Source organism: Dipteris shenzhenensis, chromosome 7 (genome assembly GCF_047967505.1).
Source record: "Dipteris shenzhenensis isolate YYH24624 ecotype China chromosome 7, Dip_SZ_1.0, whole genome shotgun sequence".
In the NCBI taxonomy this organism is placed as follows: Eukaryota; Viridiplantae; Streptophyta; class Polypodiopsida; order Gleicheniales; family Dipteridaceae; genus Dipteris; species Dipteris shenzhenensis.
This window is the reverse complement of record NC_141602.1, coordinates 5,662,564-5,734,652: the sequence shown is the minus strand read 5'-3', so window position 1 is coordinate 5,734,652 and position 72,089 is coordinate 5,662,564. Positions and strand designations below refer to the sequence as shown.

The window sequence follows — 72,089 nt, the reverse complement described above, 5'->3', positions numbered from 1 at the left end:
ACCTGGGAAAGAGCAAACCTACAAATAACATAACACATGCTTCCCAGCATGCCAATGTGAAATATTTGGAAATGCATAAACCTACTTAACTGGGACACTGCATACGATGTCAGGACGTGTGTTGTATAGATAGATGAGGCATCCCACAGCTTATCTATAAACAAAGATATCAAAAAATTCACTGGGATCATGAACAGACTCTTTTAAGCCCTGGCTCCATAGGAGTAGAGATGGGCTTTCAATTCTTCAATTTGAATTGTTCCAGGAGCATACCCATATGCTTGGACTACAGCAATCCAATACCTCTATCATCTTGTATAAACTGGATGCCCAAATAGTGGTGAAGCAACCCCAAATTTGGCATCTCAAACGTTTGCTGTATTTCAGCCCGACAATGTACAATTTTTGCAGCATTAGTACTAGTGCAAATCCGCCCCTTCCTAACATAGAGGGTGGTCTCATGCAGACTATTCTACATTTTGTGGTTGGACAACAAGGCATCTTACTAAGCTCGAGGAGCTTGCTTCAAACCATACAAAGCCTTTCTTAGCTTGCATACTTTGTCTTCCTTGCCAAGCTCCACAATCCAATGGGCTGAGAAATGAAGACCTCCTCCTAAAAGTTCCCATTCAAGAATGTTGTTTTAATGTCCAGGTGATGGATCTTTCATCCATGAAATGCAGCCAATACAACCACACTTAGTGGTGGTCGTATGAAAAGAGGGGGCAAAGGTTTGATCATAATCTATGTCTTTCTACTATGCATAACCCTTTGCCACGAGAAGAACTTTGTACATGTCTATGGAACCATTTGATTCTCTTTTGAGCTTGTACATCCCCATCGTGCCAAGTGCCTTCTTGTTAGCAGGCAAGTCCACCAACTCCCAAGTGTAGTTTTTCTTAATGGAATCGATCTCTGCTTGCATTGCCTGCATCCAATGCACATTATTTTGTGCATCATCAAAGCAGTTAGGCTCATTTGCCTCTAGTGTGCTGCTAACCCAAGAAGACTGACAGTAATGGGCATCCTCTATGGCTCCAAGGCCACTCCATGTACCATTAGGAAGTGGTTTAGAAATCTTGTAGTCCTCAAGAGTGCAAAAAAACTAACGAGATACTAATCTTGCTTCCTGCATTGCTGTACTTTCACATGCTATGGCATCATCGATCTCTTCTTGAGAAATAAGATCAGCCATAAGCTGAACTAAGGCATTACCCATTGGAGTATCTTGCTACAAATTATGATTTTACACTGGCATATCAAGTTCAACATCAAAGGAAATGGGCAACAACCCATCAAAGGGCTCAAAAGGACCTTGATTTCTATCAAAACCTGCAAAGGGAAGATTTGCATTTTTAACAAAGATATCATCCTGACTAGTCATAACCTTCTTGGTCAAGGGAGTATAAAACTTTATACCGCTTGCTTTCATTGATGTAGCCAATAAATATGCAAATTTTTGCCTTGTCATCAAGTTTGCCATGCAATTCTTAAGGCACATGATATGCACATAGCCAAATGGATGAAAATATCTCACATCGGGCTTGAAAAAACCTTGCTTCATAAGGTGTCATGACCTTAAGTGCCTTTGTGGGACACCTATTCAAACTACGATTTGAGCACATAATGGCTAATCCAAAATTTGTGAGGCAACCCTTTTTCTTTTAGCATGCATCTGCCCATCTCCAAACGTGATCAACTTTTCCTTTCAATCTTTCCATTCTTTTGAGGAGTATACCTCACCATAAAGTGGCGTATAATGCCATTATTAGGAAATAGATATTCCTCCCCTCGATTTGAACGAACGATCTGCAACCTGCATTCAGATTGATTTTCAACCAAGGCGACAAAGTGTTTGACCACATTGCAAACTTCAAACTTGTGCTTAAGAGCAAAGACCCAAGAAAAGTCATTTATAAACATAACATAATAAAGATAACCTCCAAGAGACAATCCACAAACATCAATATGGAAGCTATAATTTATGTGTAGTTTGGATTGCATCATCCTTCAAAAAGGAGAAACAATGCATTGTACCCAAAATACATCCCTCGCATATTTTGTTTGGAGGCGCCTCCAAACGAGGTAAGGTATCAAGAATAAAAGTTTTGAAATAACCTAAGGCTACCATAATCTGTCCACTCTTTCCTTTCCTTTCAGTTTACCAACATGGTATCAGAGCCCTTTGATCCCCCTTGAGCCCATTTTTTGCCACATCATCATCTTCTTCTTCATCTTCTTCTTCACCATCTCTCCCTCTTCTTCCCAAAGTTTGCTTAAGCTTGTTCTCCTCCGGTTCTCAACCATTTCCCACGTCCTTCCTGCTAGAGATCCACTTGAAGGGGCGAACCTCTGGCTGAGAGGAATCAAAGAAAACCGCGCCCATTTCGTCGCCATTACACGATTTCTGTCGATTCTTCCTTCTACGTTTTCTCTCAGCACACCTTGTCTTCCTCTAATTCCTTTCAGCGGTAGATTCTCCATGCCTTGGGCTATCCTATGCTGAAATCTGAGCAGCAATGGTTGCTTATTCAAGCTGAAAACAGAGAAAAACCAGTCGACGTTGGAAAGGCAAGCTATGGAGTTCTGACGCCTTTTTGCGCCTCTTCTTCCCAGAGGATCTTCTGTGGTATAACAGCTCTCTTTTGCCTTAAAAACCCCCTTTTCCTTTGCTTTGAAGAGTGAGCTACAAGCCCTCCAAGTTCAGCCTTTTAGTTTTGACAGTTTTGGACAAGTTTTTGAAGATGATGCTACATAAAATGCTACTCTAGCATTTTTGGTTTTTTGAATCTTTCAATAACTTCAGTACAAGTGTGGCTTCAGTTTTGTTTTGAATTGCTAGACCTGGTTTTGATTGGAAAGTATTCATTTTAGCCACTTCTATGAAGCATGTAAGAAGAAGCATCATTGATTGAATATTGGTCACTAGTCTTTGCTACATCAAGTGCTCATATTTTGGAAGTCTTTCAGTTATTTTTTTGCCTTGTAAGAGAGATAGACACTGCCCAATATCTGGGTTAGACCCCCTCATGGCTACCCTATTGAATCTAGAAAAGTTCAATGGAAAGGGCTTCCACACATGGCAGATGAAGGTGAAATTTGCATTGATGAGGGAGAACTTATGGGGACTTGTCAAACCGACTCCTACCGCTTCTTCTACGGCCTCCAATGCTAGCGAATCCTCAACTCCGACATGACCGGAAAGGGATCTAGCTAGAGAAGAAAAAGCATATGGTATCATTGCTCTTGCTTTAGGAGATGATTATATTCACCATATCTCTGACTTGGAGTCTCCTTCAGAAGCTTGGCAGAAGCTTGACATGATTTTTGGTGCTAGCTCTCACATCTCTAAACTATCACTTAAAATCTCTTTCTTTGAATTGAAGATGGCTAGTGGTACTACTTTAGCAGCTCATGTCAACTATATGCGGAGTCTTATGACTCAATTAGCTTCTATCAACTCTCCTATTACTCCAGATGATGCTATGGCAGTGTTACTTAAGAGTATGCCTGAAGATTATGATCACATAGTTACCACTTTGAAAAATCTTCCTAATCCTAATCTTGAAGGTATTATCTCTGCTCTCCAACAAGAAGAAAGGCATATGGAGCTCAGGAAATGCAATGACACTGTTTATACTATAAAAGTCCAAAAGGGCAAGTATACCCCTTGCAATCACTGTGGAAAGACAAATCACCTTTCAAAGGACTGCTTCAAAATTAATCCATGCAAGCACTGTGGCAAGAACAACCATAATGAGAAGTTTTGCTAAGCCAAAGCAAAGACAGAAAATGCAAATCTACTTTCAGTTGATGAGCCTCCACAAGATGAGGCATCCTTTGAAGATTATGCATTTTAAAACATCTCTATGTATGCTCCAGATCTCTCTTTTTATGTCAAGGTACTCAGCCTGGATAGTCCTCCAAAATGAATGAAATAAATTATTGTGTTTTGTGTGTTTTGTAAACACCTCTGGTCACCTTATGATGTAGGCCATGTGTATGTTTTGCTCCATGGTACCTCCCGTAGACATTGTGTGCATGTACATGCAGGGAAGATAACCATTGGAAGGTCTCTTTGTATCCCTTTTGTTTACCTTACACCCAAGGGAACCCTTGCTAGCATGAGAACCTAGCCATAGATTTATCCTTGACCACCATGAGATGGCATGAGAAACTATGAGACTAGATGTATCCTTGACATAGCCTGAGGCATTCCCTTGAGGGGGGGTTTAATGGGATATCTCAAGGTGTATGCCTTAGGCACACCTTATGTTTCTATGTGTGAGTGCTAGAGGCACAGTTAGGTGCCCATAAGCACAGTTAGGTGGTGGAGAGCCACATAGGATGATTGAGAGAATCTAGGAGCAGATTGAGGAGATGATTGTGGAGCTCTGAAGTCATCAATGATGTCAGTGAGCATGTATGAGGTGCCTACTTAAGGACCTCACTCTTCTTCACTCTACAAGCAAGTAATGCAAGTATTCTGAGTTTGTGTCCACAATTTCCTTTCCTTTCAGTTTACCAATATAATCTACATGTCCAAACTAGGCATGCCATAACTCTGTCTGCATCTTGCATGGCAAAAATTGAAGCCACGAAAACCAAATATGCTCTATTCTGAAATGCATCAAGCTAGAATAACCTGTGACATAATGTAAGGGTGAAAACCAAGGGTTTCCGTGTAACAAACCGTACATTTGTCATCCTCAAAGATGACTTGGTAACCTCTTCGAGAGAAGGAAGAGACAAAAAGTAAATTCTTCTTAATCCTAGAGATATACAAAACATCCTAGATGCAAAGATCTGAACCATCCTCAGTTGTGAGCGTAAGCTCTCTAATTCCTTTAATTGGATAAGAAGAATCATTGGCACAAAAAACTAGCCAATTGATGCACTAGATAACTTATCAAAGAAGAACTTATGTGAGGTAATATGGTGGGAAGAATCACTATCAAAGTACCATGTCTAATCCTTTTTATTCACGTTGAAAATGCATGACTCAAGCAATGAGTTTAAAGTAGCGAAAACAAGCTATGAGTCCGAAAGGACCTCATCAATATACAAGATTTGCTCATGCAAATCTTGAATCCTAGGGACGTGATCCTACATAGAGTCACCCTCATCCACGTGCAAACTATCAAGCTCTCTACGCATAATTGAGACACTAGCCTCATTATGAGCTTGATACATATTTCTCCAAAATATCATAAGCAGGTTTAGCACTCTAGAGAAACTTGATATGAGGTATAATGAACCTCTTTGCATTCAGTGAGATCAAAGATAATGCTTGGGTATTCCTAGTATCCCACCTGCTTTGCTCAGAAGTGACACTTGCAAGTGTTTTCACTTGACCATCTAGAGTAGCTTATTGTGGCACACCGCCACCATGATCCCCCACCCTTCCCCCTTGTGGAGGATTGCCTGGCGCAATCTGAATAGGGTGGCCTTCATCATGTTTGACATAGTCGCATGAGTCTTGGCAACCAAATATTCTGCACCATAAAACTCCAAAGAGAATAACTAGTTAGTGCCATCCAACCTATCCTCCTATGCAAGCATTGGAAAGACATCATTCAAATTTGGTTGTGCCATTTTAGGAACGAAAAGAGGCAAAGATTACACAGCCAAGTTCATGTGCTATGAACATTCTACTCAAGCAAAAGAAATCACTGCCAAAGCCTATACTAGGCTTTAGGATGCATTTCAAATTTTTAGAAAAGTCTCCTGCTAGGATATGTGCTGCAATCTCAAAATTCTCTCTCAAAAATCAACCAATGCTTGGCTCAACAAGGCATAAACCATCTAAAACATCTCTACTCCAAACCATGCAACCAACTACAAAGCCCAATGTAAGTGTGTGACAAAAATGGGACCTAGAAAATGATCCACCAATAGAGTTGACCAGCACACTGTACCACAACCAAATGGACTGAAAACACACCCATAAGTGCAAAATGCGGTTTGTCCTTGCACAATATGTTTAGAGATCAATGACCCCACCTGTGAGCCCCCAATTTATGGAGACAAATGGGCATCTGATCATAGGGGGATGGGGGGGATCTTAGCTCAGTTTTGTGGAGGGAGGAAGGCTGAAACAAAGGCACAACCCTGAGGTTTTGCAGGCTACAAAGGAGCATCACATAAGGGTAGCAAGGAGTAGGGCTTCCTGGACGGCCTATTAGCCGAGTGGACACAGTGATGGCTAAGGGCGACGAATGTGGCAGACGGCGGTGGCTAAGGATGAACAACGGTGGTGCATGATGGCGGATAGGGGTAGCCAATGGTGATGGACGACGGTGAACATAGCTAAGGGCAATGGACACGATGGCAGCTAAGGACGGCAAACGGTGGTGGTGGCTAAAGGTTGCGAATGGTGGTGGCGGCTAAGGGACGTCGGATGGATAGAGAGGAGAGGCGAACGGATGTTGGCCGGATAGAGAGGGTAGAAGGGGGCTAGAAAAAAGAGAGGGGAACAAAGACAAAGAAATGAAATGAAAAGAGAGAAGCAAGGGTGTGAGGACAAAGTATAATGATATAGAAGAAAGAGTGTCGTAAGGAGTAAAACTTACATGTGTACTATTGTCAAAAAGTGTTTTGTCTGTGGGAAGCAAAGAAAGATCTCGTGAAAGAGAATGTCATGTGTGTCGTTCAGTGAATAAGGGATGAAGACAAATTGAATGGAAGAATCTCGTAAGGTGAAGGAATATTTAGGAGAATGTCGCCTCTTTTTGTTTGTAATTCAAACTCAAATCATCCAGCACTTCTATTTTTTAAGTTCAAATTTGGATCTCCTAGGCAAATCTTTTCCCACTCACTTTATAAATTTGAATCTATCCGCACTATATTTGAATCGATCCTCAATACCTTTCCCTTTTCTCTCATTTCAAATCTCTCCTTTCCAATCTTGTTGGTAAGCCTCCATCGACTCTCCTCTATTTTCTCTTTCGACTCTTGCTTCGTTCACATGGATACTAAAATCTCCCTCCCTTATATTTGGCAACCACCAAGAGATGAGTAGAACCCACTTCCTTATCCACATGGGGAAGAAAGAGACCCCCCTTGTCTTACCCCCTCCCCTCCCCTTACCCGACGTTGATTACCATTCCCTTACGCGACGTCCCTCCCTACACGGCATTGATTACCTCCTCCCCCTCCCCTTACCTTGCATCTCTCCTACTCCCCCTCCCCTTACCCCTCGGCGGCCGCTGCGGCCTCCAAGGGGTAAGGGGAGGGGGGAGACCCCCCATCCACTTGCCCCCTAGTGGCTACGGCCACTGCGAGGGGTACGGGGAGGAGGTGAGGGAGGGGAGACAATCTGCACTCCCTAGCGGCGGTCAAATTTTTAATATTAATTAATTTAATTTTGTTAATATTTAAAAAGTATTTGATTCAATTAAATATAGTTTATAGTGAAAATTAGTTTAGAGTTTATTTTTTTTAATAAAGTTTAATTGATTAGTTTGTATATATATTTGTTCATTTAAATATATAACTTTTAATCTATACCAATTAACTAATTCAATTTTTAATGGTTTTATCTTTAGTTTATAGTTTATGTTTTTAAATAAAGTTTAATTTATTAGTTTGATATATCTTTTTATTTAAATAAAAATTAATAATTCTTTTAATCTATACTAGTTAATGAATGTAATCTTTAATTATTTTGTGTTTTTGAATTTTTATTTAAATAAATTAAATAATATATTTATTTTTTGAATTTTTAATTCATTGTAGTATAAATTTATATATTTAAAGTATATTTAATTTAGCAAAATATATTTAATTTACTTTTAAATATTTTGCTAAGTTAAATATACTTTACATAAATAAATATATGCAATGATTAAAATTTGTAAATAACATCTCTCTTGTCTCTTGTAGGTAATCTATTAAAATGAGCATGAAAAAGATATTATTTTTTGCTTTTTCTTTGATTTGACGGTTGGTATAGCTTAGATTAGCATAGATTAGTTCATCCATAGAGGAGAGAACTCCAAAATAACCAATCAAAGCCATGGTCTAAAATTCCTGACTAGTTCCTAATCGGAGTCAGTCCTACACTCAGATGCAATTTCACACTCATAACACAATCCTATGAGCAAAGTTTCAATTGATAGATCAATGAGCAGAGTTAGAGTTTTAGTGGACACATTGAAATTGTTAATCATGGACAAATCATAGTTTTCTTTTCTTTCATGCCATCATTGTAAAGCCTCATTGGCTATCATTTTCCAATTTATGTACATATATTGAGCCTTGTAAAGCCTTTAAGGCTATTTTTTGATCATCCATTATAGAGTTTTCAAAGATTTTTTAAATGGACACATAGACAGTTGTATTATGGGTGCATTACAGCTTGGGCACATTACCATATAATGGGCAAAATGCATTGTCTTTCAGTTTATACTTTAAAGCCTTATTGGCTGTTTTGTTGAAACATTGTATCTATCTAAAGTCTTGTGAATCCTTTTTCATGTAGGATTTTCAACTATTATGGAGAGCTCTCAAGATATTAGAGCATTTTTCTCTAGCACCACCTTACATTTGAATGGGAAAGAGTATGCCTCTAATTACTTTGAAGAGAAGTGGACTCACATGCATATGGGAAGAAAAGTCTGGTTTCTCATTCAAAGAAAAACTGAGCTACATCTTATGATGTCGAGGAAAGATATGGAGGAAAATGAGGAGCCATCGAATGCAAGCTTCTCTAAGAAAGACATAACTTCTAGCATGGTTGTGGGAATCATGGTGGAACCAAAGAGACCATACCTAGATATTTTTGTGAAGTCTTCATCATCTCATATTAGGGGCCATCATTTTATCTTATCAAGAGGTCTAAACACGTTTGCAATTCCACCTCCTCCACCATCAAACTTTACAAAATTACAAACTCCATTTGAGGCTCTCATGGATGAAAGGAGTACATTTACGAGTGCAGAGGCAAGTAGGTTGCATCAAAGGAGGAAGAGGACAAAGAAAATAAAGAGGAAGTAAGAGTCGGATCAAGAGGTTGAGGAAGATAAAGATGAGCTCATGTCAATAAAGAGCCTCAATCTGCATCTTAATGAGATGATCATAGAAGATGATGTCAGATATAAACGGGGACAAAAGCCCTAGGCTATGAATGCTCGAGATTGGAGTTAGCAACTATTTTTACCAATAACAGGAATCTTGATATATCTTATGCGATGCAGATATTCAAGGCTTTGGTGGGAGTTTCATGGATGGCAAGAAATTGGTGGTCTCTTATGTAGTCTTACATCCAATCATGTTCTATCCAAATATAGGTAGCCATAACAATGGAATTATGTTTGAAGGACCTATGCATTTTGATGAGACGTTCACCAAATTCTTCGCACAACACCTTTGATAAATTCTACATGAGGATTAGGAGGAAGGTAATGAGAGCAAAGTGGAATAAGAGTTTGAGAGTAAAGATGGAGGTGAGATAAAGAAGACCAATGACTAGAGAGGGATTTATAGAAGTGCAAACTCATAATGTTCGATTGTGTGAAGTAACAAATGCAAGACCGTAACATTAGGGAAAAAGGGAGCTCATTTTGGGGCCTTGTAAGAAATTCACTATTTTTTGATTTATTTCTCTCCTAAAAGACCTAAAAAATAGTAAAATACGAAAACATGGCTCAGAACTGTCAGTAAGGACTACATAACTGTCATTTCAGAAAGGAATAAGATAATCTTTTGTTTGACTAACACGATTTTGCATTAAATATCTCCTTAGATTTTTTTTTGTTTACCAAAGATTCCGCATCTCTTTTGTCGACATGTGCATGCCTTTCATAAAGAATCCATCACTGAACTTGGTGATTGCAAGTTTTCAAAATATTCACATGGATACCGCCACACTTCCACGATTCATGTTACAAAATGACTATGATATTGACAAGCAAACTTTGCAACCTCAGAAGCATAAAAAATGGCCGATATTAGTGAGTCACTATCTCAGAAGAAGCGACTACACTAGCAAAAAGGGGGCTCAGTGTCCTATTGTTCTCATATGTTGGGTCAGTAGACGGAGTAGCATCTCAAGTTTATGGATTAGAATTCGGACATTTCAATTGGGCAGAGGAGATTTGAGCATTGTAAGCCCTGGTACATTAGGAAACTCAAAGACAGGAATGTTTATTGTTCCAAAACACACATAGACTTTGACCCGGCCCGGCAAGCTATGAATGACTTGAGATCTGGTCATGTTGGAGTATTGCTCCATGGGGATTGATGCCCATGCCTCCCTAATGAATGCACAGTCTGAAGGCCACTTGCTCATCATGTGTTGAAAGGGAGGGCAAGTTTTGTAGCCTAAGGTCTCTGTGGGAGCCAATGGTTTATCCAAAGGGCGATCGTGAGTGGCACAGGATTGAATGCATTTGTAGCACATGTAAGCATTACAGTTTAAAGATGAAGAAGAAGACATTTGATGTTTGTCCAAATGAAATGAGAAGACAACCACGTTGCTCTAAAATGGAGGAGATTTGAAAACGTCAATGTTGAAGGATCTGATAAAAAGAGATGATTACTGTCATATAAGAGCACCCAGCCAAGGGAGCTTGTAGATCATGTGGTTCAATCCATCCCAAAATATGTGCTTCATAATTTCATGGCCAATTGGTAGGATAAGCAGTTCAGGACATGTCTTGCCAATTTTCCTTGTGACACTATTGCATCTGTCACAGATTTTGCAAAAAATTATTCTTTTCAAGAATAAGATGAGATACTAATTGCTCACTAGTATAACAAGCAGATAACAATTCTTGTGCATATCATGTATAGTCATTTGCTTTATTCTTCCATGCCTGATGCCAATCTGCTTGTTGCTGACTCACAAAGTCCAGGTCAGTGCAACACACTTACCAGCTCCCATTCTTGTGCCAAGAGATCTTGCAAGGTGTGGATCTAGTGGTCGTAGCCCTCCTAAGTTCGTGCTTGCTATGCCTGCGCTTGCGCCTATTGTTCGTTTGTAGTTTGGAGGTGGGAATCTGCTTTGTCAACCTAGTCCATGAGTGTTTGGACCAGGGATTCACTTACGGTGAGCTCTTCCTTGAGCTTGGTGACTCATAGCTCAAGATCTGCTGCTTTGGTGTGGTACTCCTCTGCCCAATCGAGGGCCGTTTGCCCTATGGCTTGGGCAGTGACCATTAGGGTGTGGCGGGAGCTTGTATTCCAAACTTGTGCATACAACAATGAAGACCAAAGTCAACCATTTGGTCTTTTATACAAGTCACTTTTTGAAGGGAGGGCCAACCCTTTTCCTTTTAGCACTCTTTCTTTACATTTATAAGGCTCTTGGGCCTGTAGAGTGCCAAGGCATCTTTGCTATCCTTTCCATCTCTCTTCTACTATTCCACTCTTGTGTGTAAAAAATAGCACTTGTGTTAACCATATAAGAGCACCAATAGTGCTTGTGTTAGCCTCACGCCTCTGAGGCCTAAGCTATTTGGGGCTCAAACCCCCTGAGGCATGTAACCGCTTGAGTTATTTGTGGCAATTTACGGCTTGAGCCTGTAACCGCTTGGGTTATTGGGGCTCAAACCCCCTGAGGCCTATAAAACCGCTTGAGCTATTTGTGGCAATTTGTAGCTAAATGCTAAAATCTGAGGTCATTCAATCTCTTGATGCAACATCCATCCCTTGTCAACCTGCAATAAATCTCTTGAAGTCGTAGGTCTCTTTCAAGTGACAAACTTAATGCCGTGGAAAGATCCATCATCTCTTCCAAAGTGAATTCCAAGCTTCTTGGAGAGTGTACTAAACATTTGATCTATTTCTCTTACTGTATTGTCAAGCTGCATATACAAGTTTCTTCGAAGGGGACCTTACCATGATCTAAGAATGCAATGAATTATTGTGATTGATAGATTTACATCATTATGCATATTTGGATAGGTGAAAGACACCTTAGCTTGGAGCCTTTTTTGATACACGAGACATCCCACGAGATGCTTTTGCTCAACTGTCGCTTCCTTCACATCTTTTGGAACTCTCATAAAGTGAGGCAAATAGGCCTTCTTTTGATCCATACCATCCATAAAAGGACCAAGTTACTTTTTTGGATTCTTTAAGCACTTTCTTCTATGCTTTGCCAACTTTGATCATTCTTGGTCTTGTTGCTCTCTATGGTGCTTAAGAGCACTATTGGTTTGATCAATATGTACAAAAAAACACTCAAATATTATTAATAATAGACACCCTAAATGTTTAGTAAATCAAACTATACATATAAAATACCTTGGTACCTCATTCACATGAGGTTGTTGCCCTTTTTCATCGACTTTTGAGGTTTGCACATACACTACATAACCGCATTCTCACTTTTTTGGGGATCTTCACATTATTAAAGAAGTTCTTCCATAACCTACTGAAATGCCTAGAGCTAGCAAACTATTCATTGCCCTCTAACATCTCCTCCTTTGTAGGGCATGAAAACCTCAAAGCTTGTGTAATTATCCATCAAGTGCAACTTTCTTATTATGGGCTGCATTTGTACATTTGAAGCAAAATAGCACTCCATCCATGATAGGGCCATATGTCGAACAGGCCCAATCAGACATGGATTCCTAAACACTTTGTTCTCTTTTGTACATGATCAAGCCTTGCATTCCCCAAGCTATGAATGATCAAGCCTTGCATTCCCCTAAACACTTTGTTCTCTTTTGTACATGATCAAGCCTTGCATTCCCTAAGCTATGAATGTTTTTAAAGGTTGATCTACAAATTTGCATAGTCCCTAAACGATACTCCACCTATCATTTTTTAGGGGGTGATTACTGCATTCAAGTAATAATCTTGTTCCTCTCATGATTCAAACCAAAGTATTGTGTCCTGATAGATTTCAACTTTTTAACACCTAATCTCCCCAAACAATTTTGAACATAGCATATAGTAGTGCATGTATTCTTTAACTAGACATCTAATGTTAGTAATTCCTTTCTTCTCCTATTGTAACTCATGAATATTTTGTCAATGTGCATCCTTCCATTTTTTCTTTGATTGTTTGGAGGGGTAGATGCACTTTGTTTAGCTTGTGAAGGCAAAGGCACAACTGAGATTGGAGTTATCATAGGCAACAACTGTGCATCCATATCTTGTGTGGTAGTTGAATGAGCTTTAGGCAAGCGCTAGTGACTCTGGAACTATGGCAATACTTCTTTTGGTTCAATCCTTGTTGAAGAGACTTGCTCATATGAGGACACTGAATGATTCATTTTCTCACCAACATATGCAAATGAGGAGATAGACACACTCTTACGACTGCATTCTAGGTTGTATGAGGAGATTGAAGGTTCATGAGGGTTGATGATGCTTGTTTTTTGAGATAACATAGCTTGAAACCTAGACAGACGTGTTGAAGACATAGGCTATTTTGTCATGTATTTTGTTGCAGGAAGTTGAAGCTCAATATTAAGCAGCCAAGAAGTGCAAAAGGGGACTCTGTCCCTTTGCTTTCCTCTCCTAAGCCAACACGTCCTTAAAAATCCATCAAGAAAAGTAGGACAAAGAAGACATCACCTTCTGCTCAGAAGTAGCCTTTTGTCTCCGGTGGCCAACCAAAGGGTCCCCTCAATCTAGAGCCACTAGGTCAGTAGAAGTTGCTTTTTGTAGCATCTCAAGGATCCTTTGAGGACATTGTCACACATGAATATCTACGCAATAGATGGTACTTCAAGAAAAAAGACAATCAATTGTTGTTGTATTCGGCAAGAGGTGTGATCTTCTCAAGGGACAAGAAGAACTACAAGGTCACTTACCTACAGTGTGAAGAAGGGCCCAATGAGGTTGTCACCTTTTCAGTCACCAAGGGTGCAGCCACTACTAAGAGTGATATCTTTGTTTCAGAGATCAATTGTGGCTTTGATATGGTGTATCCTATGGAGCTTAGGCTGAAGGTCAAAGAAGCCAACTCCAATCTTCTACCCGTACTGGTGCCTAGGGCCTACATTTTCAATGAGAGGGGGATTGAGAGCAAGAAGATGACCATAAAGGCTCAGAGTAGGAAGAGGAAAAAGATAGATTCCTCTTCTTGGCTAGATGTAGATGGAAGTAAAAAGGGTACAGGGAAGAAATAGAAGCCTGCTCCAACAAAGAAAGATTTTGAGTAAAAGGAGGGTGAAGGTGAATACATTGCTATTGCACATGGCTTGCTTCAAGCACCTAGTATTGTGTACTCCAAGAAGAATAGGGCAAGGGATAAAATAAAAAATACCAAGATTATTGAGGTTAGGACTTTTGTTATTCAGGTTAGGAAACTTCATAGGCCTCCTATTGATCCAGAGACAAGTACAATACATCTTGAAGTTAGGCTACCCCACCATCTTAATTTATTTTGTAATTGGTGGATGCCACAATGCGAAGTCCTGGAGACAGTTGTGCACTGAGTATCTTGACTCACCCGACTTTGAGTCTATAGATTGTTAGATCTATGTAGGTCTCACTAAGTCTTGGGACCACAATAATGATAACAAAGCATGGATTTTATATAAAGGATCCATTTCTTCCACAACAAATACCTGGATTTCATCAAAACTAATGAAAAGTTTACACTTCAATTCAGGATTTATTGCTGAAAAAAATGGGTTTATTTTTTTATGAAAACAAATGCTCTGATGCTATGAGGAGGTATGACCAATTCTTCCAACTGGTGTTTAGATCCGGCCCTATCTGGGATATACGAGAGGAAAATTTTGATATGTGGGAAAAGGGGGAGGTGAAGTGTGGCATTGTGTGATAGAAGGGGTGGCTTTTCTTTATTGCTTTCACTATGTGACTTCTTGTGGGCTTTACCGATAGCTACCCCTAGTAGACTAGTCTTTGTTTGGTTGAGTGGACTTTGGTTTGGCTCATGTGGCCTTGGTTTAGTTGATCCCACCTTAATTTGTTGCCATTGCCTTTGGTTTAAGCAACCACACTTTGGGATTGGTTTGTTCAAAGGGGCATGTTGGGGGTGGTGGCCTTGTTTCAAGCATGTGAAGCATGGTTTGTTGGCAAGATGCCACACATAATCAACATGTGGACTACTTGGTGGCAATTAATCCCACATGCAAACCCATGCCCTTAGGATCTTGGATATATTGGGTGAGTTGAAAGACTCTCCTCTCATCCCTCCTAGAATTTTTAAGGAGGTCAGCTTGACTAGGAAGCAGGGGATTGGGACCCCCCACACTTAGTGCTCCGGGTGACCCTTGACAGAGTCATAGAATGAACATCTGATCAATCCACGATCTATCCTTGCACAACTAGCTACCTTGAGTCTTAGTGTGAGTAGTCCTATAGTTGTGGGTGTGATGTGTCCTACACCTGCTTGTGTGAGTTTGCCCTTTGAGATTATCTAAGGGCTACTTGATCTTTCAACCTAGATTTGAAGGTCTATATGTGTGCAGAAGATAAGGCCTAGCCACCTTTCACTATCATTATGCAATCATACTAGTGTACTTGCTTCATTGCTTGTGTCTGATCATGTGTCTATGGCTCTTTCTCTCTTTTTGACTATGCATCGTAACATGGTATTAGAGATGGGTTCAAACTTCTCTTGGCTTAGGCCACCTACATCTCTAACTTGTTCGCTTCCTGTGCATGGCATTAATTGTTTTGCTTTGGGCTCTAGTGGTAGACTGATCCTTGTAGGCCCTATTCCATCAGATTGAGCACCTAGATGCTCAATGCGGATTTTGCACCATCTGTACATTGCTCTTCTCTTCTAACCTATCTATCCTATGCTCAGCCCTGCCCTATGCACCATGTGTCCACACAACCTTATCCCCACTCACCATGTGTCCATACACCTACATCTCCACCCACCATGTGTTTCGCATTGCTAGTGGCCATTCCACCACCCTCATCTACCTCAGGGTTGGGGACAATTACAATCCACCCTAGTTTGTATTTTCTACACATGGATCAACAAGACCTGATTTTAATGATGGATGTGAACCTGCGAATCTGGCAGGGAGATGGTTTCTTAGTGGCCTATGTGCATGCAATGCCGTGTGGATAGTGCATGCTCGTCATGGACTACATGGACATGGATGCACCATGATTGCCCTACTAGACTGACTATGCCACATCAGCACACCATGCCTCTCATCAACCTAGACATCATCACTAGGTCCATTGGCTAATGTGGACACAACCCCGTACACATGTAGACATGTAGACAGTCTATCCTCCATGGGGGGCTTACATGTTGAGTTAAAGTGCATGTTGAAACATGTAAGGTTCCCTCACTTACTCTTGGTTTTCCTCTATCTCAAGCCTTCCCTTCTCTCCTACGAATCTTGGCTTGCCATTTGCAAACATGAAGCTTGGCCATTTCTAGAACAAGGGCAATTGGATGCAACACGCTTGGAATGTGGATGCCACATCGGTTTTGCTACACATGGCAAGCCTGGTCCTTGGGGATGAAGTGCTCTTTGAATATGCAAGGCAGGACTCTGGCATGCCAAGTACCTCCTCGATCGGTGGCAACCAAGAGCTATAACATGTAGAAGCACTGGGTAACACTTAGGATAACATCAACAACTCTATCGAAGAGGATCCGGATCTGGAGGTAGATGCTAGTTTAGAGGAATCAATCAAAGAGGATTTGAATGCAAGTGCATAGGGAGAGGGTATGGATGATGAGTTGGATGGAAAACATGTGCATACGAAGAAAAAGTGGCAACTTAGTCAAGAGGACAACATGGTAAGATGCCTTTGTGTGACTACCATATCTAGCATGTTCGGCATGGGTTTCTACTTGCTCATTCCCTTTCTGCCTTAGCTTCTCCCCTTGGCAATTATACAATCTCTTTCATTTATTTCCTCAACTTCAACCATTGGCAATTTGACAATCTACTTCATTTCTTTCCTCAGCTTTACCCCTTGCTAGTTAGACAATTTCCTTCATTTCCATCAACTAGGATATTGGCAGTTAGGGATTGTACTTGGATAGAGCCTCATTTCATACGTTTCTCTTTGTTGTGATAGACCAATGTTTATGATGTTTTTAGTTTGTGGAAATAGTGTACAAACATAGAAATTTTGCATAATGTGTTGTGCTTATTTACAATAGCTTGTATTCAATTATAATACTTATACAAACACTTTAATGGGCAGCATGTCTTTGCTATCAATCCTTCATATTGAATATCAATTAAAGGTAGCATGTATTTGTTGTATGTCCTTCCTAGTGAATTGCAAAGGATGATGTATAAATGGAGGAGAACATTGCAACGGATTCTTTTCTATGTCTAAATATGCATTTGGATGTGTGATGTGCATGTGTGCTTTGTATATTTTGTTGACACATTTGTTCAAAAGTAATGCATCAGTGTTGAATAAAATTTTCCATTACTGTTGACATTTAATGACCAAATGTATGACTTTAATGTCAAAAGCACAACAACTATGTTGCTGTAGATTTATTGTGGTGAGATATTGAGTTAGCCCAAATTGTTCTTATATGCTTTGTAGTGCTCCTAGGAAAAAGGACAAGCCATGTATTGCATGTGGCACAATAGATTTACTGTGCATGTTCTTGGATTTTGCAAACAAGATTCATTTGATCATTTTTTGGTAACTTTTCAATGATCACGAGACGATGAATGAAGAACTTTTCATCTAATTTTTAGAATTCCAAGACAATGGTAGCGGAAGACCAAATATTGTTAACTCTCAAAGATGGTTACAAGGAAGTCCTTTCCTTTCATTCTATTCTCTATTTTTTATTGCCTCGACATGCCACCAAAATGCTGAATATATGGTTTCTGTTCATGCCATTTGAGATTTGTTTCATTGTTTTTTTGTTATACACTTAGGCCAAATGATAAAGGGAAATCCCCCCATGTCTACAACTTTGCTGCAGAATTTGCCATGTTCTTTGACCAAAATATGATTCATGATGATCTCAAAGTAGTAATAAACCTCTACAATGCTACTAGAACAATCCATTAGATTAAGACTCATTAACATAAACTTAGAGGCACATCCATAAAAGCATTTTCCTTTCATAATAGGACTCACATCATCTTTACAAGGTAAAATGCATAAAATACTAAGATATAAAATTATAATAAAAATATATAGCATTTTTAACATGAATTTGAACATTCCTATAATTGGCTTTTCACTTCATAAGAGTTTGAGTGCGTGGAAAAGAGTCTAATGGCATGCGATATAGTAATCTATATGAGCTTTATCTTCCTAAAATTCTCAATAACTCTTACATGAAGACATGTTTATTTTGAAGGTTTTCCAAGATTCTAGATGAAAATAGTGGAATGGTGCATATCCTAGATGCAAGCTCTGATTAATTGCATCTAGTCTCTTCTACTATGTGATAAAGAATCCAATTTGTACATTTTTTCTACAAAGAAGTCTTTGGTTTTATTCTATTAGTGAATGATGTTAATAGCTTGAAGCTTATGGACTCATGGATGGAGTTTGCATTGGAGAGTTTGGGTGGATAAGTTCTTGGAGCTATATAGTATTAAAGCTTAATGATAAACATGGAGAGGTCCATTAGTAGCCCATTAACATGGATAATCCCCTTGTAAGACCTTGCTTAAATCATGGGATAATGAAGTAGAAAGCAACTTCAAGCACCGGTTAAACAAACTGGTTCTTCCAGTCTCTTCCCCTCTATCACACTCGCTCTTGGTTAGGACCCCATTCCTTGTCTACAAATGTTACAAAAAGTGGTCGAGATGTCAGGTAGCATTGAACTCGAGAACACTGAGCATTCGTCCCCTATTCGATGCGTTTCTACAGAGATGTTGGCAACCTTGCTCTTTGAGTTAATCCAATCTAATCTTCACATCGAAACATTGACAACACATCTAATGTCAAGACAAGCTCTGTTTCAAGGTCATGATGGGAAAGTTCGACCCAAGTCGTTTTCCAGTTCTGCAAACAAAGACATTTATCTCTGGCTTGACCACTTTGCCAATTTGGCCAAATATCACAATTGCCCCGACACACGAAACGTAGCAAAAATCAAGCCCTCATTCTAGGGCCACACTTGGTGAATGCTTCACCACAGCGTTTGGAAGTATTGATATGATCAAGGACGCCCTTACACAGTTACAGGGGTTGCATCAATTGCCTAATGAGTCTGTATCACGGTTACGAGTCAAATTAACACGTCTGTTGATGTGAATAGATCCAAACATGATTGATGTTTGTAGACAACAAACGGGGGACTAGAATGCGACAAAGGGGAAGAGAATGGAAGAACTGCTTTGATTAATCGGTGCTCAAAGTTGCCTACTACTTCCTTAGCCCATGATTTAAGCAAGGCCTTACAACGAGATTATCCCATGTTAACGGGCTACTATTGGTCATGTACAAGTCGTGGGTGATGCGAGACTGGCAAACGACTTCTCCAACATGTCTTGTCTTCCCCCCCTTGAGAATTGAATAGTGCGAAAGTGAAAAGGCTTAATCCCGGATGCATGCGCAATGGTTTTTGTATGCGGAAGACTAGGAGTACATCGTTCCAGAGCATATATGGTCTTGTTCAAGGGACGAAGAACCTAGTATGGACTGACCCATTTTGGAGAGACTTTTTAGCAAGGACTTTCTTCCGCAAAGGGTAATTCAACATGACTAGATTGTAAAGATCCTGAAAGCGAGTAGGGACATAGAGACATTGCTGGAAGGGAGGCTTGTGGTAATAGAGTAAACCATTGATGAGCAAAAATACAATGGTGAGGGCTTGGGCGATCAAAGCTACTGAAGTAGATCATGCGTGTGAGGTCAGCTCGAGACAGAAGGCATGCGTTGATCGATGGGATAGGGAGCGGAGTACGAGACGCTGTGGGGAGAGTCTGCGAGTGCTAGATGGAAACTATAGAAGCTCATGAATGGCAATCTGGTTGGTTTTGCCAGGTCGATTAGAGATTTGGAAATCATAGACTAGTAGGAACAAGACCCATTGAGCCAAATATGCCTGGGGATGGTGCTTCCAGAACGTCCTGAGAGCATAATGATCTACTTGCACCTCAAAGTGAACAACATGAACATACAGATGCAGTTTCCCAATGGCCCATACAACGGGAGACATTCCAGTTCGATTGCTACGTAATGACGTTATGTGTCCATGAGTGAGTGATTGAGATAGACAATGGAACACCATTGATGTACTTCGTCTTGTTGAAGGAGAACTGCTTCAAGACCATTGTGGGAGGCCTCTGTTTGAATTATGAATGGTCGAGAAAGATCGGGGTGATGCAGCAAAGCATCTCCCTATAAGAGGGTGTGCATCCCTATCACAAAAGTTTGCCAGCAGTCAGAGGTTCGCCATAATTTGACGTTCTTCAAGAGGAGATGGCGCAGAGGGGCAAAGATGCGAACCAACTTTGCTATAAAGCAAGAGCTAAATCCAATCATGCCTAAGAAGCATTGAAGAGCCTTCACTATGGACTGGATGGGGAAATCCCCATGTTCTATCCTTGGGTCCATTCCAGTAGTCACTCACCTTGCCTACATGGGGGGGTGTTGGGGTCTGGCCGCATCGGCTGCAATAATAAAACATAGATATTTAATTTGGGATTGCACCCATGTACACTTCTTTGGATAGAGCTTCAAAGTGTATTGAAAGAGGCAAAGGACTTGGCAGAGAACTTACATATGCTCCTCCCAAGTGGTAGTGTGGATAAGAATGTCATCCAGGTTGACCAACACTTCGCCAATGATTATCAAGTCATGAAGGGCGAAATTCATCAAGTGTTAAAAGGTATTGAGTGGGCATCTCGAGTTCTTCAAAGTTTTTCTGGCCGAAGCTCCATCACTCTATGCATCAATATATTGCATCTTGTCCTCGGTGTCAAGCGTTCAAATGTCCCACTCGCAAGCCAGCGGGAATATGCATCATCAGACCTTTTGAACTGGTTGCATATGATATTATGGGCCCTTTTCCCACTTCCTCCTCTAGGAATCAGTATATTATTGTCCTCACGGATTACCTCACCCAGTGGATCATAGTGGCAACTGCGATTGCCTTAAATATCGTCGATTTTCTTTTTAAGCACCTTATTCTTTCTCACGGCTGCCTAGAACACATTTTGTCTTATCAAAGCTCCAATTTTAGGTGATGAAAATAGTGGCAAACCAGCTTTAACATCCAACAACAATTTACTAGTTCTCACGATCCTGATTGTAATGTACTCATGGAACGATTAAATTATACCATTGAGGTCATGTTGGCTATGTATGTAAATCCAACACATGAATTGGGATATCTCATTACCCATACATAATTGTGGCCTACAACATGAACCAACTTGGATGAGCCCCTTTGAAGCATTGTATAATTGTCCTCCGACATTTCCTCAGAATGTGGGTCTTATTGATCACATAGAGATCAAAGTCCGAGAGGTTGACTAATTGCACTAATTGTATGGTTGTCCTCCGACATTTCCTCCGGAGGTGGGTCTTATTGATCACATATAGATCAAAGTCTGAGAGGTTCACTAATTGCAAGATGCACTACTGTTCATCCGTCGAAATTCAAGTGAGCATCTTTGACACACAAATGCTCTCTACAATTGATGCTATCGACTCATCACTTTTTCTCCTGAAGATCTAGATAATCATGGTAAATTACCCCTTGTAGAAGAAAGGCCTTGTTGAGAAGTTTCTCGCAAAATGGGTTGGGTTCTTCATCCCTTGGGCAAGACCACGTATGCTGTGGAATGATGTACTCCTAATGGCTTGTACATGACTAAGGAGATCCGCTGCTTAAATCATGGCTAAGGAAGCAGTAGGCGATTTCAAGCGCCAATTAATCAAAGTGGTTTTGTGAGTCACTTCCCCTCTGTCGCATTCGATCCCGAGTTCATTGTCTTATGATATGGAGGAAGAGCTCTCTATGTATGGTCCTTAAATGTAGAAGAGGTAGATCCTAAGGATATACATGTAGAGAAAGAGGGAGAGCCATATGGATATGGAGGCACAGCTACTCGTGTTTTGATCATCTTCTTCTCCTCCTGCTCCTCCTCCTCGTCCTTGTTTGTTGTGAGGTGCAAGGTGTATTGGAGCCATGAGCTTCTTCCTGTCGTCCATGGTGCTGCCTCCTCCTCCTCCTCCTCCTCCTCCCCCGCCGCCTCTGCTGCCCCTGCCCTCCTCCCCCAAATGCTTCCGCCTCCTCCTCCATTGCTCCCTCTCCCTCTCCCCCTCTCCTCCCACACCCCCTCAACCATCCCTCCTCGCCCTTCCTCTCCCCCAACACAATGACCATCCTCCCCCCCCTCCCCCTTCCGTTCCCTCCCTCACATCTTCCCTTAGCCACGTTCAACAGTTTAGCGACGTCGACTCCTTCCTCCAAGGCCTGCAGGTCCCCTTACCTGTGTTCGCTTCCATAATCCAGGAGCTGGGCAACCAGAAGAAGGTCCAAGCTGCATTTTGTGTTTACGAATGGCTGCAACATAGACCTGCGGCGGAGGCAAGGCCTGACGTGGACGTATACAGTAGCATTCTGGGGGTCATCGCAGCGAGCGGGAATTTCGAACGCTTCGCCGGAGTCCTTGAAGAGATGGCGAAGAATGGGGTAGAGCCCAATCTTCTCACTTTCAACATCATCATTGCCTCGTATGAAGAACAGGGCCTTCATTCGGAAGCGATGAATTCTTTCGAGCAACTGGAACAGAAAGGACTGACACCGGATTGCACCACCTACATAGCTCTTCTAAGGGGTTTTGAAAAACTCAACGATATACAGGGAGCGCTTCGTTTATTTTCATCTGCCCAGGATATCTTCCTAAAGAACGGCCTACCTGATGCCATTCAAGAATTGAAGCAGACGGTGTCTGCCTTCTGCTGCCGGTATATATGCAGTTTATTGCATACAGATAAAGATCCTTTTCAAGTGCTTGATCTCCTTCGAACGATGGAGACTACTATTGCGAATCTTTGTGTTCATGATTATGAGCAGATTATCTGGTCTTGTGGCCCTGGGGAGAGAGACTATGTTATAGCAAAAAACGTCCTGCAACGCAGGAGACTATTCAGCGTCCCTGTGGGAGTTCCCATACATAACCATGTCATGAGAGTGATGGGAAAAGGAGGGAAATGGTGGGCAGCACTCGAAGTCTTGGAACGCATGATAGACGAGGGGCCAGCACCAGATGAAGATTCGTATGCCATTGTAAGATCACACTTCAATTATCTTCTACGTTCTTCTCGGGATAGGAACACATCCTCTTGGAGCTTACAACTACTAGAGAAGATGGAGGCCCATGGCATCTTGCCAGATAGGTTTGCCTGGGATACTGCTTTGGTGACCTGTGCCAAAAAAGCGGATGCTGAAGGTGCAGTGCTTGTTTTCCAGAGAATGATAGAAAGCGGACAGCATCCAAGTATTGTGTCATACGGTGCTTTACTGTCTGCACTTGAAAAGTGTGGTTTTTTTGAGAAAGCGGAACAGGTTTGGGAACACATGAAAAGGAAGGGTGTAAAACCCAATATTGAGGCTTACACGATTATGGTTTCTGTGTATGGACGGTCACAGAAGTACGAGGTTTTGATGAGACTAGTGGATGAGATGCGTGCATCTGGTGTCCAATTCTCTCTTATAGCATACAATGCAATCATCACTGCCTGTGCTAATCTCGGTGAAGGGAAGGGTGCTCTCCATTGGATGAAAGAGTTGAGTGCTGAAGGTTTTCGTCCAAATGCTACAACGTACGGTCAATTGATAAGAGCCTTATGTCAAGGTGGGGAGGCCCAATTGGCTAAGGACATGTACATCGAGGCAAAGAAATCGCTAGTGGTTCTACCACCGTTGGCTTATGATTCTGTGATTGAAGTTTGTATAAGGCACAATATTGAATGCGACTTGGATGCAATCACAGCAGAATCTTCTCACATGGAGTCTGAAATCTGACACGTCTTTGGAAACTTCACTTGTCTTTGGAATATAGATAAAGCTTCCATCCGTGTTTTAATTCTTTTTGCCTATATACGAGCATGTGTCTAGTCAGAGGCAACTGCGTAATGTATTTTTTAGAAGAGAGACAAAAGAGAGAGAGATTTTAAGACGAGGCAAAACAAAAAGTACAATGAATGCAATGCTGATGCTTTCATTAGTACCCGAGCATAAGTTGACCTTAGCATTTGGAAAGATTTTGAAAAATGTTAGGAAGTCATAACACTATGTAAAGAGATGCTCTCTTGAGCATGTGATCACCGACATGAGTAGTAGACTGAGATAGAGGCTCAGCTGTGTACACCGAGTGATCAAAGTTTAGCTTGGCCTCTTCAGAATTCCTTCATAAATTTTAATGACAACATGCAGAAGCCAGACGCACTAATGCACCCCAACCCTGAATATCTTTTTGCAAATACCAGCCTCTAGAAGGCAGTATTTGCAACTTTATTCTAGTCTGGCTGCTCGAATGATTCTCATGGATGCCCTTTACAAAGAAGACTACCATCAAATCCCACGTGTGCAGTTTGCTAGACCCCGGGTTCCTTATGGAACACTGTAGATTATATTGTAAGTTAACACTACTCCATAAAATAGCTTCTTTGGGCTTTCCTCATTTACAGGAGAAGCAGACGGGGAAGTTGTAAAGGACATTTTCTAAACGTCCTAATATACATATCTGAAGCCAATATGGTGATAGGTGTCAGGCAACATGTCTAGTAGACAGTGACTTCTGGTGCTACCCACAAATCAGATTCCATTTGAGATCAAATTTGCAAATTTTGAATTCAAATTTGAGTGTCTATGTTCCATAAAATTGGACCACAGACTACCATCTATTTATAAACAGCAAAATAATGTTGTATTAGTAAGCCTAACTGCAAATCCAGTAAAAAGATTGTAGAAAATACTTCCTTTGCCCTAGCTTGCTATTTTTAGGCATATGTCATTGCAACAAATTGTTGCGCTTAGCAGGTATAGACACAACGGTTGGTTCAAATAAGAATGGAAACACAGCTACTCAAGCGACAACCACCATCTTTTTTTTTTCCAAATTGGAAAAGTGGAGAGCTATATAGTGATGGGGAGATCATGTTCTCTCGTCCCCATCATATTCTTCAACATTGAAGAGAGATGGAAGACTTGAGTGACTGCTGCAGCCCCACTCTAGGCCATCGGCAAAACACGAGACCAGTTGCATTTAAATCTTCCATTGAGGCCTACATACGAGTATGTGTAGATATCACAAGGATACTGGTGATTTTAAAAATATACTCAGGGACTTGCCGCCTTTTGGGTACTCTAATAAGAGCAGAAGATGCACTTCACTCCATGGGTAGTTGTCATTTGAAGCATGGTTCCTTTGAAAATGTAGAACCATCTTGTGTATCTATTTTGCCTGCAGTACTTTGTAGATTGACAACTGTATCCTTAATCCAATTGATTCAAGATAGCAAAATTCGCACACTATATATTTAGTAGGATTATGCAAGCCAAATCACATCATGCCTTGCAGAACCGAAACTGTGATTATATAATTTCCAAACGGTGATGCGCATTGATGCTTGTGCTCAATTATCTACCACTTGGCAGCTGCAAAGTATTTCAGCATGATAAAGCCATAAAGTTTTTGGAAAGTCTCCATTTCGGATGTAGAAGGGGTTAAGATAGACCAAGCCCCAAGATTGACCCCTTCTATATCTGAAAAGGAGGCTTTCAAAGATTTATCATGCCAAGAAACTCTGCACTCTGACCTGCATGGCATGATGTGATTTGGCTAGCATAAACCTACTAAATATATGGTGTGGAGGCTTGGCTATCTATGAATCAATTGGATGAAGGGTGCAATTGTCAATCATGCAAACATGTAAACAAGAACCATATGTGAATGCTTCATTGGACTCATATCCAAGAGAAGAGGGAACTTGAGACCTCAAGTAGGCTTTAGATGATGGAAAATATTTGTCGATAGATGTTTATGTGGATCTATTCACTCAACAGTAAATTAAAGTTTAATTGAGGCCATGATTGTCTATGCATTGTGGTCACCCTTGTCTACGTATTCAGGAGGTTGCTTGCCCAAAGCTTGCACAATTATATAGGATCCTTAAAGGCACTTTAGTAGTTATTGGAGACATGCCATGCCCTCCTCTCTAGGTCAACTAATAAAACTACGTTTGTGGTTACCATTGCTTTAACGTCACCTTAGTTACTATAATGACAACAAAGGCTTTACAATTCTTATTCAAGGTTATAAAAAAACAATGCAACATCGATAGGAATTCAAAATTATACTAGATGGACTTGAGGTTTAAAACAAAAACTTGGCTCTACTAACAATATGATGGAGATAACAAGAAGATATCAGAGCCTCAATGTAATGCAATCTTGATCTCGATGGGAAATATGACCACAAATATTATATCAAGGGTTAACCTTTTGCAAGATTTGTAGCTCGTTACAAAAGATGATGCTAAGTTGTTTCCTCTGCATCTTTTCTTTTCACCCTTGATTTTTTGAGCTTTTGGTCCTAAACCAGTGTAAATATTTTTACACGACTTATATGCCAATGGGAAATATCCATTGGACATCTTCAGAGGTGGTAAGTCTAAGTTGTATTGTCCCCTCCTAAAATTTTACCAAATATGTATACTATTGGAAAATACCCAGGCCTAGAGGTGGTTAGTTGAAAGCCTTATTCTGTCTTCTACCACTATTACCTACAAATTTGTTGTCAGGACAATAGATTGAATCAAATCAAATTAAATTGCAACCCTGGTTCCAAATTCATCAATCAGTCAAAAAAAACATTTTAATCTCCTTAACTTCTTCAGCCTATGCTTTGGAGTCTCTGTTCTCGCCCATCTCGTCTCCTTTGTCTGCCTGTCCTCTCCCATCTGCCGTCTCAATTGCCTTCCGCTCCCTGCTCTATCACCCTCTCTACTTCTCTGCTTACACTTACATTCACACTCGCACTCAATTTTTACATTGTGTGTGTGGCAATAAAAAGCTGCGACAAAAACATATCTTTTCTGAAAATTGAGCTGACACCACTCGCAATAGTGCAATCAACCATATTTTACATATCAGTATGAACCAACTTCAGGGCTTCTTTTTGAAAAACGATAGAATTTTCCCTTGCTGGCTATCCTTTGGTGCCACTTTCCCTGAAGACTTGTTATTAGCTCTGTTTGGGGGAACATGTGCTGCATTAGAAGCCTTTGCATTCCCAAAAGCCAATGACCTGTAAATTTTGTGAGCCAGATAATCAATATGTCCTTTAAAACTACTAAATTATCTACACCAAAACTGTCTTGCTGATGCACATTTACTACTTCAAGTCTTACTTATTGGTTGGTACTTTGGATTCCTCAATCTCAACGCATGCATTTGCCTCTCTAGAGAGAATTCCATCCTTATCATTTGATGTTGTATCCTCGTTCTCCCAAACAACCTCTGTCACTGAGCCCAAAAGACAAGGTGTATGAATATTTTATGCATTGGACCCTCACAAACATAAAATCAGATCCAATATATACGTTCAACTGGCTGGCAAAACACTTGGCCCATATATTCATATATTCAAAGTTAGAGCATTAAGATATAACACAAACCTAGCAAGTAACTGGTCGCACAAAATCGCCATCTACAAATGAAACAAGAAAGAGCAGCTACAACAAATAACACAAAGAGAAGGATATTGGTTGATGTTGCCCTCGGAAGGTCACCTTCTCGTCCCCGATCATCAATCTGAGTTTTAAGTATTTTTCTCTTTTTTGGTTTTGCAGCTGCCGCTGTACCAGTAACCAATTCAGATCCATGCTTTGACAGGCTTGCATCCTCTACCTTGATATCATTCTCTGTTGCTCTTCTTCCCGACTCCAAAACTTGATTTCCATCCAAATCCATCATTTCCTTGTGTCTGCCTCCTACTGACTGGCTATGCATATCCTTTGATGCAGCATCAGCCGGCAATTTTCCTACAATTTTCATCACAGGAGTGACTTTGAGCTTTTTCTCTTCTTTGGAAGCATCCCCATTTTTTTTCTCAGTACCATTTTGTTCCCCTACAGCAGCAACGTCTGGCCTTTCCTCAGCAATCTCAGGAGAGCCTAAACTGATGATGCTTTCAGAATCAATATCTTCTTTCTCCTCATCAGAAATATCATCCTCAAAAACCACACGCCTCTTCCTCCCAGTGCCTTCTTTCACATGTCCTCTTCGTAAACGTGCAAATTCGGTTGCATCATCATCGCTGCTTCCATCAAAAGAGACCTCTTGGGCTTGTATGAGGGAATCTGCATCTCCTGTAAAACAAATTCCAAGGTTTACCATGGGTTTCAGTAGTTAATTGAGTGTAAAGCAAGCACAAGAGGTTCACTATAGGCTTTGTTTTAATGTCAACTCAGCAAAAGAAATACTTCAGGTTAACTTTGATTACAGATCAGATATTCAAGTTAATATACAATAGCTAACTTTACCATGGATCTATTGCAACTGTAAACGTTCAAACCACTTGACTCTAAAGGAGATCACCTCTAAATATTTTCCACTCCAAAACCTAATTTAAAAAATACACACATTAATGGTTATGCAATTAAATGTAGGAGGCCAGAATACCTGGCATTGTGATGAAAATTGAAAAGCACTAACAGCATCTTATTCTGCAAGTGGTAAATGAAGAAAGGAACAGTGAAACTAGCATGTGTCCTTTGCGATCTAGGATTTGACTGTGCTTGGATATGGTATTCAATTTTCCAAGAAGTTTGCTACAAGGTATTAGTACAAAGGGATAGATTTGTGGACCACGAGTTACATTTTATTATTTGGCACATGTACATTGACTGCATCAAACACATACAAACCTACTCAATTTTTTAATAAAATCAAATCTGTAAGAAGGGAGGGCAGATTCAGAGAAGAGGGCAGAACTAGCAGAAGGGAGAGAAAGGAAGGGGGAGTGAGGTGTCAAGGAAAGGGGAGGAAGAGAAGTTGAAGAGACAGGAGAGAGAGAGGCGACGGAGGTGAAAAAGTAGGAGAGCTAAGTATAGCTTAGGTAGCAGTTACATCAAAAGATATACTGCAAATGAGACTCCTTGTCCCCTTTTTGACCTCTCTATCTTGCAAAACCCCCCGAGTACAAATAATCCCAACGCCCACTACCTTGGCCAACTTTTCGCCTTCATTACAACCATTCCTGCTCAATATAATTGTCCTCCAAATTGGAAGTGATGGTTGGACATAAAGGCTACCTACTGCTGCAAAAGGAGCCTTCTGTGCCAACCGAGTCAAAAGGAAAAGTAAGATAAATATTTGCCCAGATATTGTGGCACCTCTTGGATCATGCAAGTGTTAGTCCATCCTAGCAAGCTCATCATCAAAAGCTCCGAAATCACATAGACAAGCATTGATTTATTTGCCATAGATCCCAGAAGGCAGCTTCAATGAGCTGTCCTTGTATTGCATCTTTGGCTATGCTGTCCTACCTAAATGGGAGGAACTGAAAAACATCTTCATTATAGCTGCTGTATTTTGGCTCACACAGTTTTCCAAACCTTTGTGCTTCCTTGTAGATCCATGTTTTGTGGTCGTCTTCTGGGACTGATCTTGTTTGTGTCAACACAATCATCAGGACGAATGGAGACACAAAAGTGGATCATGGTGTAGTTGAAATCAGCCCATGCGTAAGGCATGCGTGATGACTCTCTCATCTTTCTCCATCAAGTGCGGCCATAGGTAAGAATTCTGGCCACCTTCTAGGTTGGTCATGGACATAAGCTCAGTTATGGTTTGATTAGCATTCTCACTTTGTCCGTCTCCTTGAGGATGGAAGGCTGTAGTAAATTTCAGTTTGGTTCCGAGATTCTCTAATAGCGCTGTCCAAAAGTTGATAATGACGGCCATCATTGTTGAATACAATAGATTTTGGTAACCCATGTAACCTAAAGATTTCCCTAATGAATAACCTTGCTGTTTTAGGAGTAGACGACTCCTTTTTACAGGGATTAAAATAAGCCTGTTTACTCAGCCTATCTATAAGCGTGAAAATCTGCTCACCCTGAGCAATCTTGGGGAAACCTAACACAAAACCCATTGTAATGTGTTCCCACCTTTCAAAGGGAATAGGCAAAGGCTGCAAAAGGCCAGCAGTCTTACTTAATGCGCTGACATACATCACATTGTTGAACGAAGGCTTAAAACTTATTTGCGAAGTTTAGGCCAATGGAAGTACCTCTCAATATTATCAATGGTCCCCCTAATGCCTCTATGTCCAGAATATGGACTCGCATGTAACTCACTGATGACTAGATACCGAAATGTTTTGGGTACACATATGGCACGTCCCAACAATAGGTATCCATCCACGATGGATAGGCCTCTAAGTCGTCAACCTCGTTACGCTGAAGCTTCCCATAAATTTCAACGAAGTCCTCATCTGAAGGATAAGCTTCAACCATTGCTCCTAGTGATTTCTCCTTAATCACGGAAATGTGATTTAACTTGGGGCCGTCTACTCAAAGCATCAACTATTAAATTCTCCTTTCCTGGCTGATATTCAATATTTGGTTGCCCGAAGGATTGAATATATTCAGCCCATTTGATTTGTCTTGAAGAAACAATGGGTTGAGAAAACAAGTGCTTGATACTTTGATGGTCAGTCTTAATCTTGAAAGTAGAACCATATACATAATGCTTCCATGACTTCAAAGCATGAATGACTGCCAATGCACCAATCGAGGTACCACTCACATCCGTACATACAACAAAGAACTCTTTGTCTATATCCGGAAGTGTTAACACTGGTGCAGTGACCAAAGTTCTCTTAAGCTCCTCAAAAGCTACTTGGTGAACTCCTCCCCACCCATACAAGGAATGCTTCTTCAACAAATCTATTAGTGGAGAAGCAAGACGTGCAAAATTCTTAATGAATCTGCGATAATAACTACACATCCCTACGAAGGATCTCAACTCATGTATATTTTTGGATATTGGCCATTCAATTATGGCCTTGACCTTTTTAGGGTCAACCCGAATTCCCTCAACAGACACAATGTGTGCCAAATACTCTATTTCTGTCTTGAAGAACTCACTCTTCTTGGTATTTAGGAACAATCGATCCTTCCTTAGGAGCTCCATCACCTCAGCAAGGTGATCCTTATGCTCTTCCTCAGTCTCGCTGAAAACTAAAATGTCGTCAAAGAAGACTATGACAAATTTTCCCAAGTAGGGTCGCAAAACCCTTCTCATCAACCTACTAAAAGTGGCTGGAGCATTAGTTAGGCCAAAAGGCATGACCAAACACTCATTCCTGTCAAAGTGCGAAAAGCAGTCTTATGTTGATCTCCAGCTTTCATCCGAAGTTGATGATAACCAAATATTTGCTAAAAACTTTAGCACCTTTAAGCATATCCAATAAATCGTCCACTCTTGAAATCAGATACCGGTTCTTAAGCGTAAGTTTATTCAAAGCACGGTAATCTATACACATACGATATGATCCATCCTTCTTCTTAACCAATAATACAAGTGCTCCCAAATGGAGAAAAGATTAGTCGAATCAGGCCTTTTTGCAATAGATCTTCAATTTGTTTTTCTACCTCCTCTATTTCTATCATGTTCATCTTGTATGGGACTCTACATGGAGTAGAAGCTCTTCGCTTTTAAGTCTATGGCATGATCATCTTCTCTCTCCATAGGCAATTCGAATGAGTCATCTCTAGAAAATTGATCCTCATAAGCTCTAAGTAACTCATTTCTCTCCTTATCTTCTTTTGAGATATGAAGATCTCATGAATCCCATATATACACAAGATTACAATCTACTCCTCTTTTTACCAATCTTTTCGCTTGGGTAAAGTAATCAATGGAATCGTATACACATCTTGATCCCCTATGATCCTTATGTTTTCATTCTTATGTACAAAGCAACAATGATGAATATGAGGATGAATAGAAGGATTAAAATCATACCGCCATGGTTTACCTAGAATCATGTCAACGTCTTGTAAAGGAGCTACTAGAAAATCCCTTCGATCTCTATATTTTTGTATACGAAAAGGGATATTCCGTACTATGAATGTATCTTCTTCATTATGTCCCCTAAAAGCTCCTGAGAGTGACATGTTTTTTATAGGTTCTAGTTTAAGATGGAGTAATTTTACCAATCGATCACTCACTAAGTCATAATTGCATCCATCATCTAGGAGAACCACTATTCTCTATCGATTCACGAATGCGTACACCTTAAAAAGATCATGAGGCCCAAAGATATTGGTTGAATAGACAACATTCTATTAGAAATGACCCAACAGAGGGTACGCACAGCGGAAGACTCATAGTAATGCCCAGAAGCTCACACAGTGTGATGTGGGGTGCGGAATCACAAACTTCTTGACTTATATGCATAGATGTGCAAGCCAGTAAATAGACAATGCCCAAAGAAAAATATAGAAAAATATTTCCGTCTGTCCAGAGACTAGAACAGGATACAATAACAAAAGGTCCTTCTACTAGAAGCTTGGCACTTCTAGATCTCTGAGTCTGCGTGCTCCACCTCGAGCATATGTAGACTCTCTGTCTAGATCCCTTCTACCTTGTTGTCCTGAAGCCAGCCTAGGTGGGCAGCCACTCTAGCTCAGTCTGCAGCTTCTCCTAGGTCACCTTGTCCTCTTGAATGTAGGCCTAAGGCTCCCCCTTTGCTGCTCCTATCTGTTGTCCTGAGGGCTGCTCCAAGTGATGATGATGATCACAACACCTTGCTGCCCTAGAAGACAGCCAAGGTCCAGCCTCTAGGGAACTCAGTCTGCAGCACACCTTCCACTCTCCTTCACCCCCAATGTGAGGCCCAAGGGAGTGGGCTCCTATCCGCTCCTTTTCTTACTGGATAGTTGGATAAGTGAATGAGGCACAATGGCCTCCTTTTATAGGGCACAAGGCCCTTTCAAATGGACCAACCAGCCAGCCCTAACTGGGCTGACTGGACCGACCTGGTTGGTTGGCCCAACCAACTTGGTTGGCTTAGCCCAACCAGCCCCATTAGGGCCCTTTGCTGGCCCCTTCCAGTGCACGGTCCCGCCCTTAGGTCCCGCCCTTTCCCAGGCCCTTCTGCAGGTCGCAATCCTTCCCACAAGGCACGCCTCTGCTCCTCCTCTGCTGCACAATGTGCCAGCTCTGCTTGCAGGTCGTGTCCCTGCCTGTTGACACCCGCCATGCTATCGTATAGGGGCCGTACCTGTTCGTACAAGTCCTAGCCTGTCCCGCCACCTTTTGTGCCTCTACCAGGCTCTTGTGCTGCCCCGCCACCTACTGTACACTGCCCTGCAGCAATCCGTACTGATCCGTACAGTGGCACCATGTCCAAGTATGTCTTGAGCAGTGCTGCCCACATGACAACCTTGTTGCTGTCCATGTGGCAGCCATCTCTTCTCTGGGCATCTTCTACCCTAGGTCTCCCTCCCCCATGCTCTCCTCATATGGGGGCTTGCAGATGGGGAGGTGACCATTCCAACACATTCACTATTAGCTCAATAGTCACAGTAAATTCCGCGGATGACGAGGTAGAAGCCTCACCCTCTTGCTTCGATGCCTTGGCTTTCCCTTTTACCGAATTCCTCTTGGCAGTTTTAGCCAAGAGAATGGGACACTTATGCCATACGTGCCCTGGCTTACGTTTCTTACACCCAAAACAAGCTGCTAAATACTTATTTCTCCTATCTTCCTCACTCTTTTTGGGTAACTATAGAGAGAGTTTCCAAAACCTGGCTGTAAAATCTGCATAACTCTCATTATCGAACTGCCTAAACCTCTCTCAACGAAAGGTTAGGTCCTCTTCATGCCTCGGTGGCATGAAAGTGTCTTTCACTTGCTCCATAAACTTAGCCCATTCATACATAGGCTCTTTTCATGTTTGTGACAAAGACCACCACATTAGAGCATCCTTTTACAAATGCAATGTGGCAAGAGCAAGCTTATCTTGCTCGGTCTTGTCTTGATGGGCAAAGTATAGCTAAAAATGGCAAATCTAATTGAGGATTTTGTCAGCCTCCCTTGCCCCATCATGTTTGGGAAACTCGATTCTCTCGTGGGGTTGGAATTTGGATCTCTTAGAAGGGGTACTCAATTCTTCATTCCCAAAGTCTAGAGCCCTCTTAGTCCCTAATCTTGTCATAATGGACTATTCAATCATATTGCTAAGCTGAAAATTCACCTTATCCACAGGAGTCTCCTCTCTTTCTCTTGCACCTAGATTATAATCGATGTGTGCTGGATTTCGAGTTGAAGGCGTAAACTCATCACCTTGTTCTTGGATGGTCTCATTTCTTCTTTCATTACGAAAGGAGAACTCCCTATGAAGAGGTTCTTGAAGGAGAGACTGCTGTAAATCTTATCGTACTAAAGATGTGTGCAACTCTCACCTAATCCATCATACTCAAGAGGTGTTCTTTCTCTCTCTCCTTCGGGTAATGGAGGAAAAGGAATAAGTTCGTTGTTATAACTCTCTTCCCCTTCCATTCTTTCCTTTTAGTGATACAAGAGAGAAAATGACTTGCTGTAATTTCATAAAAGGGGTTTATTTTATAGCAAAAGTCAAGTGTTGTAGAGTTGGTGGCACTTATCCGACTCCCGCTTCGCTTGTGCCCAAGAACCACTTCAAATGACCTCTTCTTCCCTCTCTTTTAGGCTTTTCTTCTTGTATTTTTGTTGTAAACCAGTACACTCCGTTTGGGCTACTTATTTTGAGTTGGAGCTCTAGATACCGTTATAGGGGGTACTTGGTGGGTGGTACATCCGATCGGAGAAATACTCTTCGGAAGCAAATTTGTGCCGAACCGCTGGATTCTACTATCACCTCCTTAAAATCTTGTTCCGATCTGACTTTCCGTAAGGGAGAACAAGGGGGTCTCTTTTCCTCACGGTTTAGGATTTTAAGAATACATTCACACGGGGGGACGGGGGGGAGTCACCCCGTTCCCCGTCCAAGAGCAACAAATTTCAAAGAAAGCCCTTGCCTGAGACCCTCAGAATTTCAGCCTTTCGAGGGCAGAAAAGCTTGTTTGCAACACAATGTTCGAGGCTCTCTGCTCTCTAGAAAGACTGTTCGCAAGAACGAAAGGCTGTTTGCTGGAAATATATATCAGAGAGGCATTCCTTCCCTGATTCGTCGCGCCGCCATGGTTTGCCCTCTGCCCTCCTCTCCTATTCGTCCTGATCGTGGACTATCACCGCTCTGATACCAACTGTGAAGAACCAGACTTCTCAAGAATGTGAATGTGTGCAATGCATGAAGAATTTGAATGCCGATTGGCCCTCTAATGGGGAAGAGCGCCCTCGTGAGTACTTGTTTTTGTTTCGACCTACATGCAAGGTGGGAGAGAGAAGGCGGATGAATGCAATGTGGTAGAGAGAATGCTAGGTGAGATTCACAATTAAAGGTGATACCCTTTCATTAATGTCCCTAGAGATCACTCAAGTTCCATCTTCCCATTTACACCTGCCCTTATCCAATGACCCATGCACCTACCATTTAATGCACTCTAATGCGCCCTTCCCTTTCCTATTGCCACTAGGACCTAGACACGTGTGTGCACATCTTTATTACTAATCATTGGCCAATGTTACATAGTTTAGCGGTACTATTTACACCACTTGATTGAACATAAATACAAACATATAACCGCACCATCAAATTGGCGACTAACAATAATAAGGTTCTAATGACTATTAATTAACTAAATAATCATTTCTCTTGTCATGACAGAAACTGCACAATGCAAATGACGGTGACAAGGCCTTCCTTGTTATGCTAATAGTGGTGACTATAGACACATGTCCGATAATAAGTCAAGGTACTGCAACACATCCAGATTCATCAGTGATGGACTGTTAAAGACAACAAGAATTCCTCAATAGAAGGGATTGGGAGCATTCCATCTCACCGCGGATTCAGGTGAGAAAAAAAAACTTATAAATGTTCTCCATGTACCTAATCTATGCACGAATCGGCTTTCTATTAGCCAAATCGCAAAGAACACGATGAAGGCAACACTCGACAATGGACAAGTCCTAATCCGAACGAAGAATACCAGAAATATAGTGGCACACGAACACGGGCTGTACAACAGGCATAGTTATCCCACCTGGATGCAATAGTTGTTCAGTACAACCTTGAGGCTCCGTGCATTATACTGACTTACCAAGAGGTGCACCAAGTCATCAAATAGGATTTATTTATACAAGACTCGGCTTGCACCTCAGGAGCTTTCAAACGGAGACCACTACTTACGGGTCTCGAAGGAGGGGTTTACCAAACCCCCGGGCTACACTACCGTGGACTAAAAACTTGCTTAGGCAATTCTGAGTATCATCTCACAAGCTATGGCTTGAGACAAGGCAAGCATGGGGCATTCATGAAAGACGGATCTACACTTTATGTGACACATAGGAGACCCAGATAGAAGAGCATTGTGCATTCAGATGCCCTCTGTACTATGAGATCTGTGGATGGCACCACTATCTATTCAGGAGTGGTTTTGGCCCACTCAAGTTTCCTGGCACATCTTGATCAATGACGCGATAGCTTCCTTCTGGAGTCCCAGCAACATAGAGATCTGCTTTTGCGAGTGCAGAGAGCACGAGGGGAGCATCAAAGCCTAGTCAAAGGACGATCACAAATTTTTTCTCTAAGTGGCCAGAGCCAATAGCAGCAAGGGACAAGACACAGTAGAGACCAGGAGGTCATGACTGACAGACCCAACCACAGGTGGACTCACATGAGAACCACAGACATCTCCTCCCCACTATTTGATATGGGGAGACAGACCACTGGAGTGGCAGTAGCACTTGTCAAACGACGAGCTATTTCTTAGAGAGTAGAGAGGAGAGAGGGCCCAGACGCTAGACTTTCCTCGACGATGCCAGCCCTCTCCAGATCCAAAGCCACTATCAGATGAGCTCATCTTGTCAATCCTGAGCCACCGAGTGGAGTTGGTCCCACAGACAGCATACGCAGGTCCTGCTATTCAGATCAATGGATAATTGATCAAGAGGCCGGTTGCCAAGAATCTCCACCTCTAGCCTCGCCTTCGGTTTCTTTCTCGCGCAGCAACAGCGTGATGTATTTACTTTCTCGTATCAGCCTTGGGCTGGGTGCCCATTCAATGGCCCCACCCCTTAGCTTTCATTGTATTTGGGGTTTTCCTGTCTCATAGATGCTTCGGTCCTTCCTAGACATTAATAGACTTTCTTTCTTTCCTTCTTTCTTTCTGAATAAATCCCAACCAGCAGCAACACTGCTCACTGTCTGCCAAGCCTGCTATTCCTCCTAGCCCAACTCTTGCTGACTACTGAGCAGCACAAGCGGGCCTGACCTGCACCTGTAATCTACCAACCAGCAGACTTCTTTCATGGCCTAATAAATTGCTAATTACAGGCCCCATCTACAGCCTTTCATGTGGGCCCTTCTGCCCACCAATTTAGGCCCTCAACAGGCTTTGAGATGTTGCCCATGTGGCATCCTAGATTGCTACCCACATGGCGGCCACCATGCCCCTTGTTCTCTCTCGGTTCACCCCCCCATGGCGTTTAATTCTCAGCCTGTGTAAGTTCCGTCTTGCTCCCTTTCTTTGCTACAGTTCATCCTCCCCATGTCAGCTCAATCCCCATTCTCCTCCCCATCTAGAGGCTCACAAGTGAGGAATTGACCCTCAACACTCTCACAACATTTACAACACATAGCCATATATTCCCCTCTCCAATCCCTATATTTTTTAAACCTCCCGAGTTTCCTTACTCTACTCCCAAACGCATGTTGGTGTTCATGGGATCCTTTCAATTCTCAATGAGCTCAGTCTTGGAGAAGTGCAATGACAAGACTACCAGCATAGGAAAGTGCGTTGCCAGGACGGATGGTGAAAGCATAAAGCAGCCAGAAGCTGTGAAACTGCACCAAACCACAAGATTCTTTTGCAACCAAAAGAATTTCACTAATCGATAATTGAGACTTAAGATTAAGAGGTAGAACATACAAAATCCCTGAGTCTAGGAGTTTCTTCAGGCTTCAGTTCTTTCCCATTAATCAGGAATTTCCAGTTCGATTTGGAGCTCACATTCCCATATTTATAAAAAATAATGAGCTACAATATATGGGCAGTAAACAACGATAACAAATCAAAACAACACTGTTAATCCTAATTGTAGACAGTTCAATCCCTTCCAAAAGCAAGAAATGGATATCAAGGTACAGCAGTTAAAAACCTCCTTTAGATGCTGGGACACCCTGCACAGCCAATGTCACTTGAGCTTCAGGCAAATTTGGCTTTGGCTTACTAGATGCACGACCCCAAAGATTAGCTAAAGAGCCACCTCCTTGAACACCTGCCCCTGCGGTTTTCTTTTTGCTTGCAACATTTCCTTTACTCACAGCTCCAGGTGCAGGTGCAGGTGCAGGTGCAGCTGGAGCTGGAGTTGGAGCTGTTCCTGTATCCTTGGCATTGGTTCCCAGTGCACTTGGTTTAGAAGAAGTTTGAAGTCCAGAAGCAGCAGGTAGAGATTTAGGCACCTCAGCTTTCACAACAGGAGGTTTAGAAGAGCTAGTTGATGGAGCATCTAGAGCAGATACTTTAGATGAAGATAAAGGCACCGTGCGAGGGTCCCTCCCAGATGCTTTACGAGTGACTGAAAGACAAGAAATTGCACTAAACCTGCACAGAGAGAGCCAATTTCTCTCCAATTATTTGACTTGTCTAACAGGAAGAAAGAGGATGCCTGACAGGCCCAATGTATCATTAAAAATTTTTCAAAACATAAGAATTAGCAGTGGCACAGAGGCCAGAACTTGATAACCATAGGTCCTCTGATCCAAGCTTTCAGAAACCTTACCGGTTATCACGAAGGCAATTGTTAAGTTCAGGAGGCTGATTAAAAAGTTCCTCTGACTGAACATACTCAGCGCTCCAAAGCTCAGCTGAATCCTTTGGTATGCAGGGCTGAACGCTGTAAACATGACTGGAAACATGTCCTTTGAGCATATCCTTAGCCTCTGCAGATGCAAAAAGAGCATTGAAGCAAACGATTGCTAAGAAGAAGAGAAATGATCCAAGGAGGAACAAGCAGAGAGCTATCATTAATAAGCAAAACAAGTACTCGAAATACACATACGTTGTAATTTTGACTTTGGCACAAGCTGCACAGAATAGCAGTGAGATTCTGTTTTTGACCATCCTGATACCACATAAACAACTTCTATACTGTCGCCATGTTGTTCTACAAAATTTTGCAACAATCTGTACGTTCCAAAAATTAGATTAGCACTAAAGTCAATGATAAAAGCAAGGCTAGCACAGAAATTTCCATTCAATGTGATTTGAAGGTAGCTAGATGAACCTGCACTGCTTTCATTATTTTTTACCCATGTAAGCAACACGATGGAGAGAAAAAATGGATCACTCTAACTATAAAGCCAATCACATGCCAAAATGTCTATATACCTAGATGAATCCAAGAACATTCCCAAACTCATCCTCTAAAAACACATGCCAAAATGTCTAATGAAATCCTCAAGTCTGTAACACAAGCATGGAGTGATCATGGCCTGGAGACAACAAAATTTAGATGAAAAAAGTATGACAATGATTCACCCTGCAAACTCCAAGCCCTTTCCAATTTTTTTATTTTTTTCAAAAAAGTGAACTTCTATTAAGTATAACCAAAATACCCTTTCCAAAATTGAAATCATAAACCCAAACAAAATTACATATATACCTTCATAAGACTAGAATATATCCAATCTTACAAATTAAAATTCTTATAGAACAAGCAAAAGAACAAAGGAAAGAAGAGAGTTTGTACACAACTTTAGACAAAATTATATAAGCAAAGCTACGCTTATGTTCTCATCAGTACTCAAGCATAAGCTGACATCTAGGTTTCGAATCCGTAATCTCTTTGGTAATCCCATTGCTTACTAAGCTTTGAGATCGCAACCAAACAACAAAACCTTTGATAGAAAAAAGGAAGAAACAAAGCAGAAAATTAGGAGGAGGAATGTGAAGAGAGAGTAAGCCAGCGAGAGAGAGAGAGAGAGAGAAATTAGGTAAAATTTCCATCACAACCCAACCTAACACCCCAAAAAAAAAAAAAGTAAAAGAAGAAGAAGAAGAAAGATACAACAACTATTGTGCTAACACAAGAGAACAAAGATAAACCATATAAGAAAACAAATGAAACACCAACGCAAACATACGGAATCAAATATTATCACTATTTTTTAATTTGTTCGTTTTTTATTTGTTTATTTCAAGTTTAAAGAAATAATAAATAATAAAATAAGGGAGTGGGAGGAAAATTACAAAAAAACAATTTTTTTTTGTGTGTGTGTGTGTACTTGTGGTGGTGTGTGGTGTCGTAGAGAGGTGCAGGTCAGCAATCTTCCCCCCCATCCTTCCTGCCTGCAAACTAACCGGCCAGCCCCTTTGGGGGGCTCTCGGCTCTGTTCAGCCACGTTTGGCTTTGCCAAGACTTCGCCTCACTGCTGCTGTGCGTCGCGATCTCTATCGCCTCCATTTTCAAGCACCTCGGGCAGCATCGCTGCCTTTTTCTTGCCATACAAGTCGCATTTCACTTCTGCACCCACTCTCATGCTTTGGTCGTCACGTTCCATCGCTTTGCAGGGATTTCCCACAAGGGGTGTGCGTGGGTGTGCATGCGTGTGGGTGTTTGGGGGTTTTAGCATTGATTCGATTTTCTATCAGCCCCCCTTTGCTTTCGAATCTTGTTGTTACCTTAGCCTCTTCTCTTCCCTGTTCATACCTTGCCTCCGCTCCCCCTTTCCTTCTCTTGATATCCAGTTTTCTTTACCCTCTCTTTTCAACCTTGCTTTCGCTATTAATATCTCCTCTTCCGTGTCCCCCTCCTTGTCTTTTCATCTACTTGTTTGGCCTGAAGTGAGCTCTATAACATGGAATCTCAACAGCACAATAGAAATGAGGCCAAGCGTCATCAAGTGGTTACAAAGAATCCTCAGTTATGTACGAATCCGGAGCTGCAACCATTTTTGGATACACTGTAGGAAGGATTTTCAGAAATTAATAATGCTTGGGGTGATGAGCCAATCCCAGAGTTCCAGGTTTCTGTCCCAGAACTAGTTATGAGCTTGGCTCAAAGGGCGGTGTTTTTTTTTCAAAGATGTATGCCTGATGTAGGGGATGTGCCACAATGGTTGAAATCCCTGTGCGCTTTAATTAATTGTTGCAGGTACTAAGAGGGGTTGAACGTCCAAGCCATATGGAGCTTAGCAAGCATTCAGGAGATCATTTGTGTCACCAAGTGCTAAGGAGACTCCAAAGTTTTGCCCAACTAGTAGCAAAAGGTGTCAAGGAAGGATGCTTATACAGAATGCTAGCTATAGTACCAAATAAGCATGCCATCTTAGAAGAATAATGACAAGTGGCTATTACCAAAAGAGCGAGCTTGAGAGCTCCTTTGTAAAAAGATTCACGTATGCATTTTGTAAGCAGTTGAAACGCTGAACTTTTGTACTCAGAATTTCTGACTGATAATAAAGCCTTGGGGGGGGGGGGGGGGCATCCAGAGATGTTGTGATGGGCTCTAGTGCTCTGTGTGTGTGTGTGTGTGTGCGCGTGTGTGTGAGAGAGATAGAGAGAGAGTGTGTGATTTCCTCAGCAATAGTTTTGCTCAGCCAGCAAGAAAAAGAATTCGGCGACGCTGATTTTACGAAGGTCTAGTTGAAGTGAGGTTCCATTAGTATTAGGGCTCAATATCATAGATGATTTTTTCCTATTAGTTTCCTTAAGAAGCTAAACGTTTATATTGCTATCGAAAGTTTGTAGGCCCTAATAAAAATAGAGAGTTGAAAGATTCGCTAGGATTTGAAACTTCTATGCGAAAAAATTTAAAGTTTTGCCGAGATTTACATCTTTTACTTCAAAATTCAAAAGAAAAAAAATAAAAAAGGACTGCATCCTATCAATATTGTGAAACTAAAAAAATGGGCTTCATAAACTTTCGCCAGTATTTTATATTAATATATAGGCATAGCTTCGATAAAAACATCCATGCTCAGGATGAGTTTCTTCTCTAAAGGACCACGGTCCTGAGGGCCTCATTGAAGTAATTTAACAATCGGCGTCAAAGGAGACAAAATGAAATGACATAGCTTGTCACGCTGAAATTGGGGATTTTGAAAATTTCAGAGCAAAGGGCCTCTTCGTCGATTGCATAGAACGGCATCTCCGGTGAACGTAACTCGAGGGCAAAAGGCCAATGGAGAGTATGCAACGAGGATACCAACCTTGATGGAGACTAGACGTGGAGTCGTTTATGCCATATCAATGCAAGACATCCTTGAAGCCTATGGCAAAAGCTATCTTGGAGATTTGTGTCACAAAGTGGCAGATGCAAAAGCTTTGGTTCAGCACATTAATTATGTAGCCAAGTAAAGCCAATTGTCTTTGGATGATCAAATAGCTCTTACTGATGCCCTTCCTTGCTTGTCTGACAATGATCAACGCAAGCTGAGAAAATGGCAGCTTCGTTCCAGCAAAAAGCTATGCAACATACGGGTTGTTCTTCTAAGGCCTTTTTCAAAAATCTTCATGCCTCCCGCCGCATGCATTGTTTGCACCGTGTCATGCGCTGAGATGGAACTTGGATAATGAATAAACAGCAGCTTGATGATGAGGTTCAAGTTTTAAACCCTGATGCCTGTTGTCTACAAGCTAATTTCTAAAATGTTGGTCTTGTGTATATCGCACTTTTTGTACATGGGCTTGCATCCTGCTCAGTATGGTTTTATGCCTCGCAGACAAATCGTAGATAATATTGCACATGCTTATATTGGCGTAGAATATGCCAAATACACTCAACAAGATGTTCTTATCATGCAAGTGGACATTGAAAAAGCATTTGGCACCGTCAGATGGGATTTCATTGCTGCAGTTGGGCTTTGGGCCCAAAATGCAAAATGTGGTTTACTAGCTCTATGAGGAGGGCAACTTGCCTTTTATCCGATGCCCTCTCTTCCTCTTGGTCTTTAAGTCGTTTGGTTTGACAGGGATGTTCTCTTAGTGCTCTCCTCTTTGTGATTGCTACTCATCCTTTGTTGATGCACATTGATGCCTTGGTTTCTAGGCGGGAGCTGCACGACATTGATTACCAAGAGGAGCACCTTTTGTTAGTCAGCCTTATGCTGATGGTTCTTTTTTCTCACTACGGAACTGCCAGGATGATGTCAGGCATATTGTGCATGCATTACATCTGTTTGGGTGTGCTACTGGTTTGAAAGTAAATTTCATGAAATCCAAGCTTTTGCCTCTCCATGAATGGGAACAGCATGGCATCTTGTGGCCTGGAATAGTGCTCTCGTCTGATCAGTTGGTGCATCATTTGGGCTATCCTAGAAGATGGCATAATTCTCTGCCACAAGAGAGACTCTGGGTGTTGCAAAAGCTCTTGACATTATCTACGTGGCCACTACATGTTCGCCTTCAAATTGTTCAGTCTATTCTCATGGCTTATGTGCAGTTTTACTTGAGAATAAACTTACCTCTTATACCATGGTCTTCTCGGGATATTCATAAATTCATCACTAAGGTCCTAAGAACTAAAAATAAAACGGGCTATGAAGCTCCCTACTTTGGATTTTGATTCTACGTTCAAGAATCCTAAATATACCCGAAGATATGATGACTAACAACAAAGGACAAAGCCGATTTTTTTCATCAACTTTTCTTTTATTATAGCCCCTTTTTGAGAAGTAAAAGGATTAAATTACCCTATCTTGATCATCATTGTGAAGATAAAGGCTGAAAGGAGGGAACGCTCTTTGATCAATCACAAGAAGCTAAGTATTTTTCATAAAATCAACTTACATTCTTGGTATCATCAAGCTAGGATCCATTCTAATGTCATAATTGATTTAACGTGATGCCCTGCTATGTTCATCACCTTGATGGACAGCATGCTCTGATAGTATCTAGACAATCTGTAGTTGTCATTCTGAATCATATTCTTATATTTAGTAAAACTAAGCAAGAGCATTTAGAGCATTTAAAGTTAGTCTTTGAATTACTCAAGCAACATAAGAAATATGCCAGAAAGTCTAAGTGTGACTTCTTTATAAGTAGGTTAAGTATTTATGTCATATTATGGATCTAGAAAAAGTTAAAGCTGTTCTAGACAAGTTGCTACCATATATTAGACCCCATACATACTGCACAAGTATAGGTACATGTATGGAAAAAAAATTAGGTGAGTCTAGTACGCCGCCTTTGTAAATTCTTATTCTTTCCACATGAGAAAGAAAGGGAGAAAGATACAGAGAGACAGAGAGACAGAGAGAGAGAGAGAGAGAGAGAGAGCGAATCCTAGAGAATGCAATTATCAAAACATCCATCGACAAGTTAGTAGATTCTACCATACTTGACTATTGATCTATATACATCATACATGGAATTAAACAATATACATAGAGATGATAGATCTAGCTTGGAAAATAAAAGCCGGTGTTGAAACTAATTATTAGATCTAGATTGTAGAAGAGGGGATGTGTGTAGAAAGAGAGCTGTGATTAGAAGAAAGCAACAAAGGAAATTGGCAGCAAGGAGTGCTATTAAGAAAGCTAGAGAAAGGAGGGAAGTGAGAAGGTGCAACATGGACTGCAGCAACCACAAAGGGAGTTGTGTGGGCTGAAGTAAGGGGGCAGTGACCAGCCCTGAGATGGGCTGGGAAGGAAGGATTACAGCAACCTGCAAGGAGGGGGGGGAGAAACTTGAGCAGGAGTGGATAGTATGAGGCGGGCCGAGGCAAGTGTCACAAACAAGCACCAAATCAGTCCGCTTTAAAGCGACAATGGAATTTTCACATACAGACACTAGAGATCTATGTCTTTTTCTCCTACGGTCACTACCATGGGACGAATAAAGAACAAGGTTGCATCTTGTTCATCAAACAGATTATTCACCACATTCAAGGAGGAAAATGTGGATGGTAGCTTCAAAGGAAAAACATGGATTAACTGGAAAATAGGCAGATGAACTCATTTGTAGCAATGTACCACAGCCCATTGATCTGCTTCACCAAAGGTTAGACAATGATAGCAGAACTTGCGTCAGATATCTGCGTGTATTTCATTGTGAACTCAGCATTATTATATCTATTCACAATCTCATTTTCCAAAATAGCAATCATGCATGAAACCTTGAGAACAAATCTACCTGCACTGTTTTCTTTGATTATAAAGCAAACCAAGCAGATCAGCAGTTCAAGCTCACAACAAAAGACCTTCATTATATTAAAGCAATGCAAAGAATCTTCCAGGTTATAAGCATATAAAAGCACCATCCGTCTTCCCTAAATACAATATATTAACAGCAATACCTTTTTGCTTCATTTGAAGATATGGAAAGCTTTCTACTCAGCCATTTGTAGGAGACCTGTTCAAATAAGGTCTTAGGATCAATTAAGATTAATGAAATCATGTAGAAGAAGAGAAAAAACAAATACACAACCTGTCACTTTTACTCAATGAGAATATTCAAAAAAAATTAGCACCGACTTGCAGAATCACCTATGTCTGTATGCTTTTAAGCCCTAATTTCCTACCTTTTACTAGTCTCGAAACTTAAAATACACAGGGCATGGTATGTCATGAGCTTCAGAATAGCAATCCTTATCAAGGGTTCCAGATTCCTCTCCAATCTGTCTCCTCCTCAGTGATCAAAAGCTTTGGTTTCCCTAACTTGATTCAGTGCCTGTATCTCCGGCTGGACCTCAAGAGCTTGGCACAGTGACCCCCCTCACGCTGGGCTTGCATTTTCTCTCTCAAATACGTTGGACATTTGCTTCATCATAGCCTCCTTACATAAAATACTCCCCTCAACCACTCCCTTGATGAAGAATCGCAACATAAGTTCTGTTTGAAATTCTAATTATCATAATCTTCAGACTCAAAACAAGCAGAGTGGTCTACTACTGATAGTCCCAGTTCTGATCATACTCTGATATATTTTCATGCTCACAAAGATAAAGCCTTTCCATCCACCAAACGATCTAGCTCTGCACAATCTCTGGATTATGAAAAGGCAGAGGATGCATGTGTCATGCTTTAGGCCCACCTATGCGATACTTGGTGAGCTGCCAAATGTGAGGTCAAAAAAGGCAGAGAATGTGTCACGTTGAAGGCCCAACACTGGGGTAAGCTGCCTGTAAAACTCAATTAATTGGCCATTGCACAGTTTCAAACTTCAACACTTTTTTTATTAACATCTTCCAAACAACATGGATTAATCGAAACACAATTGACAGAGCTACCTTAAGCAACATACATGGCCATTTCTGCATTCAGACAGACAATCCTTACAGCTTTCATAATCACAACCACTGCAGTTTTGTATGTTTGGTATTTCTTGACTGTGGAAACGATAATATCATGATTACATCTTGTTTGGAGAATTGACAGGCCCTGTCACAACATATAAAGGCCCAAGGCTAGCTACAATAGAGAATAACACCCAATATGACGTGTACTTTCATAGAGTTTGGTTCGGGCTGCTCTATGGACAATGTCCACTTTCAAGTTCCCCCCTCAAGTGACTCATAGAGCTGTATTGTACATGTCAGTCGCACTTCAATGAAATTCATTTTGGCATCCCCGATATCTGGAACTGAGTGAAGACTTGCAGCTAGTAGCACAATTAAAAAGGGGTGAATTCATATGAAGGAGAGAACACACGACGTGTGAAAGCAAGCCTTTATCCAAGAATGCTTACCACTTGGAGGTTATCTGAAACGTATGCCAAAATCTGAGTGATATGTTCAGACCCCTGAGCCATAAGGCTAGACTTCTAATGCGACTCTCAGCTATTGATATTCTTCAGAAGCTCGAGCCATTAGGGACCTATGTGTACAGAACTATCAGCACTAAAAGCCTTGTACTCCTCAGCTTTTCAACAACCGTCCTTACTGAACGTGACAGACTATCCAGAATCCTGCATCAATTCACAACTACGTTACATTGCGTTTTTCAATTAGATGTCTTGTCAGTTCTACAAATCTCAGAGGTTTTTTTTAAAGCCTACTACATAGGGAAGAAAACCAAACAGTATCTTCATTAGAAAGAAAGTTTACAAAAAAGATCAGTCTACGATAAATTTGAGACAGAAAAAAATAATGGACTTGCTGACATCCCAAGGCGCTATGGTTTCAGGAGACTTGAAGAGCTGTATCATACCCTTTAACATCTGTGTAGCTACAGTTATCCTTAGGTAGTGGCAAATGTGCGATTTCTTTCTTTGCAATGTGAATATATATGTCTCATGTTTTGGTGTTTGCAGAGTCTTTCTCTCTCTCTCTCTCTCTCTCTCTCTGCATTGGTATAGAATGAACAAAGATATTTATAGTTAAATTGATCCTTCCTTCTTGACCATTTACCTTTCTTGATCCTTAGACCGAATTAGGGTACACGCACGACATAGCCAGACCACTTACTCTCTCTCGCTCTCTCGCTCGATGTGAAACAAATTGGGAAATTAATAAGGGCTTCTAATAAGAAAATAAATGCCCACTTGACTGTGACCGGTTTACATAATTAATTATTTGAAAGCATGCAATTAAATGAAGTAAAGATCTTGAGATATGCTTGACCCAATAAATGATAACGCCTTGTGTAGTGGCAATACCAGTGAAAATGACAACAGATCAGCATAGCTAAAAAATGCTCACGATTAAAGCAAAGCAAAGGGATAGATTAAATTGTGCGTTGCAGGAAGCTGAGGATTTGAGAGCAAATTTACCGTATGCAATCGCCTTGATACGACGCTTCTGCAAATCAAGTTGCGACGCTTCCCCGCCTTTTTTTCCCTCCGTTACTAGCTCTATGGTGAAGTTAACCATCGTGGTTCACTCCCCAAGTGATGTTGACCTGACCTTAAGGGATACGACTTAATGCATTTTTATTAGGCAGCCCTCTCTTGAGCCACGTGGCACATTATAAAAAGCAATCCCAAATCCACATGAGCGAATCCTATATTTGATGTTGCTAGATATTGCCTCCCCGGGTCTAGTTTCTCTCCCTCCTTTCTTGGTAGGCAGTGGCTGGATGGTTTACACTATTGATCCTCTTTCCTCAGAAGGGATTCTTCGCACTTTGGTGTCTGGCCTAATTCACAGGAACTCATTTTCAGCTCTCGCAGATGCTTCAGATTTCCCAAAGTTTCCCAGAGGAGGAGTTTGTGTCCTCTACTTTTGGTGAGCCAGTGATTGGGTTTCCTGTTGATAGGGCATCAGGTGGCAAGGTTCTTTCCCCTGTTGATTTTCCACCACTTAGTTCCATTCCTCACTCCTCGAGCAGGAGGTCTTCTCCTGTTGAGGGGTTTGTTTCCGCCACTAGGTCGGGTAAGGTGTTCCACTCTACATCCTCCCATCGATGAGGTTTTTTAGTTGGAACACACAGGGCCTAGGTGGCATCCCACATCGCCGCCGCAAACAACTGATCCGGGATCAGCTTCATCCAGGTGTTACTACGGGTTCCATTGATATCTTATTTATTCAAGAGCACAAACTAGATTTTGGAGATTGTGCCAAGTCAGGCAAGTTACTTTCTGGTCATACATTTTGGTCGCCAGCCTTGGGCACTAGGGGAGGCACTTCTATTTCAATTTCATAGTCGGTTCTCCCCTTAGTTGTTGGACACGGAGTCATTATCCCATCTAGGGCTCAATGGATTATTCTCCTCATTGGAGGGCGTAAGGTTGGTTTCCTTAGCCTGTATGCCTCCAACATTAGAGGGGAACGTGACAACAGAGGAGGAAAATGCCACTCATAGGCCAAAATTTGTGGCAACAAACCAGCATCGCAAGAAAGGAGCAAGACAACTCAACTTTGAAAGCATAGTGAAACAAGTGGAAATGGAGCCGACGACGGTCGATACATCTTTGGAGAAGGTGGTGGAGACTAAAGTCCACAATACCATATGGGCAATGAGAAGGATTCCACCATACAACAGAGTGCAATGTCAAGGATGGTTAGGGGCATGACAAGGGAAGTGCAAGAAAAATATCAAGAACACAGCAGTAGGAGTGCCAGCTCCATCCTTTTGGCCCTTGGTCAGCCCTTGGTCCACCTCTCAAGGGCAACCAAGAAATCAAGCGGGCTTGCGAAGGCAATACATGTGGTTTTGCAATGACCACATGGACCATACTTGGAATATATGCTCCTCGATACAAAATTCCTTGGCCAGAGTTCCGCAAGTATGGCTAGTAACTCATGGAACAAATCTCACTGAGAATGAGATAAAATCCCTAGACACGGGAGGATTTGTTTTACACAAGGCACCAATAGAGTGTCATTCGAATGCATCTGCACCAAGATATTGATCGCGATACTACTACAAGGATCAATTCCGCCCTTGCTCTAGAAGCAATAGTAAAGGACCACACACTATTGAAAGCCTTGAAACATGAAGTTTTCAAGATAGAGACTAAAAACTCTAGAGTGATGGGGGAAAGTTATAATGTCGACGTTCCCAAGAACCCAGCATGTAGTTGTTGGGATTTCATGGATCGAGTGACGGAGGGGAAGGCATTCCTTGCATGCAAGCATTTGTATTTTGTGTATGGGATGGATGCCAATGCAAACATGTTCATACACCAACCCATGCTTTCAGATGACAATTTGCAAGTCATTTTTGGCAATAGGAGAACATTTCCCAAAACCCCAAATATGTAGCAAAACTATTTATTTGCTTTTCTGCTTGGAACATAATTCTAGGCGCAATTATGCATCATACACCAATATCGTGGAGAAATTTGGAGTATTGTGTCCTTTGTAATGTTGGGTTCGATTCACCAAAAAAATGTGTGATTAGCATGGACTTGAATGCATTGCTTGTTCTTCTTTCATAGAAGTATTGTTGTTCTTAATGGTTTCTTCTTCTTACACAAAACTGAAGCACAAACCTTAAACCATGCTTCTTAATTGGCCAATGATTGCAAAACCCATCATACAAAAATAGAAAGCAAGGCTTTTGAGTTTACAAAGCACATGCCATGTACAATTGCTAAAGACCAAAGAGAGAGAGAGAGAGAGAGAGAGATAGAGAGAGAGATAGAGAGAGATAGAGAGAGACAGAGACAGAGATAGAGATAGAGAGAGGGGGTGAGAGTTATATGCACTCCCGCACATGCACACACACACACACACACACACCCACACCCACAAAGAGAGAGAGAGAGAGAGAGAGAGAGAGAGAGAGAGAGAAAGAGTTATATGCACTCGCGTGCATGCGCGCGCGCGCACGCACACACACACACACACACACACACACACACACACACACAGGGAGGGAGGGAGGAAGGGAGGGAGCGAGGGAGGGAGGGAGGGGGAGAGAGAGAGGGAGGGAGGGGGAGAGAGAGAGAGAGAGAGAGAGAGAGAGAGAGAGAGAGAGAGTTTCACACACACACACACACACACACACACACAAATGGGAGGGATTGAGAGAGAGAGAGAGAGAGAGAGAGAGAGAGAGAGAGAGAGAGCTCGTTGGGGATGAGAGCACATAGCGCGCACGCACACACACACACACACACACACACACACACACACACACACACACACAGGGAGGGAGGGAGGAAGGGAGGGAGCGAGGGAGGGAGGGAGGGGGAGAGAGAGAGAGAGAGAGAGAGAGAGAGAGAGAGAGAGAGAGAGAGAGAGAGAGAGAGATCGTTGGGGATGAGAGCACATATTTAGAATTTTGGAAATTCTCTTACGAGCTTGTGGTTGGGAGGAAAGAAAGTAGTAGCCCTCTATGTTTGAAATAGTATGTCAGTGGTATCAAAGCAAAAGGTCCTAGCACCATTGCTAGCAAACTACCTCGATTATGTTCAAACAATTTTTGCAAGAGATGTCCAGCTAAGGCTCTGCACAAAAACTTGAGCCATTTCACCAACTGTCAAATTTTGTGATGCAAGAAATGTGAAGTTTGGTCTAGCAACAAAGGAGACAATCGCTTCTTATATGGCTTCACTTATATGGCTTCACAACATATAATTATAGAAGGTTGGCTATAGGAAAGAATTGCAAGGATATTCTTTAAGTAATCAAGGCGAGCTTGTTCAAGCGTCTGAGGCTGAGCTAGGTGACATCATCATGGCAAGTTAAAAAATGTGCAAGATTTTATGATGCATGGTGTTACACTATCCCTCCAAGGCTTTAAGGACTACCAGAGCAAAGACAATGGTGGTGCACCTTAGTGTAGATGATAATGCTACACGAAGAGAATGAAACTATTCTTTTGTGTATAGAGATAATTATGCAAATCAGCAACATTCGTATTCCTGCAGCAGCAGTAGCACCTGAAGGTGTGCTTAACTGCATTTATAGAGGACTCAGGAAATCATTATCAGATCAGATTTTTTCCATTGGGCTATGATTTAAAAAGAGATTATTCACGATGCGACCACACAAATTGAAGATACAAACTTAAATGAGAATAGAAGGGACTATAGAAACTGAAGAAGGCTTGCATGAGGGCAAGACGGCATCATGACATGATCATCTCCGTTGATCATAGACTACATTGCATAATATTTACTCCAACTTCATTGTAGAGTATTTACTTAGAGCAACATCATCTTAAGACTATAAAAGCCACATCACCTCAAGCTCTCATGGCCTTTGGAAAAGCACATCATCAACTCTTTGTACCCCTCTCCAAAGTGCTCCTTTTAAAAGTCTCTTTAAAGCCTCTTTTTTTTTTTAAAAGTTTTAAGGCCTATATCCTCTTTCTCTTTAAACCTCGCCAAATTCAAAGAAAAGCATATGAGCTTGCATGAAGGAGTTTGAGATCAAGGAAAGCCAACGAGGAATTCAAAAGTTGAGATTGAGAATCAAAGAAGAGAGCATCGACTTGAAAATATTATTAGATATCAATGCTCCACTCTCGTGTAACTACGCGGGAACCAGCTAACTCTACTTGTAAGACCCCCATATGAGGAGAAGGCATTTGAGTAGCTCGGTTATCTAGTAGGTCCTGGTTTGGACACCAGATGGGGGCCATGTGTGGCCTGATGGCTGGACGGCTTCAGATAGAGTTGGCACATTGCCAACTAGGCTACATGCAAGTGCAGGAAGGCATCTCATGATTGACCGCACTGAGGGTAGATGGAGCATTTCTCGAGGCAGCCCACTCTCGAGTTGCGAGGCCCGTTTGGAGCCTCGGATGATCTCGGATGGCTCTATTCTGTGCCACGATTCTAACGTGTGGTCGGTGGCCTATTTTGGGACTGACCTCCAGTCGACCATTTTGGGCCGACTGGGTCGGTCTCCCAATTGGGTCTAATCGACTATGACTGGTGGCTATATAAGAGCAAGTTTGTGAAGCCCATCATCATCACTGGCTATAGCAACCCTGATTCCTTAGCATCCAGCCTCTGTCCACTATTGTTTCCAGCATGCCATCGAAGCTTCTCACACAGGAGCGCACGACTGGGAGGTAGCGCCATCTATTGTATCAGTTTTATAGTAATCAAATTTTTGATTCTCCATACTATCTGCTTTTGTCTCTTGCATACGAGATCCTGTTATCTGTTGAGCATAGATGTTGTATTGTTTTCTTACATGGTATCAGAGCTCGAGCTCTAGCAAGAAGATTTGGTAGTGTGTTTCTGTTTGCGAGCAGATTGTGAGAGATGGCCCAGCCTACAAGACTGCGAATCCCACCATTCGACGAAAGCGAAAAGTTGGACGGCACTAACTATCCACTCTGGAAGTTCAAGATAAAGACCATCCTAAGCGCATATGAGCTCTGGGATACTGCTACTGGGGTGGACGTGAAGCCGGTTACGAGACCGGATCCAGCCAATGCAGGACAATAGATAGTACCAACTGTGGATCAGATTCTGGCATGGACAAGAAGAAATGCAGATGCGCTATGTTCTATTGTCTACAGTGTAAGTGATTCTGTCATGGCATTAATTCAACATGTCACCACAGCGGAGGAGGCATGGAAGGTCTTGAAAATTTAGTACAAGACCACGAATCAGATGTGGATTAGAATCTGGAGACTCAACTCGCGAACAAGAAATTGTCTGAGTCTGAAATGGTAGAGAAGTTCATCACCAGGGTGAAGAATCTGCGCGATCAGATGACTGCGATCGGCATCACCATCACCAGCGAGAATCTAGCATGAAGGTGCATATGGATTCTCTGTTGGGGTAAAGGGCAGTGTGCCCACCCACTTGTACAGTGCCCATGTATACTCATATATATATGATAGAGGAATAAGCTGGAGTAGCTTTTGCTCCACCACTTTTGGTGTCTCCTGAGTGCTCCCTCTTCCCCCACAACTGGTATCAGAGCACATGGCGTTCGATCTACGAGGAGCTCGGTGAGAGGAGAATAGGCACTGCTTCGAGAGATCTACCGGGAGCTTTGGAGAGCTTGATTCTCTCATTCACGGAGAGATTTTGGGTAGACATCATCCAAATCTATTTGCTCTACAATGCAGCTGCAAGAATCACTTTAGGTTATCTCCCAGCGCTCCAGTGCTCTAGCAACCTAGCGTTGGAAGGAGACCGCTGTCCGTTGGTCTTGACGTTGTCTCGTGGGAGCCTATCGTTGGCTGTTGATGCATCCTTTGCAGCAAGTGGCTGGACGTTGTGTGCTTGTTGGAGGCGTTGGTTATCATGGGCAGCTAGTAGATAGGAGTCAAGAGCAATTGTTGCTGCTATTTTGTGAGCCAAGAGTCGGTTGGTGAGCAACTTCTTTGGCGTAGGAGACCGTGAAGGAGCACTGGAGAGCTGCATATGCAACTTGTGGTGGAGTTTGCACATTCCTCCTATTGCGATTCCGTCGACGCCAAGCTTCCTAAAAATTTGCAATTGTGCTACCTATAACCTCACATCGAGGTTTCCTCCCTGCAGATTTGGGTCTTATTTTGGCGCCATAGCCATTCTTGGCACTTGCAGGTTCCAGTCTTGGCATAGTTCTTTGCCATTGTCTCTAGCTCATCTGGGAGCTGTTGGGGAGTCTCTGGATTGCATGTTTGATGTAGTTGTATGCCTGGGAGATAGCCCGTGTTGCATTTGAGGTCTTGGAGCTGAGCATTGGCTGATTTTGGTCTCTTTGCGGGACATTTTGCAGAAGTACGCCTTGTGGACATTGTGGGATATGTGCTTGTGCACTATGTAGCTTCTTTTGGTTGCAGTTGAGCTTTGTTAGCTCGTGTTTTCCCGTGCATTTGGGTCCTTGTACGGACATACTCTGGTGCATCTTAGTCCTTGTGAACATTCTGTTACAGTTAGTCAATGGGTTGCATATCTTTTTTGCAGATACATCACTTTGGCAATGGCAGTGACACATGCTTTGACAGTGGTACATGCCTGGTTGAGATGCATTGACAGTTTGTTGGATGCATGGTTATTTGCCTATGTTGGATACATACGGTGGTTACGGTGATGTATAGAGATCCTGTCAAATGAGCATTTTTTGGAGCTATTTTCAGGGCTGATTTGTTACCATATTCGGGGCTGATTTCATGGCATTGTGTTTGCCATTGGTCAGGACATTACAATTGCTGCTGCTGTTGTTTTTTATGACAAAACAGTTATTTTCAGGACTGAATATCTCTTTCCTGGTGCGGAATTGTACTTTGTGCCGAACTGGAAAGTTGTAGTTCACAGAACATACTACAACTTTTCTTTTGGAGCAAGTTGATCCGATACAAGCTGCAGGAGTTACAGCCTCTGCAAAACCACAAAAAGTTGCAGTCTACTGTCTATTTGTGACCAATGTGCAGGAAGTTGTTTTTCAGGTGAGAATATCTGAGAATCCACAAGGATTTGGCTCTTGAGGTCAACTAATAAGTTGTAGATCTTTCTACCAGCTACAACTTTGCTGTTTACAGCTTTGGCATCCGGTCTTTCAGTGAAAAGATATCGCTGTTCAAATACAGGGACAGTGTGTTATTTTGCCCAAAGTGGCTGTGAGGTATTGTTGTAGGAATTTCTCTTGCACAACAGTGAATTGGGAACTCACAGTAAATTACAGAAAGTGATTGGAATCTCACTTCAGTCCAAGGGCATTATTGGCATTTTGGCAAGTCACTTTGGCACATTTGGCAAGTGGTGAATGCTTGATTTTGTTGCTAAACAATTGCGCGCTTGAGGTGATGCATTGGTGATGTAGTAAATGCCATTTCGATGCATTATGGATTTGCATTGGTGGATGCCGCACTGATGTTTATGGATAGTTAAGCTGGGCTCCTATTGCCATTGGTTGAGCAGGCATTGCTCATTTGGTTCAGTGCATTTCTTACTTCAATTGCCAGGCATTGGCAGGTTACTGGGCTGCATATATTCTTGTTTATGCCTCTTTATGGCTGAGTGCTTTTGAGCATTGGATCAGCCAATTTATTTGGAGACCTGATTGGTCTGGACAACACTATATTTTTTGGTCATTTGGGTTGCCTATTGCACTATACTGCTCTTTGGTTGTGACCTATTGTGCCACAGATATGGCATCTACAGCTGGTAGTGCCCTCTTTGATATTGAGAGGTTGGATGGATCAAACTTTCAGTATTGGAAAGAGCAAATTTATGATGTGTTAGTGCAGAAGAGGCAGCATAAGCCCATTCAATGCAAAGGTGTCAAGCCTAATAGCATTAAACAGAGTGATTGGGATGACATGGATGAGCAAGCATGCTCTATCATTCAGGCATCACTCTCGAAGTCAGTCTACTTGCAGGTACAGGATGGTGTACAGGGTGTAGACTACCATGCATATGAGTTTTATACTCGTATATGTCGGATGTATGACCATGATAGTGTTATGTTATAGCATGATGGGCTGAAATGTCCTGATGGGCTGAAAGACAGCCTTGATATGCACTCCAAAGGTCGATCAATTGGTAGAAACAGGTCATGTTCAAGGGGGAATTCCAGGAGCAAGTCTAGCTCTTGGACTTGTGTTAGATGTTTCTATTGTGGAAAGTATGGCCACATGAAAAAGTATTGCTGGAAATGGCTGAGAAAATACAAGAAGAAGAGCAAAGTTAAGAATGACAGGAAGAAGGAGAAGAAGCATGTTGAGCTTCAAGGCGTGGATGCCAGGGTTTCCACTGACAGTAGCAGTGATGAAGGCATTCTTTTGTCTATGTCTGACACCTCCTTCTTGGCCATTGATGTACCCATTCTTGGTGATTGGATGTTAGATCCATGTGCTTCATGTCATATGACCCCTCATAGGTCATGGTTCAGTGCATATTAGGAATGCATTATGGAGAGTGGTTTGATGGGCATTGATCATTCTATGGATGTCTATGGTTATGGGGATATCCACCTTGTTATGCCTAGTGGCTCTATTATTGTTCTATAGAGGGTTAGACATATACCAGGACTTGCTACAAGCAAGATCAGTACTGGACAATTGGTTGAGGTAGGTTATCATGTCTCTTTGGGTGATCATGCATGGAAGATTGCTAGAGGCAATCTGGTTATGGCTAGGGGATCACGGGTTGGATTCTCTTATGCACTGCATGTATCAGGTGTCCAGGATAAGATGCTTATGATTAGTAAGCAGCCATCAGTTAGTCTATGGTATGCCAGACTTGGACATATGTCTACTGCAGGTATGGAAGCCCTTACAACATTGAGATACATTCCTGTTATGGATGTCTCTCAAATTTTATGTCATGATTGTGATGATGATCAGCAGTCAGGATCCTCTTTTGTGAGGAAGACAGTCAGTGAGAGGTATGTTGAGCCATTGCAGTTGGTTCATAGTGCAGTTTGTGGGCCTATGCCTACCATTTCACTGGGTAGGGCCTCTTACTTTGTGACATTTATTGATGCTGCTACAAAGTACATATGGGTATATGCGATTCGGCAGAAGCATGATGTATATGATACATTTTAGCGCTTCTTGGGTAATGCTGAAAATCAATCAGGAAAGAAGCTATTGAGCTTGATGACTGATGGTGATGCAGAGTTTACCTCTTCTAGATTTCAGCATCTATGTGATACACTTGGTATCAAGAGGGTGTTGACCACTCCTCATCTTTCTGCTCACGATGCCTTGGCAGAAGGCATAAATCGGATTCTATTGGACAAGATTGGTAGCATGCTACGATATGCAGGTCTTACTGAATGCTATTGGGCTGAGGCATGTAAGACAGCTGCATACTTGCTTAACAGGTCACCCAGGAGATCTCTAAATGGTAGAGTGCCATTTGACTTCTTGACAGGCAGGGCACCATGTTATGAGCATTTACATGTGTTTGGCTGCGAGGCTTATGCTCATGGTTCTTGATCGAGGCGGTGTATCTTCCTTGGATACAGTAAGTCCAGTAGGGACTACAGGTTATGGGATTCTTTAACTAGAGAGTTGATACGCAGCCATAATGTCTATTTTAGAGAGGATGCTATGTTTAGACAGCCCAGGACTGTGGATAGCAGGAGAGTGGTGTTTCAGGAGGGTGTAAGTGCACTGATACCTCCGAATTCTTTGCAGGGGCAGCCCATATCCCTTGGAGTGGGAGGTTTTTCCCACGGTGAGCAGGTTATAAAGTTGGGACAACCACGATTACTTCCTGATTTTGGTCAGAGACGGTCAGATGTCTCGAGTATTCCATAGGTTTATACTCCTATGGAGATTGTTGATGCATCTTCTATGGAAAGTTACAATTTACTCCTAGGATGCAGAGTGCCTCTTGCAGATGAGGATGAGGCTATGCATGGTGAGGAGGATACTTTGGCTAATGATGCCCGCTATGATCCATTGGCTGGTTATGCCAGGACAGATGTGGTTTCTGCAGTTATTGACTCGGGTCATATTGCGCATAAGCAGGAATCATTGATATGTTTGCTTCGTAAGTGCCTCCATGGGCATAAGCAATCCCCTCGAGCTTGCCTTCATAGGTTTGATACCATTATGAGAGCTCAAGATGTGATGTGTAGTGAGACAGGTTATGGTCTCAGTATTTAGGAGGTTGCTATCCTTCTGAGGTTACTTGCCATATGGTTCCTTATGGACAGGGATGCTTTGCAGTGGGAGCTGCATGGTCTTGATGATGTTTCTCAGATACTTGGTTGTTTCAGTATGGAGAGGGGGAAGTTACTGAGTACTCCATTGCCTGTATTGGCTCCATACTTGAAACACAGTAGGTTTGACAATCACATATCAGTTGAGCAGCAAGTTATGGTTGATATGGCAGCCATAGTACTTCATGCATCCATGACTGTGTTGAGACTTGGTTCTCACATGTTTGCCATTGGGGCTACACTTCCAGTTCTTGCTTCCGTTGCAGTGGGAGTTGGTAGCATGATTATGGTAGATTTTTGCAGTACAGAAGCGGTTGTGGACATCAGGTCCTTATGCTTCCAGGAGCAGCATGTAGGTGATGCAGGTTGGGTAGACCAGTAGAGGTCTATTATAGGTTATGTGCTTATGGTCACAGGTGGTACAGAGACATTTTCTCTACACAGTGATAGTTCGGGTGCTATGGACTTAGCACAAGAGCACGTGGTGGTGAGTGTTCACTCTCCTAGTGAGATCTGGCATGAGATCTTGGTTGACAGGCATCTACAGCTTGTCATTTTCTATCCTGCAAACCTGATGTCTGCTAGCAGCTTATCCTCTATGCACTTTGCACATTGTAAAGTGCCGATGGGCACATGGTCTGGTCATCTTGTTTTTCAGCCTATGGCTGATTGTATTATATGTGTACTATACTCCCTTAAAGGCACACTCCCTTTAAGTGGGAGGTTGTTGGGGTAAAGGGCAGTGTGCCCACCCACTTGTACAGTGCCCATGTATACTCATATATATATGATAGAGGAATAAGCTGGAGTAGCTTTTGCTCCACCACTTTTGGTGTCTCCTGAGTGCTCCCTCTTCCCCCTCATTCTCCCACAAAAGTATGATGGTCTTGTTATAGTGCTAAATACGTAGAATAGAAGTTCACCCCTCAACTTTGAGGATTTAAGCGCAATGCTTCTGGAGGAGGAGATGTGTCAAAAGACGAGGACTGGAGAAGATTCGGCTTTCTCGACTGGATCAAAGAAAGGTAAGGGTAAGGACTCTGGTAACCCATCTTCTTCTGATGATAAAAAGAGAAAGAAGAAGATCAAGTGCTTCTATTACAACAAGGTAGGGCACAAGCAGAATGAGTACCGAAAGAAGATTACAGATGAGAAGAACCGAGTAAAGAAAGAGTCCAGCAACAGCACGTAGGCAGTACTAGTAGAGCTGTTCGTAGCAATTGAGGAGATTTGCGCAGAGGTAGTTCATGTACCTGCGGATGATGAACCTTGGATTATTGATAGTCGTGCATCACGCCACATGACCAGTTAGAAGGATTGGTATACCTCTCTACATCCAGTAGGGAATGACATCCTGGTAGCAGTCGGCAATGATGCAAAATGTCCTGCAAAAGGAAAAGGTACAATTGCTCTCAAGTCAGATGGAGTTGTAAAACAATTGTCCGATGTTCTTTATGTGCCAGATATCAAGAGGAACTTGTTGTCCATTTCTGCGATCACGGATCGGGACCTCAAAGTTCACTTCAATAAGAATGGCGCACAGATTTTGGATCTTCAAGGGAAGGTCATTGGTAAAGGTACACGGTGCAACATCTACGAACTCTCAGCTTTCAGTGCTCAAGCTGATGTGAGCAACACTAAGCTGTGGCATGAGAGGTTTGGTTATCTAAACCTTAGTTCTTTAAAGGAGATGCATAAAAGTGGAGTGATTGTAGACCTACAAGAAATTATAGATCTGCCCGATGTATGTAAAGCTTGCATGATGGGCAAGCAGCATCAGCAACCCTTTCCTAAAGAGGCCAGCAGGGCAAAAGCTCCTCTAGAGCTCGTTCACACGGACCTCTATGGAAAGATGGAGATGGAAGCTTTGGGTGGTTCCTACTACTTCATGATGTTGATCGATGACTACAGTAGAAGGATATGGATATACTTCCTGAAGACTAAAGATGAGGCTTTTAGTAAGTTCAAAGAATGGCATGTAATGGTCGAGAAAGAAACGGGGAGGAAGGTGAAGAAGTTGAGATCAAACAGAGGTGGTGAGTTCACATTAAGTGAATTCGAAAGTTACTGCAAAAGTCACGGGATCAAGAGGAAGAAACCCTTGCTGCATACATCACAGCAAAATGGAGTAGCAAAGCGCAAGATGCGCGTCATCTGTGAAATGGGCAGGAGTATGATGAAAGGGAAAGATTTGCCAAAGACTTTCTGGGTTGAAGCATGTAACACGGCAGTTTACATTCTGAATCGTAGCTACACGAAGGTTGTGAATGGGATGACTCCATTGCAGGCCTTTTCTGGTAAGAAACCTTCAGCTGCACATTTTAGAGTTTTTGGATGTGACTATTTTGTGCATGTCCCTGATGCTAACAGGACCAAACGGGAACCAAAAACTCGAAAGTGTATTTTCTTGGGCTACAGTGAAGAGGCGAAGGGTTACCATCTCTATAATCCTGTTACCAAGAAGATAATAGTAAGTGGCAATGTGGTCTTCTCAGAACAGCCGCATCAATTAGAGGAGGATGCTTCCTTCCCAGACAACCAGGACTAGGATATCCATCTAGTACAACCACCAACAGCAGACCAAACTCCTCCAATGGTGCTTGGGAGGATTCAAGATAAAGAAGAGGAAGAAGAGCCTATAGAACCACAATGGCAACGGCCATTCTTTGAAGTGAGTAAAGTAGCTTTTGGACAACAGAGAACCTCTATCCATTGAGGAGGAACCATCCGAACACCGCCGATCCAAGAGATTAGAGGAGCAAAGAAGGGCGCAGGAACACTTGGTCAACTACGCTTTGATGATAGAGGTGATCCATGCTGAAGAACCCAAGTGTCTTGAAGAAGCATAGAGTGATGATAGGTGGATGGAGGCTATGCAGTCGGAGTATGGCTCCATAATGAAGAACAACACTTGGGACCTTATGGATCGACCACCAAAACGCAAGGTAATCGGCACCAAGTGGGTGTACAATACCAAGTACAAGTCCCACGGCACGTTGGATAAGTACAAGGCTCGGCTCATGGCAAAAGGATTCGCACAGATACATGGTTTTGATTATCAGGATACTTTCGCTCCCACAGCTCGACTAACCATAATTCGCAATGTTTTGGCCTTAGCAGCACAGGAAAGTTGGCCCGTGTTTCAGATGGATGTAAAATCCACCTTTCTGAATGGAGATCTCAAGGAGGAGTATACATGGAACAACCACCAGGTTTTGTGATCCCCGGTTCAAAAGGTAAAGTCTGTAAACTGAAGAAGGCACTTTACAGGCTGAAACAGGCCCCACGAGCGTGAAACCAGCAGATTGATGCCTACTTTTTGCAAAACGAGTTCAGGAGGAGCCCATATGATGCAAATTTGTATATCTATAGAGGAGGTAGGTGTATGATTGTGGTCCTTTATGTGGACGACCTTGTCATAACAGGGAATCATGAAGAGAAGATATCGTAGACAAAGCATTTGCTAGGAAGAGAGTTTGAAATGACAGACCTCGGACTGATGCATTTCTATTTGGGGATTGAAGTTTGGCAAGAGCCAAAACAGATCTTCATTTCACAGCTAAAATATGCTGGAGAGATACTGAAGGCGTTTGGCATGGCTGAGTGCAAGACAATTGGGACTCCTATGGAGGTTAACGTGAAGCTCTCAAATGAGGATTCATCACCACTGGTGGACAAAGTGAAGTACAAAAGGCTTGTGGGCAGTTTGATTTACTTGTGCAACACACGGTTGGACATCAGAGCAACTGGTGTACTAAGCAGGATTTCCAATAAGCCCCAGGAGAACCATTAGAGGGCAAGGATGTGGGTTCTAAAATACATCAAAGGCACACTTGAACCTATACCAAGGGCAACACCTTGATCGGATTCTGTGACTAAGATTGGGCAAGAGATGTGGATAGCACGAGATCAGTGACAGGTTACTGTTTCTCACTTGGATCTGGAGCTGTGTCATGGGCCAGCAAGAAGCAACCCATAGTTGCTCTTTCTTCTACCAAGGTTGAGTACAAATCAACATATTTTGCCTCTTGTGAGGTAGTGTGGTTGAGGAGGATTTTAGGGGACATGGGTGCAGTGCAGAACAAGCCTATGCAGTTATCATGTGACAATTAGAGTTGCATGGCAATTGCAAAGAACCTTGTGTTCCACGCTCACACAAAACACATCGAGATTCAATATCACTTTGTATGCGAGCTCATCATGGATGGAGAGGTCGACTTGGTGTACTGTCCGACTACAAAGAATGCTGCGGACATCTTCATGAAGGCTCTTGGAAGAGACTTGCTGGAGAGGCATCTTCATCGACTTGGCATTGGGCCAAAAAAGTTTCACTTGTAGGTGGACATTGAGGGGGGGTGTTAGATATCAATACTCCACTCTTGTGTAACTACACTGTGTAACTACACGAGAACCAGCTAACTCTACTTGTAAGCCTCCCATATGAGGAGAAGGCATTTGAGTAGCTTAGTTATCCAGTAGATCCTGGTTTGGACACCAGATGGGGGCCATGTGTGGCCTGATGGCTGGATGGCTTCAGATAGAGTTGGCACACTGCCAACTAGGCTACATGCAAGTGTGGGAAGGCATCCCATGACCGACCGCACTGAGGGTAGACAGAGCATTTGCCGAGGCAGTGCACTCTCGGGTTGCGGGGCCCGTTTGGAGCCCCAAATGATCTCGGATGGAACGGTGACCATAGGTCAGTTGCTCTATTTTGCACCATGATTCTAACGTGTGGTCGGTGGCCTATTTCAGGACCGACCTCCAGTCGGCCGTTTTGTAACCGACTACAACTGGTGGCTACATAAGAGCAAGCTCGTGAAGCCCATCATCATCACTGGCTACAGCAACCCTGATTCCTTAGCATCCAGCCTCTGTCCTCTACTGTTTCTAGCATGCCATCAAAGCTTCTCACATAAGAGCGCACAGTTGGGAGGCAGCGCCATCTATTGTATCAGTTTTACAGTAATCAAATTTTTGATTCTCCATACTATCTGCTTTTCTCTCTTGCATACGAGATCCTGTTATCTGTTGAGCACAGACGTATTGTTTTCTTACAAACATATCCAAAGTCCTTGAGTAATTACCAATTAGGGAGAGAGAGGAAAGAACTAGAAAAAGATTATGGAAGAGGAAATACATGAGGAAGCACATAATGAAATTCAAGTGGACAGCATGGAAATGGAGGATGTTGATTACGATGATTATGGGAATGGAGGATGTTAATTACGATGATTAGGAAAATGGAGGATGTTGATTACAATGATTATTGGGGAGCCATATTCAGAATTCATTAAACTTGAAACTCAAGCAAAAAATATAAAAAAGCAATTAGGGACAATTAATGATACATAAAAAGCCCTAATTGAAGCCATATCTAAATTATCTGATTCTTAATCGATAACTCCTATGGCATAAGTTGAGAGGTCCACCGCTTGACTTAAAGAAACCTCTAACATTCTTAAGGACTTGAAATCACCAATTTTCAATGGGGAAGAAAAAGAACGCAACAAGGACATGATAAATACATTCTTGCAAAAATAGCAAGACTTCCATCAACTCAAGAATACCCCTCTTGAAAATCAAGTCATGGCAACGTGTCTTTCCCTTTAAAATAAGGCTTATAAATGGTGGATGAGCCTCAAGAAAATGATAGGATTCCTAGGTATGGGGTTGAATTTGAACAAGATTTCTTAAAGGAACTTTTACTTGAAAATGAGTTAGAAAGAACTTAGGAGGCTTAGGACAACTCTAGCATGGGTAAGGGCACTTTAGTCTAGTACATAACAAACTATAGGGAGGCAGTCATTAACTTAAAGGGAATCGATGAGTTCCAAAGATAAGGGGGTTTGTGAGAGGTTTGAAAGACACCTATAAGGTTGAGATGAGAATAAATTCTCCCAAGACATTTGAAGAAGTAATCAAGTATGCCCAAATATACACCGACATTATAGGGAAATCCAAAGCTAGAACTTTGGCCTCAAATACAAAAATATTATCTCTTGAAGAAAGAGGATTATGAAAGGGAAAAGCAATAAAATATTTGCTTCAAGTGTTTAGACAAAGATCATGCTACTTGGAGCCACCCTAAAAACAAACAGGTGGGAGCTAAAGCCCCAAATAAACCTCCACAAAAACAAGTACATGTGGTAAAGGTGTTGCCACTTAATAGTACTAAAAAGTACACTAAGGTAGACATTATTCATAAGGATAGCTCCCACATGTGTTGCCTATCATTGGCAATGTGGCAGCCCACATTTGGTCCTCATGATTTAATGAGGATACATGGTAAAATCAAGGGGCAGAGAGTAAGAGCGATGGTTGATGATAGAGCCACACATAATTTCTTAAACTATTTGCTAGCTAAGAAATTAAAGTTGCTAGAGAGCCCAAGATCCCATAAATATGTGGTCTCTCTAGCAAAGGACACTGATAAAAAGGTTTGGGACACCATTATTCATGGTGTAGAGGTGGATATCTAAGGTTATCAAGATGCCTTGGATTTCCAAATTATTCATCTTGATGGAATCGATGTTGTGCTTAGTCAAGAGTGGTTGAATAATCTTGGTAATAGCTTATAGTAGAGTTATTTAAATAACTCCATTATGTTTGAAAAAGATGGTGTAGTCTACTAGATTCAGGGAGAACATGATCTCCACATGATGTGCCCAACTCTCCCTTATTTGTCTAATGGAATTGGAATGACTTCTACAACAACAACAATGCAAGGTATATCTCGGTGAAATTTCTTTTATTGGTGATTTTATTTTTGCTACATCTAAAAAGAATAATTTTTTTATTGATGTGATAAAAAAGTATGAATCTTCATTTAAGGATTTAATGGCTGAATTTAAAGATGTTTTTCTGAGTGACTTGCCTATTAGTTTACCACTTGAGCGAGATGTGGATCATAAAACCATCATAATTCCTTGATCTACCCCTTTTTGTAAACCACCCTAGAGATTTAGTCAAACTAAAGAACATGAGGTTAAAAGCAACTAGTTGAATACCTTAGGAAGGGCCAAATTAGACCTAGTAGCTCACCATGGTCATCAAACTAGTTTTACTGTGGTAAAGAAAAAAGATGGCACTATGCATTTATGCATAGATTATAGAGCCTTAAATAAATCACAATAAAAAATAAGTATCCTATGTCTCACATTGATGAACTCTTTGATCAATTACAAAGAGAAATTTTTTTTTACTAAAATTGACTTAAGATTATGATATTACCAAATGCGAATTAGAAAAGAGGATGTCCCTAAGACATCATTTTGTAGTACTAGGTATGGGCATTATCAATTCAAAGGAATGCCAATGCTCCAGCAACTTTTATGACACATATGAAAGTGTCTTGAGGCCATATTTAGGAGACTTTTCTGTCGTATTTTAGATGATATCCTAATCTAAAGTAAAACAAGAAAAAAGTATTTGGAACATTTAAGGAAAGTGTTTGAACTACTTAGAGATAATTCTCTTTTTGCAAAAGAATCCAAATGTGACTTCTTTGTAAAAGAAGAGAAGTGTTTGGGACAAATTATATCCCAAGATTGGATTCATATGGATCCCGAGAGGGTTAGGGCCATATTGGAATGGCAACATCCTACAAACCCACAAAAATTGCAAACCTTGGGCTTGGTTGTCTAGATTTTATATCCAAGACTATGCTAAGATTGTTGTTCCGAGACCAGCTTAAGGGAAGGGAAGTACCTTCATATGGGATGAACCTCAAAAGAATAGTGGCTATATCATCTACTCCTGTCTTGAAGGTAGTGGATCCCAATGAAACATTCATGGTTAAAATAGATGCCAGTGATTTTGTGTTGGGGTGGTACTATTACAAAAGGTCGACTGGTGGCTTTTGATGGTGGCTTTTGAAAGCAAAAAGTTAGACCATGCCCAAAAAAATTACTCGGCATATGATTAAGAACTATATGCTATAGTCTATGCTTTGAAGAAATGGAGGCACTATTTGTATGGTGCCAAATTTGAGATAGAAAACATTGAGTGGATTTGCAATCAACAGGAGTTTAAAGGAAGAAAAGCTAGATGGGTTGAAATAATGCAAAAGTTTGATATCCAATTGACATATCAGAAGGGAAAGTTAAATATGGTGGACATCCTAAGCCAAATGCCAATTGTTAATGAATTGCATTTTACTCAATTCCAAAAGGAAAATGTGAGTTTGATCCTCACTTTTTGAAAATATGAAAAGCTAATAAGAAGAGGGATCCAACTAATCGAGGAGCTTTTATTGAGGAGTCACATGGAAATGGTGAAACACCATAGATTGGTGATAAAGAATTCAAATGGATAAAGTATACTATTGAGGATGGCTACTTGCTCTACAAAGGTAGAATATGTGTCCTAGATAATAATGATATTAGGCACCAAATTATTTTTGAATGTCATGATAGTTTGAGGGTTGGACACCGAGGAATTCAAAAGACATATGCACCTCTGAAGAGGCAATTATTTTAGCTTATAATAGATAAGGATGTCCAAGATTATGTAATGAATTACCAAAATATTCAAATCAATAAGGCTAAATGCTTTAAGGTAGGAAGTCTCCTACACCCTTTGGAGATTCCATCTAGCAAAAGGGGAAGCATCTTCATGGAATTTATTGTTAAATTACCTAGGACACAGAGGGGGCATGACTGGAGATTCCATCTGGCAAATGGGGAAGCATCTTCATGGAATTTATTGTTAAATTACCTAGGACACAAAGGGGGCATGACTTTGTGTGGGTAATTATGGATTGGTTGAACAAGATGGGTCATTTTATTCCAATCAATGAAGAGGTTAAAACTCCAAAATTAGCTAGTCTATTTATGAAGCATATTTATAAATTGTATGGGCTACCAGCCAGTATTGTTAGTGATTGGAATAACAAATTTCATAGCCATTTTTGGAGGGATATGTTTATGAGGTTGGAAACTTCTTTGAATATGAGCACCACGGATCATCCTTAGATTGATGGTCAAATTTAAAGGGTCAATCATGTCATTGAGGACATGCTTCAAGCATATGTAAGCAAACAACAAAATAATTGAGAATATTATTTTTCCATTTTAGAATGTGCATATAACAATGCAAAACACTTTGCTACAGGTTTTAATCTATTCATGATGATGTATGGATTTCAACTTGGAGCCCCAATGGTAGTGGGACTCAAAAAAGAGCAGCTTAAAAGATTTTTGGAAGATGTGAATTAAATGCTTAAGATACTAAAATATGTGAATCAATATTTAGAATTTTGGAATGTCTCCAATATTTACAACATTGTTTGAATATGCATCAAAACGGTTGCAACTACATGCATGAATGCTGCCTTTGTAGTACTAACTTTTATATCCTTATTTAGCCCTATCTATCTATATCATGATCAAAAGTAATAGTCTAAGGTTTTATTATCCTCTAGTGTGATGTGTGTCTCTCTCTCTCTCTCTAGCACTCGATGATCATCTTGTTTCCTTCTTGCCCTTAGCTATCTATGTCATGGACATTGGACACTGCATTTTCATATACTTTTTTTGTATTTATTAGTGGCTCCACCCTTTGGATTAGTTGTATTTGGGTTTTTTTTAGTCTCATAGTCTCTCAAATACCTTAATAAGCTTTCTTTTTTTCTCTTTCTCAATTTAGAGGTGCAAATTAATAAATGCAATTCTCTCTCTCTCTCTCTCTCTCTCTCTCTCTCTCTCTCTCTCTCTCCATCTCCATCTTTCCCTCCCCCTCCCTCTATCTCTTTCCCTCCATTTGTGTCATGACTTCTCTCTCTCTCTCTCTCTCTCTGTGTGGATCTCTTTCACACTCTAATTGCTCTCTTACCCTAAACCCTCTGTCTCTCTCCCTCTCTCTCTCTCTCTTATTCTCTCTCTCTTGCCTAATACAGATATACAAATATCCACACGAATTTAAAATTACAAATATTTATTGCTTTATCATTCATAGACTATAGATATCCATCAATCTAGAGGTGCAAACTTAATAAATACAATCTTAACAATGAATGAAACAACACTTTGTATTGTTTATGATTTCTATTTATACATGTAACAATGCCTCATGGCCAAGTGCATTATTGAAGCACTAAGAATCCAAGCAATTGGATATTATTAATTCCATGCCATCATGTCTCTACTATCTCTAGAGTATGGGGGGGGGGAACAATTCTTACAAAGAATACTTGTCTCATCCCTATATCTAACTTTGTGATTATCAAGTCTAAAATAATAGTCCTTGGGAGGGCTTAATGTTGCCAACTACGATTCTTCCCTGATAAATAGGATGGTCCACTCCTCTTCCAATTCAAACATTAGATCAAGATGTCCTTTCTGAGAAATTAATCCCTCAACAATGGGATTGTGAGTCCGATCATGCAGATCAAAATCCATTGCTTCCCATTGCAAGTTCTTCCATCTAAACCTTCTATATGTGAAAGTCATGCAAAAATTTTGCCTTTCAATGAAATACCTACAAAATTTGGGATCTATTAATAGATACTATCCTGATCATTTTTTATACAAATAAGAATTGTAAGATGTGCTCACCAAAATATCACATCTGAAGTGTGCGATCGACATTGTATGAAATCTTCAGCATGACATGTTCTTGTTGTCTGCCATCCATTGTCAAATAGCTCAAACAGCCAGTCCAATCATAAGCTCTTGCAAGTGTAAGTGATCTTTGTTTTCCTTAATTGCCTATCGTTACAATCCTAAACAAGCCTTCTTGTTTGTATTCCCAATAGTAGGATCATGTCTTGTCACCCAGATAGTCGAATACAATTATATCTTGGTTAGTTAATTTGTAGCTTGTGGTTGAATATCTATGCAACGTAACAATCTAATTATCATTCTATCAATTGGCTTTACCTTGTTCATCATGATTTTGACTAGCACAATTTGGAATTGATCTTGTGTTTATCCTAGGGGGAAAAAATTTTGTAATGTCAGGATTCTAGTCTTTAGAATTAGAAGGCCTCATCATTTTTTGGCTTTGAGGTATGCCCATGATTAGCCAAGGCCTTAAGATACACCTAGAAGTAAGAATTGATCTTGATATTTTTCACTTGGAGGTATGCTCATGATGAGCTAAGGCCTTAAAGTAGACCTAGAAGTTATAATTGAGTTTGATATTTTTCTTTTGGAAGGGAAAACACAAGGATTTTCAAGAAACCCTAAAACCCCCTTGTATTTAATTATTCCTCAATGAGGAATAACACAAGTTATTTTCACCCAACTTGCAATCTCTCTCTCTCTCTCTCTCTCTCTCCCTCATGTTTCCTCTTCCACTGTCTTATTTCTAGTTGAATGTTTGCATGATTTCATGTTTAGTCATGCTTGCTTACTTGCTCCCATGTTTAGGTTAACATGGACCTTGGATTATTACACACTAGTTGGTGCAAATTGACCTTGGATTACTGCACACTAGTTGGTGCAAATCGACCTATTAAGAGTGGACATAACCTCTAAGAGTATGGACAATCATAGCTTCCTAAGAATTGGTTCCCAGTGGAACATATTGTATCTCTTTCTTCATTTCTTGCTTAATTTAATTGTCAAATATTTTATCCCTGTATAGGCTCTGATAGCTAGAAGAAGACTTAATGATGCCCTCCAACTAATGTCTTTGGTAGGTGTTAGGGATTTCATACCCTTTCCATTGAATAGATTCATTTATCTCAGTATTTGTCAAACACAATAGAGCTTGTTATTGCAAGAGAAAAGAGGAAAGTTGATGGGAGCATCAACTCGACAAGGAGGGGTAAAATGGTAGAGGAGGCACATGCCATAGTAATTGCGCTTTTTTTCCTTTCGAGGATCTAGAGCAATCCTCTTTTCCTTGTTTGTTGTGACATAACCTTTGCACTATCAAAAAATAGTGATTTGTCCCATTTCTCCTCACTTGACAACATCCCTACACAATCAAGGAAGTCCATGGTATCATCTAGATAAAGTATACGAGCTATCTCATTAAGCTGATTAGAAGTAGGCTTTTAAGAGAATGGCCCATTTTATCCTCATCATCTACACATGCTCCAAGATTTTGTAGTTGTCTAAGGAGTGCCTACATCCAATTTAAGAAAATTCCAAGAGAGTCAGTTTCATCCATTCGAAGATCAAATAGCTCATCTTGAGATTAGCTTTAGAATGCTTCATGCAAACTCCAATCAAGGTCTCTAACATCTGCTAGTTCTCTGCTGTTGTGTTTTCATGTCAAGATGGTAAAAATACTCAGGTCCTAAAGCTCAACCCATGTAACCAATTGCCTTCTCATCCTTTTCTTCCCACATAGGAATCTTGTCAGAATCATGGAACGTTCTTTCGGCTTCTTTTCTGTACCAATGACCACTCCCGAGAGTCCTCTTTGCATGAACAACAACCGAGTAACAAGTTGCCATGAGGTGAAATTTTTGCCATTAAATGTGATTATAACTCCACCAAGCTTCTCTTTTTGTGACATCCATTAGAAATTTGAAGGATCCAGTCAAGCACAAAAGTAGTCTTCTGCAAGCACTTCAAGAGATGACCACGCCTCTTAAATCTTCTACTTCTCAGCTTCATGGGAATAGTGAACACTTTGTGAACCAAACTCTTTGACTTGCACAAATTCTTCATGCTCAAAGCATCGGCTGACAGGACTTCTACTCCGCCTTGATACCACTTGTTTGTTTAAGCACTCAATCACCATGCAATTAACTATATCGATTTTGGCAAGGAATTACAAAGAGAATGTATTGCTGATAACTACATGAAATAATACCATAAATGAAGATGCAACAAAGAAAACTGATTCGAAAAGTAAGTAGAGATTGGCACAACAAATTAATAGATGAAAAGAGTTTATTATAGTCTGACAAGACAAGACAACTAATCACAAATTGATGTCGACATGAACCGTCTCCTCAAATCTACTGACCTTATTGAAGCTCATAAAGAGACAACATCTCTATGACTCTTACACCTTTGCTAGACCTATGCAGGCTAGTGAAAAAGGACCAAGAATGACTTGACCATCCAACTTCATAGGAGCTAGAACCTCCGAGAGTTGCCAATGAACTTGACCACAATCTTTGTATGTGAACCTAGTGCCATGTAGTATGTCATGCAGTGGTGAGCCAATCATATGCTCTTTGATTACATGGTCCAATCAACCAGCATGGTCTACATTAGCCAGCCAATCAAGAGTGCTATAGAAACCTTAGGGCAATAGATGCCTCCCCATGAGGATCTCCTTCCAACAAATATCACTACGAACATAGGAGATAAGGATGGGGCAAGACACTCAAGTTCAAAGCATGAGGAGTTTTGCAACACTCTCTAGAACATGAGTCTTACATTTGTGTGCTAATATAAGGGACTTCCACCAATTCTGGGCACTTTAGTTAGGTTCATGGCCTATTATCATCACGTCCAACATCAAGATCAAGTCCCAAGTTCTAATGGAGAGCTAGCCATGACCTCATGGACGTTGGTAGTCTCCAACAAAGGTGGGAGATATACACAAGGTTGCTATTCTTATTACGTTATTTTGATGACTTAATGAGATTTCTTGGGCATTTTTATATACGTTCATAAGACATGTATCATGTCTTACAAGTTAGAATTTGTATACAATTTGGGCATTTTGTTTAGCTTGGTGTCTAAGAGAATCAAGGCTGAGGAATTTTTGGATAGGCCAAGGAGAGGGAGGGAGGGAGGTGGGGGTGCCTTCATTGCAATGGTCTTCAATAATGAGTTTTATAAAGGTTTGTTGCATAGGCCTTGAGTACATTATAAGGGGGGGCTTCATTGCAACGGTCTTCAGTTAATGAGTTTTACAAAGGTTTGTTTCATAGGCCTCGAGTAGACTACGGTGCTAACATGGATATATGTCATAGAGACCAATTCCATAGAGGCTCAATTGCAATTTACTAGAATATCTAAGGAAGACCTAATCAAGGATGTAGTGTTAGAGACTAAGAAGCTATAAGCAATTAAGAGTATACAAGTTATCTTGGTTGAAGACTCAAGGGTTAAATCTTGTGAGAAGCTCATTAGGAGCTTTGATCCAAAGCTGATCTGAAGCTCACTAACTACAAATCTAAAGTCTCTAAAGGGTTGCTACTTTG

The 72,089-nt window shown here is 41.4% G+C and overlaps 2 protein-coding genes across 6 annotated transcripts; one reads left to right on the top strand and one right to left on the bottom strand.

Moving 5' to 3' along the window:
• Nucleotides 1–21,929: 21,929 nt before the first annotated feature.
• LOC147899860 (protein LOW PHOTOSYNTHETIC EFFICIENCY 1, chloroplastic-like) lies at nucleotides 21,930–23,973 on the top strand. The gene has a single exon (XM_087376521.1). The coding sequence runs from the start codon at nucleotides 22,037–22,039 to the stop codon at nucleotides 23,876–23,878; it is 1,842 nt and encodes a 613-aa protein (XP_087232647.1). The 5' UTR covers nucleotides 21,930–22,036; the 3' UTR covers nucleotides 23,879–23,973.
• A 2,726-nt stretch (nucleotides 23,974–26,699) lies between these two features.
• POLD3 (DNA-directed DNA polymerase) lies at nucleotides 26,700–47,860 on the bottom strand. 5 transcript variants are annotated; one of them, XM_087377506.1, is made up of 9 exons: nucleotides 47,728–47,860; nucleotides 46,705–46,923; nucleotides 45,314–45,369; nucleotides 39,077–39,201; nucleotides 38,798–38,957; nucleotides 38,174–38,619; nucleotides 27,649–28,227; nucleotides 27,268–27,382; nucleotides 26,700–27,164 (listed from the first exon to the last, which is right to left on the bottom strand). In XM_087377506.1, exons 2-9 carry the CDS (start codon nucleotides 46,765–46,767, stop codon nucleotides 27,023–27,025), a joined length of 1,686 nt encoding a protein of 561 aa, XP_087233632.1. In that variant the 5' UTR covers nucleotides 46,768–46,923; nucleotides 47,728–47,860; the 3' UTR covers nucleotides 26,700–27,022. The 5 variants fall into 5 exon arrangements, with proteins under 5 accessions (XP_087233632.1, XP_087233636.1, XP_087233635.1 ...); XM_087377510.1 differs by having other exon boundaries at nucleotides 27,268–27,376; XM_087377509.1 differs by having other exon boundaries at nucleotides 27,649–28,224.
• Between the last annotated feature and the right edge of the window lie 24,229 nt (nucleotides 47,861–72,089).

Bases quoted from the DNA above. Each gene is read 5' to 3' on its own strand.
- LOC147899860 (XM_087376521.1), top strand. From the start codon at position 22,037: ATGAGCTTCTTCCTGTCGTCCATGGTGCTGCCTCCTCCTCCTCCTCCT.
- POLD3 (XM_087377506.1), bottom strand. From the start codon at position 46,767: ATGGCTCAGGGGTCTGAACATATCACTCAGATTTTGGCATACGTTTCA. The intron at 39,202-45,313 runs GTATTGCTGTTA...TGGAACGTACAG, and splicing joins TCTTCAAATGAAGCAAAAAG to ATTGTTGCAAAATTTTGTAG. The intron at 38,620-38,797 runs GTAAGGTTTCTG...CTCTCTGTGCAG, and splicing joins AATTGCCTTCGTGATAACCG to GTTTAGTGCAATTTCTTGTC.